Raw genomic sequence first — 72,089 nt, forward strand, 5'->3', positions numbered from 1 at the left:
AAGATACAAAAGAAGTCGATCGGAAAACCATCAAAGCCAGAAGCTTTCCACCCAGACAAATCCCTAACAGCAGAACAAATTTCAACATCAGTGAACGTGGCCTGCATGGAGCTAGAAAGAGCGGTACTCATTGAGCAAACCAAGGACCGATCGATAGAGCTACTGGCGGATGAGTTTGGAGCGTAAAGGTTCTTGAAATAGCGAGTAACAGTAGGAATGACATGGTCAGCCGAGTAGGTGACCCCGTCAATGGAGATGGATGGCATGGCATGCCTCCTATGACAATGCAAGGTGAAAGAATGAAAAAAATGGGTATTTCTGTCACCCTCTTTGAACCAGAGCACCCTCGACCTCTGCTTTTAACGAATCTCATCTTTTAGCTGCCAGGAATGCAAGAGAAGAGACAACTCAATCGATCTGGCCTTTAGGACCTCAAGACAGAAGACAGAGAGATCCTCAAGAAATGACAACAAGTGATGGATTGTAGACAGCTCAGATTCCCAGTCGCCTAGTTGTCGAAATTTGCTGATATTGCTGGAAGAAAGCCAAGAACAAATGTTGCGGGAGAGATAAAAAAGCTTGACCAGGCAACGAGAAGCAGCCCTAACTGCGGAGCACGACCGACTTCAAGAGCGACGGATGACCGAATCGAAATCCGACTCCTTGAGCCACCATTGCTCAAAATAGAAGGTTCGAGAAACGAAAAAACCAGTCCCCCAGCAAATAACGACTTGTCTATGATCAAAGATGAAAGGAGGAAGCATACAACAGTTGATGTCCGGAAGAATACCCAGAAGATCAAGAGAAATGAGCACGCGGTCAAGCAGCCAATAACATGGATGAGATCTGCGATTAGACCAAGAAAAATCCTCACTGACAGGGTGAACGGGATAAAGCTGGTGCAATTGGATAAACTCCTGAAAGTTGTGCATGGAGGCAAAATTGGAGACTGACAGGCTGGAATCACTAAAGGACAGTAAGCAGTTAAAGTCCCCCATGATAAGGTGTTGCTCCTCAAATGATTGAATAACCCTAGTCAAATCAGACCAAAGAGCAGCACAAAGATTGTGCTAGTTGGGGCCGTAAATGATAATTACCATGGCCACGACTGATGTAGGCCTAGCAGGCAATGGAGGAGCGACCGAGAGGGAGTAAATGCCAACGTCTAGTTGAGAAATGCCAATGGAGGGCTTACCAAGAATAAGGATACCCCCCGCGTAAACAATGGCGAGTTTGAATAAGAAATCAGCACCTCTCCAAATTTCAGAAACAACAAAGCGTGACACCTCAGCCATCTCGATTTCGCAAAGAGCGATGAGATATGATTTTTCTCAACGGATCCAGCTCACAAAAAAATGGCGCTTAGAGGGACAATTAGGGCCTCTAATATTCCAACACAACACCTTCATAGTTGAAATCCATGAAAACACCGTGAGGTGCACGATTGTGCTGAACCATTAAGGGTGAGCCCAGACGTGGAGTCCGAGTATTGAGGTAGTCGATGATGACCTCAACGGTTGGAGCCGCAAGGTGCATGGGATGAAACATACCCTACAGAAGGAGGAGACGATTGGTCGGACGACCTACGTTGCTCGGAAGCCACAGACGTAGGCACAAAGTCAGCGATAGTATTGATGGAATTGCACATGACGTGGAAGATGCTGATGAACTATTGTTGCAAAAGGGAGACATTTAGAAGTCGGACGACATCAACCACGCTGATACCCAAGGCGGAGGAGAGAGGACTTAGCTGAAGCAATGGAGCAACATCGACAGAGGAGGGTGAGCTTGGAGAATCATACTCGGGCTCGAAGAATGGTTCCTGGATGACAGGAGAACCGAATGTGGGGGAAGGGATCCTTGAAAGTACAAGACATGGTGGAGGTTGGACGGATAATGGTGAAACCATGCAGATGGAAGAAGAGCCACAAAGAGCATTGATAGCCATCACAATGACCGAATAACCATCATGGCTCATGCAAGAGAAAAGAAGCATGGGTGATTCCCCATGAAGCAAAAACTGAGTACCCCAAGCAAACGAAAGGGCAGTTGGAAAGTTAGACTTAGGAGGAGAATCTGGCGAAAATGAGGACCCACCTTCAAAGAGAGAGGGCAAAAAGTTGATAGGGGTTTTGAAAGGTGCATAGAGAGCCGACTTAGGGATATGAAAAACCACAACATGACATGGAGAGCCAACTGCCTCGGGCAAGCACCCCTCAAAAGAACTCGACGGTAAAAAGTGGCAAGAATCGAGGTGCCACCTAGGCACAAATGATGATCCACCTTCTTAGAAAGAAGGCAAAAAACTAACGGGGGACTTTAAAGGTGAGCGAAGGTCCGATGCAGGGACTTGGGAAACCGCAACAAGGCATGATAAGCCAACTGGCTCGGGCAAGCACTTCTCAAAAGACTTCAACGGCAAAAACTGGCGAGGAACGAGGAGCCACAAACTCTAGCAAAAGGAGAGGGGATGCTGAGGCAAGGAGCACTCGATAGATCTGCCATCCACCCATGGAAAACCAACATGCCTCTGGAAAGGGTGGCGAGGGAAGAAGGCGAATGGAGAGGCGAGCTTCTGGAGGCGCCAAGCAAACCCCATGCATATGTAGCCAAAGGGGATTGAAACGCCCTCAGGACCACAATCATAGATGGATAAGATTCCAAGGGAAGAAATTCCAAGGGATTGGGTAGACACAGATCTGGAATGGGGATCCGGCTTAGAGGCGCAGATGGGGCAGCCAATCACGCGAGAGCCACCGGCCTAAGGGCTGCCTGTTGGAAGTGGCAAGAAAGATTTCCCCGAGAAAGACATGGGTGCAACAAGCGTCGGAGAGGTCGGCACCCAATATGCACCGATCTTGATAGACATGAACGAGGACGACGGATCCTGCAGCTTGCCAACCTGCACCCAAGGCGAGAAAGAAGTCCTGTGCTTAGGAGGCTTTGGACGTCGAGACACCCAGCTGGTGGAGGGCGACGAGCCCTGCACCAAGGAAGTAGAGTGGGAGAGCAGAGGAGTGCAATGGCGCTTACAGACAGGGTGGCGCCTAGAAAAGATAGATGTGACACAACGATGGCATGCCGTGCGCTTCCAAAAATTCAAGGAAAGACACATGAAACACCACCAATTACCAGGCTTAGCACGGAAAAGTTCGACACACGAGAAACTTCTGGAGAAAGAACGTTGCCAGAATGGCCTAACGTTTTGTCACCCTCGAGAGTTCTTCGTGCAAGGGAAAATACGAAAGAAAAAAAAAGCACGCAATAGAGCACCCATAGAGCAAGCCTTTAGGTGTTCCAGCCTGACGACATAGATGAAATGCCAGATGTTTCGGTGGAGGAGCGATTCGTTGGCCAGACACGAGGCAAGAATCTTCAAGAGAGAAGAGAACATCTTGAAGGATAGACTGAAAGGAAGGGCAACGACAATGCCCTGACGCAGAGAGAAAGCCAATATCTAGTCATTCAAGGCATCCTGGATGGAGAGAAGAGCCTGCTTATTAACGCGCAGAGAGTTGATGGATAGAGACCCCAGAAAAAGCAGAGAGAAAGGCCGATTATATATATATATATATATATATATATATATATATAGAGAGAGAGAGAGAGAGAGAGAGAGAGAGAGAGAGAGAGAGAGAGAGAGAGAGTTTATTGACATGGATACGAAGAGGTCACAGGACACTGACATTTTTGGCAGCTTTCTGACTCCCACTAAAAGCAGTATATGAGGGGATACCGGGAGTGTCCCTGTGACACGGGGGGACAACTTGGGGTCATTTCAAGAGCAAGAGAGAGGCAAAGACCGAGCAACCAAAGGTTTCTAATCTTGATACCCATCCATCAGCAAACGGGCAGCTCGCACACGATTGAAAGATTCGGATTGTGTGGCTTTGGAGAAATACTCGTTGCCTTCCGCACCACATAAAACTGCAAAAAACAAACAGTGGTAGACTTGATAGTTGCTGCTTCAGGTAAGAGAACGAGGCTTCTTTCCTGTCACACATATATAATAATTTAGTGGGGAGTATGGATGTTGCTGCTTAAAGCCAAATTCATTCCTGAGCCTTGAATTTGAGTCCATTAGAACGTCCGCATCTCCCTCTTAGCGTGAGTGGGCACAAAGAGAGAGAGAGAGAGAGAGAGAGAGAGAGAGAGAGAGAGAGAGAGAGAGAGAGAGAGAGGTGGATCAGTCGTATCATCTCTCTCAACGGTCTTGGACAAAAGGTTTGCGTTTTCCTTTGTGCATGTTTTTTGCTATCCATTTCCACAACGCAAGAACCCCTCTTGCTTCTTCTGCTGCTTCTTCATATTATTGTGAGAATTCTATGATTTCATTGAGGATGACAGTTCCGACGCACTTTTTTTTTATTTGTTTTTTGATGGTCTTCATTAAGCTTGCTTGTAATTCATACCTCAGAATCGATAATTATGTTCTCTAAATGATTTGTGTTTAGTCCCAATTTGGGTTTTATATCCAACTCTGCTATGCATGGCTTGGAGAGGTTTCTCTATATGTTCTTTGGACATTCTCTGGTTTGACATTTGTCTCGCCTTCTTTCCACTTTTCTTGTAACTTTTGCCGTCTTGTTTCAAGCTTCTCAAGTGATAGTTGGAACCTTAGAGGCTAATCTGTAATTTGTTTGCTTTGTATTAGGAGCTGCAAATATAATTTGGCCTAGATAAATGGAAGGTCTTCTAGCTCGTCACTTGTGTTCATCACCTCCTTACGGATATAGAAATGGGCAGTTTCCTTCTACATGTTCGTCATCCTATGATAAACAATATCAATCAGCTAGCGCAGATCGTAGGCGTCTGTCGTTAAGATTGAAAAGTCGATACTTTCTTAAAGGAAGGGTTCCATTATCTACAAAGAATCATATTATAGCATCTCAATTATCTACTTCAGTATCTCCATCTTTACGTATCTCAAGCCAGCAGAAGGTAGTCCCATTGAGGAGAAGGGGTGAGAAAGAAAATGGTCAACTTGAAATATCAAGTAATGCCCTGGAACAACTTGATTTTGAGCGTGGTGTTTGCATCACTTATCGGAAGTATACACCTGAAACAGTATGTGCATTTTTGTTTACAGCTCTTTCTTTTCCTGTTTATTGATCAGTAGTTCAGTTAGTTTCTTGTTTGTTTCTCAAGCAAAACATTCGTTAATCTGTCTGGATGACTATTCATTCATGGCCGTTCTTTCGTAATATTTTCAGGTGAGGAATAAAGTTTTGGAATCAAGAGGTGCAATATTATCTCTTATCGGTCGTGGGGTGGAGATAGTTTGGAATTTGGGTTTGTACTGGTCTGGTCTCGTATATGACTTCTTACTAGGACAGGATCAGGAGGTTGTTCCATTCCGTGCCAGACAGCTTCGTAAACTTTTGTGTGATCTGGGACCATCTTTTATTAAGGCTGGTCAGGTTAAATTGCTTCTTCCTTTGTCATTAATTCATAGCTAGGTCCTCATTTTTTTTTCTTGAGGAGTTTGATGGCTGGATTAGCGTTGAAGCAATTGTTCACTTGCTTTTTATGATTTTGTAGGTTCTGGCAAACAGACCTGATATAATACGGGAAGATTATATGAGTGAACTCTGCATTCTTCAAGATGATGTTCCACCATTTCCTAATCAGGTACGTTGGTCACTCTTCTGTTTACTGCAGAGGAGGTCAATCTTTTATCAATCAAGAAAAAGGAAAGGGCTTGTGTCACTAACAGAAATCTATCACTTCATAACATCCGCTCATGATTTCCTACTTCTGGTGATAATGACGTCATATTATTGTGAAGTAATGTCCACGATGCAAATGGTGCAGATAGCTTTTTCTATTATTGAAGAGGAACTGGGACAGCCTCTTGAGAAGGTTTTCAGCAAGATTTCAGCAGAGACAATAGCAGCTGCTAGCTTGGGACAAGTTTATCGTGCCACAATTCGCAGTTCTGGAGAAGATGTGGCAATTAAGGTAACAGAGTATGTGCTTATAGTTAGGTCAAAGTATGAACTTATTTATGGTGCAACCTTGTTTAGTTTGTAGATTATGTTTCATTCAAGCTTACTGAGTTTCCTCCCTTTTTTATTGCAGGTGCAAAGGCCTGGAATAGAACCAATAATATATCGTGATCTTTTCTTGTTTAGGACTTTAGCTTCATTTTTGAATGGGATAAGCCTCCAAAAACTTGGGTGTAATGCTGAACTTATAGTTGACGAATTTGGTGAGAAGCTTTTGGAGGAGCTTGACTACAACCTGGTAAAAATTTGAAACTTTTCTAACAGCATAATCTGGAAAATGAGAATATGACTTCATTTTGCTCTAATGCTATTATGTTTGAACTTCCTTTGAAATCAATTTTTGCTGTTTTGTGAAGCATTTTATCTTTTGTGCTCACAATGATAATATATAAACTAATGTAAGTTGCGGTGCCTTTCTCGTCCTGTGATGCAGGAAGCTAGAAATATTGAAGATTTTTTGGAAAACTTTAAAAATGATCCAACAGTTAAGATTCCTAAGGTATATAAGGAGCTTTCTGCTGGACGTGTATTAGTAATGGAGTGGATTGATGGAATGCGATGCACTAATCCACAGGTGATGATGGTCTATTAAACACTTTTTCCAAACTCCTGCAGCAGTGTGTGCACTGTGGTTCTTGCATGCTGTTCAGTAGGGAAATGATAAATTTGCATTATCCTCAATTAATAAGCTTCAGTTTAAGAGCTAACCTAATTAATTACTGATTTACACATTAGGCTATCAAAGAAGCAGGTATAGATTTAAACGGCTTTTTGACTGTTGGTGTAAGTGCTGCTTTGAGGCAATTGCTGGAGTTTGGGCTATTTCATGGTGATCCACATCCTGGAAATATTTTTGCAATGCGTGATGGCCGTATTGCATATGTTGATTTTGGGAATGTTGCCGTGCTTAGCCAGGTGAGTTATTTTGTGGACATAAGACCTACTTAATGTGTATGATGAACAAAATCTTCACTCTCTTCTATCTGCAGCTTCTCTTGATTAGTTGCTTGAATGCCACATTTTTTTAAAGACCACATGTTTAGCAAGTAAGATCACATATTTTGCATGCACCTTCACCAATAAATGGGTTGGTGGCCACCCTTAGTTGGTAGCCATTCTTGTTAGGTAGCCACCTTGCGCCAACTCACTACTTGGTGAGTTGGTAGTGGGATGGTGAAAGGGGGGGGGGGGCTAATGAACCTATAAATATCCCAATACCCCCTTGAAGAGGCATTTAGATCTATCACCTTCAGATGTAAGCATTTGAGCAAAGTGAGCTCATTGGGGAGCTTGGTTGGGAACCTTTGTATATGTAGTGCATAAGATCTCATTAGGTAAGTGGTGAGTGATTAAGAGAGTGGTTTTACAGTGAGTAGAGAAGTTGCTCTTGGAGAGGCTATGCCCTTTTAACTGCTAATCTCGAGGTATTTAAAGAGAGGTGTCACCATTATGTGTCCACTCCTTTCATTGAGAGATCTTGTATGTTGTCAGCTCCTACAACAAAATAATCTCTGGTTCTCTGTGAATGTAGGAAACTTGCTGAACCACAAAAAATCTTGTGTATCATTCTTTGAATGTGTGTGTGTGGTTTCATCCAATACTCTCGATATCCCCTACTTGGTATCTCAACCCGATTCAACCTCTACTAAGTTCCTGGGTTGTGTACCCGTCATTCCACAATAGTGGTGTCGGTGTGCGCTTTATCAAGCAGGTCTCGTTCCACAACTTCCCCCTCAATTAAAATCAAAGAATCCAATTTCTGCTCTCTATAGAAAGATTCATCTTAATCATATGATTAAATGATTATTGGTGTCTGTCATATGAACTATCTTTCCTCTTCTATTTTTTCTAAAAGGATGGAAATATCCTCTCTCCACTTCTATAACTACTAGAGACCAACCAAACATCAACCTAGAAGAATGACCGATCTTTGTATCCGATAGGTTGAGGTTTGGCTTGTTTTCCTATCCTTATTCACGGTAGCCAATGAATATAACCTCCTGTTCTTCTGACCCCCTTTCTATACTATATTTCTATATAACTAACTAAGAAGGAATATGAACCTTCACACTTCTTCCATCTCTTTTTTCTCAAATCCAAAAAAAAAAGGACCAGAATGGAGCTTGCCATATGGCGGAGATGAGGAAGGGGGAACCCTTCTCTTGATAGACGTGGCACGATGGTGTTCGAAGACCATTCACCCGAGTATGAAAAAGACAAGTCCTTTCTTTCCTTATCTGTCTTTCTGTTTTTTGTTATGCGTGTATACATACATTTTTTCTCCTACAGGAGTCCAACTTGTGCAGCTTAGCTTTGTCATGATATTTCATTCATCCTTACAAAAAGCATGATGTCCTGTTTGATATGTCAATATTTTTTACCAAACATTTCAGTTGAAAGATTTACGTTTTGTGAACACATTCTCCTAGTAAATAATTTCACTCAAATTGCTTCTCATGCCTATTTGTACTGTGACTGCCTGAATGATTGAAAATAGAAATTTGGCCATGGTTAGCTAAAATTTTGCTTAAGTAATGTATTCTTTTATTTTTGTATTAAGAATGAATCACCCCCAAAATGTTCAAGTTCATTTGTCTCATATGGAATTTATTGCATCTGTATGTCGATGATTATAAATAAAAAGAAAAATATGAATACCTGGTTGTATTTTATTACCAAGTACTTTTTTTTTCACATAATTATTATTGCCAAGAATGTGTCTCTTTTCTTTTGCTTTTTTCCATTATGTGGGTTTTACTAAATGCTATTTAATGAAGTGCTCATGATGAGAAGTCTTTGTTGTGAAGGGTAATCTTGACTTGGCATGTGTAACCTACTTTGCATGGATGCTAACTTAGCATGTGTGTCCCACGTCAAAGACATGGGGATATTTCATGACACTATGGACACAATAAAACCTGTATTAGACATGTTCAACATCGTCTCCGTAACTCATCTTTGTATAATCTTGGTGCTTTGTAGTTGTTTGCATCTTTTTTCCATTCAGAATTTATCAATGATTACATTATATTTGAATTTCCAGCTTGATGTATTATTTCATGTTTATTTGCCATCAAAGCTTAGAATTGTTGTGTAAAATGTTCACCAAAGTATCTTGCTTTACATATAATATAGGCCAGGTGCCTATGTTTTAGTTTGAAGAAGCTCTTGTGTCATGTCAAGTCAAGTGTGCTCAAATTATCACGAAATGACACAAAACCAAAGTTGCCAGACTAGGAAGCAGAAGCGGGGAACGATATGGGAAGCGGAAGTGAGAAGCGGAAAACGAGACAGGAAGCAGAAGAGAGAAGCAATGCAATTTAAAATGTATAGTAAGTGGGAAGCGAGGAATAAAATATATATATAAGAATTGAATGGGAATCAAAATAAAACACAAATAAAAACTAAAATAAAAGTGACTAATATTAAATTTCATGATTTTTTAGTGTAAAAATTAAATTTTTAACAAAATCTAAAAATGATGACTACCAATTCAGAGAAAGCACATGGAAGTGAGTGAGAAGAAAGAAAACACATTAAAAACATGGAAAGTTGAGTAAGAAAACATATAAGAAGAATAGATGAAGAGTGTGGAAAGCCTAGGAGAAATGTGGGGGAATCGAGGTTCTCATCAAGTTTCAGAAACGAGGAGTATCACGCTTTCGAAGCGAGTTTCCAAGAAGCGGGCTTCCCACCTATCTAAGAAGCTTCCAGTAACTCTGCATGAAACCCAACACACAAGAAACTAAACATAATAACATAGATAAAATCCAAATGCATTATAATTTGGCTAGATACAATAAGCCATGCAAATACAATAGAAAAAATAAGATATAAAAAGTTAAATATTTTATTGATGTGAAATAAACACAAAAAATATACAAGAAAAACCTCACTACAACACTCATGACCATACACTCAATATACATCCATCCTCTCTCACTTAAACACACACATGCATACCCTTTATATAAGGGAGTGAGAGAGAATAGGAGAGGACTAGCCTAACGGCTAGCTTGGTCAAAATTCAAAAATAAAAATTACAAAAATATTAGTCATTAAATAATGACTAAAAAATAAACATACAAATACAAATTAAAAAATACCTATTCTAACCTTATAAGTATACACTTAAGTATACTTAATCTAAATACTAAATACCTAATAGGTTTACCAAAGGTATAACTAGAAAACAAGAAGGATATAAAGAATAACAAATACAAAGGAAGCACCAATAAGTATACCTAAGTATACCTCTGTAACTAAACCACAATATTACATTTATCTTATCACCCTACCTCAAATTTATGGTGGAAAACAAAAGTTTGCAAAAACAAGATAAGAAAAGGTCTTCAAATGCCTCCATAAATAATCTTCAAGATGAGATCTTCAAGTTTCAAAGCTTCTTCAAACTTCAATGATCATTATAATTTCAAGCACTTTAATCTTCAAATCTCCATGGTATTGTGGCTCAATCTACGACTTCCCTTAGTTCCTGCAACGAGGAAGCAATACAAAGCAACAACTACAACAAAGATATTATAACACAATATTTTGTGTATATATATTAAAATAAAATAAATAATTATAATATTATATATATATACATATGGATAGAGGATGGTTAAACATACTAAAACACAAGAAAATACAATAATCATTTAAATTACAATCATGAGAAAAGAAAAGAAAAGAACACCTATTTAGAAATATTTCAATTTTTTTTTTGATAATCATTGAAACAAGAGTTAATAATTTAAAAGAAAGATACACTAGAAAACTTATTTCAAAATAATTAAGAGATATGATAACCCAAAGTTGTCTGTATCGTACCGTATTGTACGATACGTATCATTACTATTTAGAATATCGATACAATATGCACTCGTAACGCGATACAAGTGCGTATTGTAGCTGTATTGTATGTATCATACAATACATGTCTGTATCGTACGATACAGGGTGTATTGTACGATACAAGGTCAATACTCTTAAAAAAAGGCCAAATCATAATTTTCTAGTTTTGGGTTTTAAAGACCTCTTGAGAGTCAATACCCTCATTTGTGTAGAAGCCATTAGAGAGATATCCACGCATCCTAGGACTTGTGAGAGCGATTTGGGGTCCTGATCCGTGCGCAAGAGAGAGGGCTTTTGCGGTTTGCTAAAGTAAAAGTACATTTCCACCATTTTTTCACTCAAGGAAGTGGGTTAAGGTAAACAATATTTATTATGAGTAAAATTACAAAGCTATCCTGCAAAAAAAAATCAGTCTCGGGGGATGCTTCCCCTCTACAACCCCCACCAACTTACCGCAAAGTTTGATTTGCAAAAATTAGATATTTATATCGAGGTAGAAATCAACCTCTATGCTCCAACAAAGATGACATTAGATGATTCGGCATGTCAATGAGTCAAAATTGAGTGCAACTATTGCCATAATATTTGTGTTTATGTAATATGAAAGTATGAGTCTTATGGCATGTTTTTAATTGCAAGATATTTAATATTTTGCATTGTTCTTGTGAGATAGTTGATGTTTTATGCAGCTCATAAAGACATAAATGCTTTATATATGATTTTCTGATTGTATTTTGTGCAATTCATTATTGTTTCATGTGTTGTAATTTTTTACAATTTTTGCTAATTTTTTCTGATTTTTTATAGAATTTTATTTTTTTTTTCAAAATTTACAGTTTTTACGATACGATACGATACATCTTATTTTGGGCCCGACCGATATGGGTTACGATGCAATACATACAACCTTGTGATAACCCATCAAATAAGAATTACGAAATACTAAGATAACTTTAAAACCATTTATCAAAAATCCAATAAATCAAATACCCATATTCACAATATCATATCTGCAAAAGTAAAAACAAAATACTAAATTACTGGGGATTAAAATTATAATCACCTATCAATATAGATTATCAAGAAGCAAACATGCTCAAAGCTATGTCACACGAACTCGACGCACCCGCGTCAACACGCCCCGACACGGGTGCGGACACGAGTGCAGCTTCGGACACGAGCCAGACTCGGTCAACAGGTGTTGGACTCGGTCAATGCACTTGGGCCGAGTCCGTCCACTTTATAGACTCGGTCAACTTTGACCAAGTCTATATTCGTCCAATTTGAAAAGTAATTTGGACTCGGGTCAGGTCCGGATCCGGACCCGACTCAGATCTAAAATAGTCTTAAGGGTCGGGGCCCAACCTTTAAGAGGCGCAGGGGGAGGGGAATACCCCCCGATATCGTTTTAGCCTTTTAGGGTTCTCTCATCCGAGCTCCAGCAGGCCACCGGCGACCATCGCTGCCGGCGACCCTCTGCCACCGCCCATCGAGCCTCCCTTTTCTCTCTCGTTTCCCGGCCACCCGACACCGGCAGGCCCCCTCCCGCTCGTCGTATTCCGGCAGCCGACGCCAACTTCCCCTATGCGCCTCCCAATGCTGGTGACTCCTTTTTCCGGCCACCTCTCAGGTAATATCTCTCTCTCCCTCTCGTTGTCTTCTTCTTCTTCTCCTTGTTTGCGCAGAGGAGGGGCCAAGCCCTTCCTTGCCATCTCATTTTCGTAGGGGAGGGGCCGAGCCCCTCCTCGGTGCCTCATTTTCGCAGGGGAGGGGTTGAGCCCCTCCCTGCTGCCCTGTTTCCACAGGGGAGGGGCCGAGCCCCTCCCTGCCTCCCTGTTCCTTCTGTACGCAGGGGAGGGGCCGAGACCTCCCCTCTACGTCGCTTCCCCCTCCCCTCTTCGTCCTCTCCTTCATTGCCGGCAGGCAGGGCCCCTTATGGGAGATGGCCTCGTTTGAAAGAGAGGGCAGGATTCCGACTTATCTTGAAAATACCCCAATTTTATTAGGGTATTTTCAGTAGTAGGTGCAAAAAAAAGCGCCATGTTTTGAAAATATCATTTGTTCGTTAAATATTGCGGTTTTTTGTGCCAGTGTAATTGGGTCTGGTATACCGGACCCAACTTTCTGATCCTTTGTAAAACACATCTGCAAAATCAGGATGTTAATGAAATAAAAAATAGTTAAAATTGTTGTGCATGCGTAGTTAAAATTTACAATCTTATTATTAATTTATTGTTACATATATAATTATACATATATTTTTAAAAAAAATTATATATATATATATAGCCGAGTCCCCGTGTCCAAAAATTTTGAAATTGCGCCGCACCCGTGTCGCACCCGCACCCATGTGACATAGGCTCAAAGAATATTTCAATGACATAGATAGACATTTCATACGAAGATATAAATCATCAATAATTCTAAACAACTATATTGAATTGCCAATAACTAAACATCATGTGTATAAAAGCAATACTTCAATGGCTCAGAGAAATGCAAAGGCTCAAAAGAATCACAATAATATAAATTTCAACAGCAATAACAATATAAATATGAAATAAACATAAATATATATCAAGGCACATGGTAATGCATAATGCATGCTAATGTGTTTTAAAAAAAATAATAACCATTTCCCATAAAGGGACAAAAGGGCAGCAGAAAGGATTAGAAAAAACATGAAAAGATTTTAGGAATTCCACATACAACAAATTTTAACATCATAATAAGAGACATGATATATGCACAAGCAAACAATAGTTTGGTCACCACAAGCAATCACCTCATTGACCTTCAACTAAACAACTTCAAAATCTGAGTGCATCAGTGCATAGGACAAGTGATAAAAAATAAATGTCAGCAATAACCATAATAGTAACCATGAACCAACAATACTGACTATCTAAACTGATAATAAACACCAACTACAACCACAAGAGGTGTACACACCTCACCTCACAAATGGTTGTAAAACTGTAAACAATACAATCAGGTACAACAGGTACACATAATTCACCACACACATGATTATAAAACTGATAAACAAGATCCCTTGTCCAATGAAAAAATCACTCAAATAAGAGGGAAGAGTGAAAAAAACAAGAGGTAAAAATACTATAATGAAAACAAACTAATGTCAACAAAAATAAGCAACAAGATTTGAAAACAATATTCAATTAAACACAAGAGCAATACAATTTTTAATATTATAATATTTAATCCATAAGGACCACCATGGTTACAACAAATAATAGTTTAGCCATCACATATAACGATTTAGACAAACATCCAACATAATAACAATGGCTAAATAAGCAAACGAGTGATACAACATACTCACAAAACCAAAGATCAAATAACCATCTGTTAGAATCAAACTGTGTGCCAACACTACACTCATAAATAGGCAATCTAAGCTGAAAAAAATAACGAGGTGCACACAACTCACCCCCAAATGGCCAAAAGAAAGATATGATGCATCAAAGAAAATATTGTGATGGACTAAACCAAAGTCGTAAGAAAACTTTAGAAATCACATTCCAAACAAGTGGTTATAAACAATAATTGATTTGAAGAAACAAATTTCAAATCAAATCTAACAAAGGGACTTTAAGACATCGAATGAATTACGGTGCAATCACGTGCACAACAAGATATAAGCATATCCACATGAGAATCCACAAATAAGTCATACATAAGTCCCACAATAATTTGTAACAATTTTTTCACAAGACATATAATCTTACAAGGAAGACAAATAAAAGGTAATTCAAGATGGAAATAGTCAACACTGTAAAAATATTCAAGGCCACTAAGGGCTCAAACCACCCAGGGGCAATGTAAGCACTCAAGGCCACTAAGGACTCAAACAAGGCCATTAAATCAAAAGAGCACATACTTAAAATATTAATTTTAATGAATTAGAAGGTGGGCACATACAAAGCCACTAAGGGCATAAACACAAGCCAATAAGGCAAGAGAGGACACACAATAAAAAATATTAATTTTATTAATCTCACAAAATGTACAAAATATGTATGAAGAAAAACAAATATCCAAAGAACACATGCATCACAATATGATCCTATAGATCTAATGCATGTTAAAATACAAGCAAAGGTGTCTAATACACTCAATACAAGAGTATGTATTACAAATCCCATCATGATAATAGTATGATTTTCATAAGAAAGCATGTCATGCATGAAAAAGCATGATTTAATATAAATGTATAAATACCATTTCACAAAATCAAATAAATATTATAAACCTTATAACAATATTTAATAAAAATTTAAATTAGCACAAATATGAATGCAATTATATCCAAGAAAAGGACAATACCCAAGTTTGAAAAACATTTAAAGGTTTTTTTTTAAAAGAACCCCATATACCAAAAAGAGTTCAAAGAGCTCAATTATTTGCTAATTAACAAGCATGAAACAAGGAAATAAAAAAAAACTTAAAAATAACAAATAATTTTTCAAAAGATAGGAAAAATGAGTATTTTCTCATGAACATTGCATGAGGTAGACAACTCAAGCAAAATAACTATAAAAATATAAGATATACATACTAGATCAAGATCTTCCTTGAATCTAAGCCATACATCGATCATGATTCCTTTATGAAGCACGAACTCGAACTAAAGAGTTCCAAGACCAATGAAACAAAATACCAAAAAAGTTTTTATTGGCTCTAATATCATGTCACAAAATGGCACGAAACTCGACATACAAGAAACTAAACATAACAACATAGATAAAATCCAAATGCATTATAAAGATGCATTTGTCTAGATATAATAAGCCATGCAAATACAGGAGAAGAAACAAGATATAAAAAAGTTAATATTTTATTGATGTGAAATAAACACAAAAAATATACAAGAAAAACCTCACTACAACATTCATGCACACACACTCAATATACATCCAACCTCTCTCATTTAAACACACACATACACACCCTTTATATAAGGGAGTGAGAGAGAGAATAGGAGAGGACTAGCTCAAGAAGCAGAAGTGGGAAACGATACGGGAAGCAGAAGCTAAAAGCGATGCATTTTAAAATATATAGGAAGCGAGAAGCGAGGAATATATATATATATATATATATATATAAGAATTGAATGAGAATCAAAATGAAACACAAATAAAAACTAAAATAAAAGGGACTAATATTAAATTTCATGATTTTTCAGTGTAAGAATTAAATTTTTAACAAAATCTATAAATGATGACTACCAATTTAGAGAAAGCATATGGAAGTGAGTGATAAGAGAGCGAAAACACATAAAAAACATGAAAAGTTGAGTAAGAGAACATATTAGAAGAATAGATGAAGCGTGTGGAAAGTATAGAGGAAGCGTGGGAGAATTGAGGTTCTCATCAAGTTTCGAAAGCGAGGAGTATCATGCTTCCAAAGTGAGTTTCTGGGAAGTGGGCTTCTGATGCAGGGCAGGACCCGATTGGGTGTAATAAAGTGCCTAATGAAAATGGCAAAGTCTTCAAGCGAAAGCACAGAAGCACGCACATACACAAGAGGCCACAAAGGGGCAAAATAAACCACAAAAGTGGTCAAGCACAAAAAGAGGTAAAAAAATATTCTTCACTTCATAGAATGCTTCAAAAGAAGCTTAGGAAATACATGGGGCTGTGCCCCTTATTTATACACAGCAAGGGACCCAAGGAGGGGCTCCCATAGAGTCGTTGGAGCCCCTCCAACGGTCATATTTATGACCGTTGGAGGGGTCCAACGACTCTATGTGGACCCCTCTCAAATGATTAAAAGAAAAACTAAAAAAGGAAAAAAAAAGAAAAAAAGAATAAAGGAAAAAGAAAGAAAAGAAAAAGCATATCAATGATATGCGTGTATAGGTGAAATGACAGAAATACCCCTGTCGGGTTTTACAAAATAAATATATATATATTTATATATATAGATAGACACGTAGACATATATATCATATATATGTATATGTGTCGTAATCTATATATATATATATATAAATATACATCATATTTTAACACCCCCCCTCAAACACATGGTGAAATCACCGAGAGTTTGCTAAGGAGGAAGTAGAAGCGAGGCGAAGGCAGGGCTTTGGTGAAGAAGTCCGCCAACTGATATTCGGTAGGAACATATGGGAGTTGAATGGTGCCGCGTAGGAACTCATCTCGAACATAATGACAGTCCATCTCAATATGCTTCGTTCGTTCATGAAAAGTGTGATTGCTAGCAATATAGATGGAGCTCTTGTTGTCACAACACAACTTTGAAGGAGTTGAGAATGAGACACCCATATCTTTAAGTAAGCTTCTTAACCATATAATCTCAGTTGTGGTAGTGGCCATCGCACGATATTCTGCTTTGGTAGACGAGAGAGAAACTTTACGCTGCTTCTTACACCTCCAAGAGATAAGTGACTCCCCAAGAAACACACAATAACCTGTGATAGAAATACGATCATCGGGGTTACCCCCCCAATCAGAGTCAGTATACGCAAGTAAAGTGAGAGGTGAAGAAGAGGAGAAGAATACTCCCTTAGTTATGGAATTGTTTAAGTATCTGATAATCCTCATTACTGCTGCCATGTGAGTAGTAGTAAGAGCAGTCTGAAATTGACTTGCACTATGAACTGCATGTGAAATGTCAGGCCTGGTGATAGATAAATATGTTAAGGATCCAATTAATTGACGATAAGGCGTGGGATCTGCTAAAGGAGTGCCATCATTGGCTCTCATCTTGGCATTGATCACTTCAGGAGTCTCCACCCTTTTGTCATCTGTCAACCCAGACTTAGCAATAATGTCAGAGGCAAGCTTCATTTGAGATAGGACATACTCCTTGGGGGAGTATGCAACTTCAATTCCTAAGAAATACCTTAGAAAACCCAGATCAGACATATCAAAATTTTTCTTAAGAATGTTTTTAATAAGATCAATACCTTTCTTATCATTACCTGTGATAATCATGTCATCAACATATAATAACAAAATTGTTATGTATTCATTAGAAGATTTAACAAACAAAGCAGTATCTATGTAACATGAGGAGAAACCATTATCAAGAACTACTTTGCTAAAAAGATCATACCAAGCTTTTGGTGCTTGTTTTAAACCATAGAGAGCTTTGTTTAATTTTAGAATATTACCTTTCCCAATTTCAAGACCCGGCGGAGGGTCCATAAGAACTTCACACAGAGTTCCATTTAAAAACGCATTTTTAACATCAAGTTGATATATCGGCCATTGTTTAATGGATGCTAAAGCAATTAGGGTTCGTACACTAGTCATTCTGGCTACAAGAGCAAAGGTTTCTTCATAATCAATCCCATATTCTTGGGCGTAGCCTTTTGCAACCAAACGAGCTTTGTATCTTTCAAGAGACCCATCACATTTGGTTTTGACCTTATATACCCATCTACACCCAATTGCTTTTTTTCCTAAAGGTTGAGGAATAATGCTCCAGGTTTGGGCCTTGTTAAGAGCCTCTAATTTGATTTTCATAGCTTCAATCCAATGTGAGTGATCTTTAGCTTCCTTGAGGAATAATGCTCCAGGTTTGGGCCTTGTTAAGAGCCTCTAATTCGATTTTCATAGCTTCAATCTAATGTGGGTGATCTTTAGCTTCCTTGAATGAGGTAGGTTCATAATACAAATGTATTAACATGAGACAGGCCCTATAATTCGGCGAAAAAGATTCATAAGACACAAATTTTTGTGGTGGCCTACTAGTACGAGAAGATCTCCTAGGTGGATTGTTATCAATAGATTCTTCTAAAGAGAAGTCTTGAGAGTATCTGTCAATAGCAGGTTGATGTTCATTTTCGATCCGCCGGGTATATACATTTATATCATTTTGAAAAGTATTCTCATGTTGTGGTATATCATTATAATGTAAAATTCCATCACAACTAGTATCACAAGTAATTGCCTCAGGAGACTCAATCCTAGGAGCTAAGTCGAATAGAAAAGAATAATCGATGTCTTCCTTAGATGTGTGGATATCGAAACCATTTTGATCTTCAATAAAGTTTACATTTCTTGACACATATAATTTATTGTTTCGAATGTCATAGCATTTATAGCCTTTTTGATTCTCACCATAGCCAATGAACACACATTCAATAGCTTTAGGTGACAACTTATCTTGTCCTCGATTAAGTACAAAACATTTGCATCCAAAGATTCTTAGTCTATTAAAATCAGGAGTAATTTTAAAAAGTTTTTCAAATGGTGAAACATTTTTTAAAGAAGAAGAGGGCATACGATTCACAAGATATGTTGTGGTAAGAAGAGCTTCGGCCCAAAAGTTTTTAGGAACATTTTTAGACACAAGAAGAGTTCTTGTGGTTTCGATTAAATGTCAAATAATTTTGAAAATCTTTAGACATGTACTCTCCTCCTGAGTCGGACCTAAAAGTGGCTATATTGTGTTGGAATTGATTTTGAACAAGAGCGTGAAACTCTTTGAAATTAATGAAGACATCGGATTTATTCTTGATAATGTAAACCCATGTATATCTAGTAAAATCATCAATAAAAGAAACATAGTAAGAGAAGCCCCCTTTGGACATAACGGGTGCCGGTCCCCATACATCAGAATGCACAAGTTCAAAAGGCCTTTTTGACACAAAATTGCTATGAGAATATGAAAGAGAGTGAATTTTCCCAACACAAAATTGCTATGAGAATATGAAAGAGAATGAATTTTCCCAAGAATACAATCATTGCATGTAAATGTATTTGTATTACAAAATTTTTCCAAAAACGGAAAAAGGTACAACTTGGAAATACTAGGGTGTCCAAGTCTCTTATGCCAAGTCTCAATATCTTTGGATTGAACGTGATTACAAAATGATTTGGATGGCAAAGACAAAAAATCCATATAGTAAAGGTCCCCTCTTCTATGGCCTTGCCCAATCCGCTTCCCGGACCGGAGATCCTGCACATAGCAATGGGTTGGTGAAAATGAGACATTACATTCAAAATCGGTAATTTGAGAGACGGAAAAAAGATTTAGATTAAGTTTTGGAATAATTCGGATTTTGGGAACAAAAAATTCTTTGTTTTGGTCATAAGTTTTCTCAAGGTTTCCAATACCTTCAACATTTAAAAATGTTCCATCGGCGGTGGATACATATGATTTAAATTTATTGAGACTTGGTTTTGATAAAAGTGATGCATTTAGAGTCATATGGAAAGAGGCACCCGAGTCAAGAATCCAAGAGGTCATACCTGGAAAAGAGGAGATGGCGGCACCGGAAGTGGAAGGTGAGGAGGATGATGTAAAGGCGTTCATCTTTATAAATTGTTGAAGAGTTTCGGTTAGATGAGCGATGGACTCCTTTATGTCACCATCCTTCTTTGAATCTTCATTGATGATTGGTGGAGTTTCCCCCACGGAAGCCACCTTCTTCTTGAATCTAGGGCAATCGGGACGAATATGGCCCGGTTCATTACAATTATGACAAATAATTTTTCTTCCTCCACCACCATTATTCTTCCAAAAATGTGGTGGTTTATATGTTCTTACATTGTTGCCGGGTCTAGACACGGCATGCACTTCATCAACATCTCTTTTCATGGCCAAACGGGTTTCTTCTTGACATAAATCGGCCAAAATATCACTTAGAGGGGTAGAGGCCCTATGAAGTAGAGATCCTCTAAGTTGTTCAAATTCGGGACGAAGCCCATGAATAAATTGAAAGAACCTCTCTTTTTCCATTTGCTCTTGTCTCATAGCAATAGCACTTCCTTCCCATTGTGGTTTGAGAAGGACAAGTTCATCCCATAAAGAGGATAGAGCACTATAGTAGTCCCTAATGCTCATATCACCTTGCTTGGTAGCTCTTACCTTTTCTTGTAGAAAAAAATGCCTAGCAAGGTCTCTTTGGGTGTACATGCCTTTCATAAAAAACCACGCTTCATTAGCCTTTTTGAATTTTGCAAGGTTTGCACAAATCTTCAACTCGACATTATTCATGAACCATGCTAAGATTTTAGCATGTTCACTTTCCCAATCTTCCATTTTAGAAGAATAATCAAGAATAGCCTTTTCCTTTTCTTCTTGATTCAAAGCTTTTTCCTCATTTCCTTCAAATTTAGTTAACTTCAATTGTGGTTCCGGAATGGTTCCACATACGTAACCCCAAAGCTTTTTACCTTTGAGATTATTCTTCATAGCGGCGGCCCACATGCGGTAATTGGTCCCATCCAATTTGAATGAGAGATCGATTTTTGCATCTTTGTTGGCCATTTAGAAAAACAAATTAATAAGACAAGAGAGAGGAGAGGTATTACTTGTCAAGGTAGAATCCGATGAAGCCTTCTTAACCAAGCTCTGATACCATGTAATAAAGTGCCTAATGATAAGGGCAAAGTCTTCAAGCGAAAGCACGGAAGCACGCACATACACAAGAGGCCACAAAGGGGCAAAATAAACCACAAAAGTGGTCAAGCACAAAAAGAGGTAAAAAAATATTCTTCACTTCATAGAATGCTTCACAAAAAGCTTAGGAAATACATGGGGCTGTGCCCCTTATTTATACACAGCAAGGGACCCAAGGAGGGGCTCCCATAGAGTCGTTGGAGCCCCTCCAACGGTCATATTTATGACCGTTGGAGGGGTCCAACGACTCTATGTGGACCCCTCTCAAATGATTAAAAGAAAAACTAAAAAAGAGAAAAAAAAGAAAAAAAGAATAAAGGAAAAAGAAAGAAAAGAAAAAGCATATCAATGATATGCGTGTACAAGTGAAATGACAGAAATACCCCTGTCGGGTTTTACAAAATAAATATATATATATATATATATATTTATATATATAGATAGACACGTAGACATATATATATCATATATATGTATATGTGTCGTAATCTATATATATATATATATATATATATATAAATATACATCATATTTTAACATTGGGCCCATCGTGCCACCCGATCCGCCACAAAGGACAGATGAGCGGCTTCGCGTGTATGACCCACTTGCAGGGACGGAGCCACGACGCAGGGAGGTACCCCTGTGCACCTACTCCAGGCGTGGTGGAGTTCGCACGTCCCAGAACCAGCAGCAGATGGAAGTTGAACCGGATCGCGGTTCGGATCCAAGTCTGGACCCGCGACCCGGGTCCAGTAAATAGCCTTTAAAAGGCTCACACCTAGGGTTGCGTGGGTAGACTGTTTGGAAACGCTTCAACCGTCATTTTCTTTTCTGCACTTTTGCTTCTTCCTTTATTACTTGCATTCTTTTTCCTTCATTTCTTTACTGTTGGTTGTTTCCCCATTGATTATTGAAACTTATTGAGATTAATAAAGAGTTGGAGCCACACCGATTCACGGTGGGCTTCTGTTTTCACTCCTCCTCCGACGTGGCCTGCATCAAAGTGGTATCAGAGCAGGCGTTCCACCTTCATCAGCGAGATGGCTCTTGAGGCGGGAACCGATCCGGTACAAGGCGAAGCGCGTGAGGAGGCGAGCAGCGAAGATCCAATGTTGCGCGTAATGGGTGTGTTGATGAAAATACAGGAGAATATGTTGCACATGAGTCGGGATGTCGCCGGCCTGTCGAAATGGATGGATGGGTTGGATGATCGCATGACAGCCTTCGAGTCGCGCAAGGGCCCGTACGCAGTACCAGACGCAGGCCTCACTGATGGTGCGCCTGTAAATTTGAGTCCTCATGCTGCCGAACCCTATCAGCCGACACCCATACAACAGGGACATATCGCTGCCTTCCCACCAGTTCCAGCGTCCATGCCTGACCCGGACACCTTCTAACAGCACCAGGGGATCTCGGCGAACAACGACTCCCTGGTAAGGGTACCTCACCCCCTTCAGCGAGCACTTGCGTCAGTATCGCAGGTGGGTCCGAGCCTGCAGGGCCCCAGCAGTACGCTGGGTTCACCTGCAGGCCAGGGCTCGTGGCCATGTGTAACGGCGACTGCACAGCAGGTCAACCTGGACCTGCAGGGCCCCAGCGTTGCGCTGGGTCCACCTACAGGCCCCGGATCGTGGCAGGGCTTCGCGCGGACTGCGTTGCAGGTTGAGCTTAGTCGGCAGGGGACCAGCGTCACGCTGGACCCTACTGCAGGCCCGGTCTTGTCAGCCCGGCTCGGGAGGGACTTACCTTTCCCTCCCGACCCCACACAGGGAGGCTCTGTAGTCGCATCCCTACGGGCTGGAGTTGGCGAGCCCCTTTTGATTGGGCCAGACCCAAGAGGAATCAATCCAGTTTTTGATACAACAGGACACAGGCCTGTTTCGCTGGGACCAACCGTTGGGTCTCAGGGAGCGGGTTTGGGTCTAGACACCCCTTACCCAACCTACCTAGTTGGTTCCGGTTCGCGGGCAGCCCCGAACCAGAACCAACACATTAATTCTAACCCTCAAAATAGACCCCATGCCGACCCTAACCCATATCGGACCCAGACGGAGCTCCAGTTTGGATTTGAGCCGGGTCAAAACCAGACCCATAATCTTATGGATCGGGGATCGAGTTCAAACCAAGCCTATTACCCCCACAACTCGAACCTCAATCCAGCCCATCCATATCTGGGTCCGACGAGTAGTGTAGGAATGGGCCCGATCCATATCCCATCGGGCGAGTCAACCCATCAATATACCCACCAGGCCCTATACCCAAACCCACCTGTCTACCCAACCCTGACCCAGAACCCAATACATCATCCGACCCAACACCATACTCCTAACCCACAACCACATTATACCAACTCTACCCGCCAGGAACCCGAACCCTCCACCCTACCTTGGACTTCCCGTCATTCCAGTACCACAATACCGGCCGCAGATGGTGCCCGCCCACGGGTAAACCAGACCGAGGCAATGTCAGCAGGAACCGGCGCGCCCTGACCGCCGACCCCCCATCGGTAGAGTTCTACAACACCAGCATCCCGACGAGCAATACCGCACTACGGACAATGAAGCAGTATGGGATGACGATATTTTCTGGAACGAGCATCCTGCAGGAATGGTGGAGCCGCGACAACAGAGAGCACCAAACCACTCCTCCACTTATGGGGTGAAACTGGATCTTCCGGAGTTTGCGGGGCGATTCGACGCGGAGCAGTTCTTCGACTGGTCTTATGTCGTGCAATTCTTCTTCGACTATCACACCGTCGCTGAACATCGTCGTGTCTCTTTAGCGTCTACTCGATTGAGAGGCCTAGCACATACATGGTGGGTGGAGCTACAACGATCGAGAGAGCGGCAGGGATTAGAGCGCATACAGTCATGGGAAGAAATGCAAAGATTGATGCAGTCAAAATTCGTGCCTTTGGATCACGCTGAGCGAGCCTACAAGGAATACCTGACCATGCGTCAAGGCTCCCGAACTGTAGCAGAATACATTGCGGAGTTCCATCATCTTTCCCTGCGTATACAGATCGAGGAAACAGCTCGCCAGCAGGTCACAAGGTACATTTCGGGTCTCCGTCCTGCTATCTCTGATGATTTTAGTTGTGTCACAGTTGAGACATTAGATCAGGCCAGCAGTTACACCATGAACATCGAGGACAAGCTGAAGCGGAGGCAAGAATATAGGACTTCCCGTAGTGAACCCACCAGTCGACCTAAGTCGGGTTTCCCAACCAGGGGAGCAAGCTCCCCTAGTGATTCAAAGCCTAGAGCAGACTTTAGCAAACCCGACCAGTCAGGCCCAACTTTCCACACTCGGTCCAAAGCCAAACCTAGTGACTCGACCCTTCGTTGTTTTAGATGTCAGGAGTTAGGGCATGTCGCGTCCAAGTGTCCCACCGTGAGCAAGAACACCCATCTTGTTGAAGGAATTGTAGAGTCTGCATCCGCAAGTGAGAGTGATAGTGACGACAAGTCATTAGTTGAAGACGACGATGAGAGGGGAGTTATAGAGTTCGACGGTAACGTTGAAAGTTTGTTGTCCATCCGTCATGTGTTGACCACACCCCGAGAATCGGCCCCATCGAAATGGTTAAGGAATAACATTTTTAGGACCCGGTGCAACTGTGAGGGTCACGCTTGTGATGTTATCATTGACACCGGAGCATGCGAGAACATGGTGTCTGAGAGTGTGGTTTCTACCTTGAAACTCAACACCGAGAAGTTGTCCCAACCCTATAAGATGGCCTGGTTCAAGAAAGGAAACGAGGTTCCCATCACTCAGCGATGCCTAGTCCAGTTTTCCATGGGGGAACACTACCACGATGAGGTGTGGTGTGATGTAGCCCCTATGCACGCGTGTCACATTCTTTTGGGACGTCCCTGGCAGTTTGATCGCCAGACAACTCACGATGGCCGCAAGAACACATACTCTTTTATCTTTAATGGCCATAAGATAGTCCTTTTACCTATCAAGGAGACCGGCTTTCCCACCGTGGACAAACCTGAGCGAGTCCCCCGACTAGCAGGCCTCTCGTACCGGCTTTTCTTGAACCATTGTCAGGAAGATGGCTATTGTTATGCTCTGGTGGCAAAGCCCGTGTTGAGTTCATCAGTGTCCATTCCCGCGGACGTTGCCCCTCTTCTAGAGGAGTTCCGCGACATTATGCCGGATGACCTACCTGATGGATTACCTTCGACAAGGGTAGTCCAGCATGCCATTGACTTTGTGCCAGGGTCGAGTCTACCCAACCTTCCCGCATATCGCATGAACCCCTCCGAGCACACCGAGTTATTAAGACTGGTTCAGGAATTACTGCAAAAGGGCTTCATTCGCGAGAGTGTTAGCCCTTGTGCAGTACCCGCCTTACTCACTCCTAAGAAAGATGGGTCCATGCGCATGTGTGTGGATAGCCGCGCGATCAATCGCATCACAGTCAAATACCGTTTTCCCATTCCTCGTTTGGATGATATGTTATTTGGTGCCTCCATTTTCTCAAAAATAGATTTAAAAAGCGGGTATCACCAGATTCGTATACGAGATGGGGATGAGTGGAAAATGACATTCAAGACACGTGATGGATTGTACGAGTGGTTAGTCATGCCGTTTGGGTTATCTAATGCCCCAAGTACCTTCATGAACATGATGACCCAAGTCTTGCGTCCGTGTATTGGGAAGTTTGTTGTTGTCTACTTTGACGATATTTTGATTTATAGTTCGTCATTGTCCGATCATTTGAGTCACCTGCGTCAAGTCTTAGGAATTTTGCGGAAGGAAAAATTGTATGCCAATGCAAAAAAGAGTGAGTTTATGACGTCCAGTGTCGTGTTCTTAGGTTTTATTGTGTCATCTGATGGAGTCAAGGCCGACCCCGCAAAAGTCCGCGCGATTGTCGATTGGCCCACCCCAAAGACTATAAGAGAGATCCGTAGCTTCCATGGGTTAGCCACTTTTTACCGACGTTTCGTGAGAAATTTTAGTACCCTCATGGCCCCCATCACGGAGTGCCTAAAAGGTACTAGTTTTCATTGGACTCCCGCGGCTGGAAAAGCCTTTACGATCATCAAAGAAAAAATGACCAGTGCTCCTGTCTTAGCTCTCCCTGATTTTAGTGCAGTCTTTGAGGTTGAGTGTGATGCCTCCAAAGTGGGGATTGACGCTGTCTTGAGTCAGAATCGTAGACCCGTTGCCTTCTTTAGTGAGAAGTTGACTCAGGCCAGGTGCCAATACTCCACTTACGATGTTGAGTTTTATGCCATGGTACAAGCCCTTCGTTATTGGAGACATTATCTCATTTATAAGGAATTTGTCTTGTACACGGACCATGAGGCTTTGAAGTATCTGAATAGTCAAAAGAAGTTGAGTGCTCGTCATGCCAAGTGGGTCAGCTTCTTGCAAGAGTACACATTTTCGCTTTGCCATCAATCTGGTACCCTGAACAAGGTGGCTGACGCTCTTAGTAGGAAGAACAACCTTCTGATGACTATGTCAGTGCAGGTCATTGGCTTAGAACAATGCAAGGAATTATACCCCACGGACTCTGATTTTCACCAAGTCTGGGAAGGGTGCATCTCTTCAGATCGCACCCTCGACCCCCGTTTTTGTATTCATAATGGTTACCTCTTCCGTGGGAACAAATTATGTGTGCCCGATTTCTCCCTTAGGCTTCAGTTGATTTCTGAATTACATGAAGGAGGGTTAGCAGGGCATTTCAGGCATGATAAGACGTTCGCTCTCTTAGATGAACGATACTTTTGGCCCAAAATGCGCAAAGATGTTGTCAAGTTCATCCAAGGGTGTCATGTGTGTCAAGTGTCCAAGGGTCATCATCAGAATAATGGTCTGTATACTCCGTTACCCATTCCTGAACGGCCGTGGGAGCACGTATCCATGGATTTTATCGTGGGCCTCCCCCGCACACCACATCGTTTTGATTCAATTTTAGTAGTTGTTAACCGGTTCTCCAAAATGGCTATCTTTGTCCCGTGTAAGCGAACCACCAATGCCTCTTTAGTCGCCTCATATTATTTCAAGGACGTTGCCCGTTTCCATGGTCTACCTCATACAATCACTTCTGATCGTGACACGCGTTTTATGAGTCACTTTTGGAAATCGTTATGGGCCCTGTTGAAGACTAAGCTTCAGTTCAGTAGTGCGTATCACCTCCAGACCGATGGCCAAGCCGAAGTTATGAACTGCACCTTAGGAAATTTGTTACGGAGCCTAGTGGGGGAAAATGTCAAAACTTGAGACCTCGTATTGCCCCAAGCCGAGTTCGCATATAACAACTCCATTAACCGTTCTACTGGTAAATCTCCGTTCCAAGTAGTGTATGGTCGGTCACCCACCCATGTCGTTGACCTAGCCCCTGTGTCAGATCTCTCAGCTCCAGCTCCGGATGCCTTTGATGCCGTCGAATATATGCGTGACATTCACAGACAAGTTCGTGCCAAACTTGTTGAAAGCTACGAGGCCTACAAAGCTTTCGTAGATCAGGGTCGTCGTGATGTCCACTTCCAGGTCGGTCAACTCGTCTGGGTGTATCTGCGTCCAGAGCGTTTTCCTGTAGGCACCTATAGCAAACTAAGTCCTAAGAAGTATGACCCTTTTAGGATCCTTCAGCGATTGGGTTCGAATGCCTACCTCCTTGAGCTGCCCGATGATTGGCATATTTTCCCTATTTTCAACGTGGCTGATCTATATGCTTACTGTGGCAACAACAAGTCGTCAGAGCCGACTTCTTCCCCACCAGGGGAGAATGATGCAGGGCAGGACCCGATTGGGCCCATCGTGCCACCCGATCCGCCACAAAGGACAGATGAGCTGCTTCGCGTGTATGACCCACTTGCAGGGATGAAGCCACGATGCAGGGAGGTACCCCTGCGCACCTACTCCAGGCGTGGTGGAGTTCGCACGTCCCAGAACCAGCAGCAGATAGAAGTTAAACTGGATCACGGTTCGGATCCAAGTCTGGACCCACGACCCGGATCCAGTAAATAGCCTTTAAAAGGCTCACGCCTAGGGTTGCGTGGGTAGACTGTTTGGAAACGCTTCAGCCGTCATTTTCTTTTCTGCACTTTTGCTTCTTCCTTTATTACTTGCATTCTGTTTTCCTTCATTTCTTTACTGTTGGTTGTTTCCCCATTGATTATTGAAACTTATTGAGATTAATAAAGAGTTGGAGCCACACCGATTCACGGTGGGCTTCTGTTTTCACTCCTCCTCCGACGTGGCCTGCATCAGCTTCCCACCTATCTAAGAAGCTTCTGATAACATTGGACTAGCCTAATAGCTGGTTGGGGTGAGGTCCAATGGCTAGTTACACCTCCTCCACTAGGTATAGTCCTAATGGCTAGTTTGGGCAAAACAGTTTGACCAAAAATAAAAATTACAAAAATATTAGTCATTAAATAATGGCTAAAAATAAACGTACAAATACAAATTAAAAAAAACCTATTCTAACCTTACAAGTATACATTTAAGTTACTTAATCTAGATACTAAATACCTAATAGACTATGTCACATAGGTGCGGGTGCGGCAATGCGGCACTTTAAAAAAACTTGTGTGTGGGGGTACAGGAGGGTGTGTATATATATATATATAATTTTTAACAGTTAACAATAGTAACACTAATTTTTAACAGTATTTTTTTTTCGAGTCCAGATTTGGATATTTATGATCCTAGGTTTGTTGACCGCACCGAGTGCCGCACCCGAGTCGCGTCACGTCGACGTGGGTGCGGCACCCTGTTGGCCGAATGCCTGTGACATAGCTAATAGGTTTACCAAAGGTATACCTAGAAAACAAAAAAGATACAAAGAATAACAAATACAAAGGAAGCACTGATATGCATACCTAAGTAACTAAACCACAATATTACATTTATCTTAACACAAATCACGTCCTAGACCCATGTCCATGCCTACGTGACATATCTTGCAACAATACGATCACAAGATGATTTTTTCCTTTTTATTCATGTGGGGATTGGTCTTGAAAAATTTTGTGGTATTTTTTCCATCTAACTTCTTTTTGCCTGTTATATCAGCAAAATAAGCAAATCCTGATTGACGCTGTTGTCCATGCTGTAAATGAGGATTATGTTGAGATGGCAAATGATTTCACCCGGCTTGGTTTCCTGGCTAGTGGAACCGATGTGTCTCCCATTGTTCCAGCTTTGGAAGCAATTTGGCAGAACTCTTCTGGAAAAGGCCTTGCTGATTTTAACTTTCGGAGTGTAACTGGTAAATATGTTTTCCTTGTACTTAGATCTGCTTATGTGTCCTTTATCTCAGATTCACTATAGGAGTTTGACCTATGATGTTTCTCTACTTGTAGATGGTCTGTAGTTGTATCATGACTAGATACATGAACTTTGTGATTATGACAGGTTGGGATATTGTGTAAATTTAGTCTACTTAAAGGAAGGTGAAATTCAACCAGTGAAAAACCATATACAATGACTAAAGATGATGTAAATGCAACAATTTCCTCAAACATATACATCCAAAACCCACAATTCTTAACTACTCCTAAACACCGATATTCAGACTCTTAAAGCTTTATAATGCAGCATCTATAGAAGTCACTCAAGGTAAATCTGGAAGTAAAAACTGAATTGGCCAAATAAATGTCAGTGAGCCAAAAACTGTATGGTAACCTTGTCTTTTTACCTCTGCCTAACAAAGTGGCAGTAAATGACTGTGGTTCATCAAAGGATGTGTGCTTTTAATAGCAATTAAGTCACACTCTTGCTATTGCATGAAAGTGGCACTTGTCATGCAATAGTCAAACCTAGATTGAAGAGATCTAATGAAGCGAGATAATATCACTGGTGTTCAATACTGCATCTTGATGCTCTACCCTCCAAAAAAAGGCGTGCTTTTTTTGCCTTTCTGAGCTGGTGATATGTGTGCCCCAGAAAAGTAGAGCAGCCAGCATGTTCCTTGTAGTCAATGACTTGAGTTTGATTAGTCTGGATTCTGGAACTAATTGGATGGACATGATGTATGAAGAGTGATAAGACAAACAATAGGAGAGTGACTAAGCTGAGTGGGATTGGTGAGAAGTTTACAGTCAACATTTTGTAGCTTGGCATTAAGTCATGTAGGATTGCTAGCAACCATCCAAGGATTCCTTTCGAAATTATTTATCTCTAGATCCCTTTGGGAATACCATCATTTTTGTAGCGGTAGGTACTTGAGATTTTACAAATATTTTCTTCTCAAAATGACTTTTGAAAGTCTCTTAATCATGTCAGTGGAATTTTTATTATCCTGGGACTAACATCACAGAATAAACTCATTTCAGATAAACATCTGATTAACAAATCCAATTGTGCTATAGAACTAACATCTTCTATGCCAATTGGAAACTTCTCTCTTACCTTTATTTATTTATCATAATTGAGAATGGCATTGAAGCTCTTGAGGATTAAAATAACCATATTTGGTTATGTAGTGGAGCGGTATAGCCACACAAAACCATTTACAAACCTTTATTTGAATCTCAAATTGAAGAACACTTTGAGACTATGTCACATGGACTCTTCAACTAGGAGCCGCACCTGCGTCGCATCCGCACCCGATGCGGTCAACCTGACCCTGGGTGCAGTCAACACACCCAGGGTCATTTATGTCCAACTTTTGGACTTTATATTATATATATATATATATATATATATATTATTTTTTTATATATTTTTACCGCACCCCCGCACCCAAAGTTTTTTGAAAGTGCCGCACCCTCGCACCCATGTGACATAGCTTTGAGATCATTCTGAGCTAAGGTCTGTTGATTATGAAGAAGAATAATTACACAAAAAAATTCATATTAGGAGACAGTGAAAAAGTACCATTATGGATTGTTAATAAGATCAAATCGGTGAGGGCATTATTAATTTCAACCAGTTGCTTGTCATGATATTTGAACTGCAAATTCTTCTAGCATTTGATGCCTACAAATCTTACTATTTTTTAATCATGTTAAGACAAGTGACTGTTTGGTTGAATAAATGTGTATTGTGCATTTTGCAGGAAAATTTAACCAACTTGTTTATCAGTATCCGATCCGGATTCCAGAAAGATTTTCTCTTGTTATTCGCTCTTTATTAACTCAAGAAGGCATTTGCTTTACCTTGAAGCCAGATTTTAAGTTTCTAGAGGTGGGTAAATTTTTTTTTTGAATATTCATATGAACTGGTGCAAGATATCAGTGCCCTTTCGTGCAAACTCTTCTATTGCACAGAGTAATCTTTCCAAATTTGTTACTGGTTCTTCAAAATTGCGCTCTTGGAAAATTTAATTATTCTTTTCTATGTATTGGATTTCACTGAATTAAGGAAGTTTTCCCAGGTGGCTTATCCTTATGTGGCCAAACGTCTGCTAACAGATCCTAATCCTGCCCTTCGTGAGCGTCTCATTCAGGTATATGTTCATGCTACATTTCATTTTCCGCATGTTTCAACTTTTGTTATGGACATTGTCATTTATTGAAAACCTAGTGAAAGAGGACCTCAAATTGATGAGATTTAGCAGCACTTGTTTGTACAACTATTTTTATGGAGCTTAGACAAGTTCACTACACCTATGCATATGTGATTTTTTATGCATGTAGCTATTTATCTATAAATGTATTTATTTATGCATATTCTTTGGTTTGGATTTGTTGTATAACTTAGCATTTCATGCGAATGAGTAAGGTCTATATGCTCTTGTGTGTTCGAGTAGATCTACTGTATATGTCAGTTTATCATGGTTCATTCGAAAGACACATGCTTCAAATCAGCATTTTAAATTTTTGTAAAGCTTTTTTATGAGAACAAAAATTTATGGCCTAGCTAGTATACAGATGAAAAGATCAGGTGCAATATGATTGCACAAATATTTGTGCATTAAGCACCTGATCACCCTCCATCCTGGGGACAGGGCCTGTCAGGTGTGGGACCCAAGACCTGATGGAGTGCTTAATGCACAAATTTTTGTGCAATCATATTGCACCCGATCCGGACTCAGTATACACTGGTCAAGCAAATGAAGATTTACCATCTCTCTCTCTCTTGCAACAAAAGTGGAAATGTAAAAGAAATAGTGTTTTCTTCTGGATTGCATGTTCAAACTACTGTAGCAAATTTATATCCTACATATATGTGTAATATATGGAGAGAGAGAGAGAGAGAGAGAGAGAGAGAGAGAGAGAGAGAGAGAGAGAGAGAGAGAGGTTCCTCCTATGGAATAGACAGTTTTAATTTCCTAATTTTTTTCATTTTTCATTTTTCATTTTTTCTTTTTCTAATCTGACCTTATGGATGTGATTTACATGGTTTGTTTAGTAGGAATCAACTTTTGGATCATCCGAGTATGACACATGAGCAGTTTTTTATAAGGTTTCAAAAATCAACAATCCATAATTTTCATAAATTTCAAAGCTCATATTTTTTTATCAGAAAAACACAATCCTATAGTCAATTCCTAGCAAATAAAACATGTGGAACACCTGTGAGGTCTGATTTGCAAAACATACAACAACAACAACAACAACAACTACGCCTTCATCCCAAAACAATTGGGGTCAGCGATATGAACCAAAAAAGAAATTCATTTTGGGTCTTCCACATGAATCCTTTTCCTCCAATCATTTCTATCCAACGCCATGTCCTCGGTGAGGTTCAAAGCATTCATATCCTTTCCTATCATCTCCATCCAAGTCTTCCTAGGCCTACCCCGACCTCTTTTAACTAATATATTTTCCCATTTCTCCAACCTTCTAACTGGAGCATCATTAGGCCTTCGCCGAATATGTCCAAACCACCGTAAATGATTCTCTCGCATCTTATTTTCAATGGGTGCAACACCTACCTTCTTACGTATCTCTTCGTTCCGAATCTTATCTTTTATTGTATTTCCACACATCCATCTAAGCATCCGCATCTCAGCTACACTCATTTTTTGAATATGATGTCTCTTGGCAGCCCAACATTCCGTACCATATAGTAAAGCGGGTCTAATAGTCGTCCTATAAAACTTTCCCTTCAACCGCAATGGCATTCTACGATCGCACAGCACTCCAGTAGCACTTTTCCATTTCATCCACCCAACCTTTATCCTATGATTTACATCTCCATCAATTTCTCCATACTTTTGAATGATGGATCCCAAATATTTGAAATAATCATTCACCGGTATATCTTGCTCACCAAGCTTCACTACACTCCCATCACTACTTCGTTGCTTACTAAACCGACATTCCATATATTCAGTCTTACTCTTACTCAACTTAAAACCTCTAGCTTCCAATGTCTGTCTCCATAATTCTAACTTAGCATTAACCCCAGCTCTAGACTCATCAATCAAAACAATATCATCAGCAAACAACATACACCACGGTACATTTTCTTGAATTGATCTCGTAAGCTCATCCATCACTATAGCAAATAGGAAAGGGCTTAAAGCAGATCCTTGATGTAACTCAACCGTTATCGGGAAATTGGTTGTCACCCCTCCACAAGTGCGGACATTGGTTACTACTCCTTCATACATATCTTTAATTATACTAATGTACTTGAGAGAAACACCTTTCTTCATCATTGTCCACCAGAGAACGTCCCTAGGTACTCTATCGTATGCCTTCTCTAAATCAATAAAAACCATATGCAAATCTTTGTTCCTCTCTCTATATCTTTCAATAAGTTGTCTAAGAAGATGTATAACATGAACATTGAAAATCAGCACTGTCCATACCATATGGACGGTAGGAGGAACCAAGTCTCTCTCTCTCTCTCTCTCTCTCTCTCTCTCTCTCTCTCGATCGATCGACATGTGTGTGTGTGTATATATATATAGGGATAGGGTTAACATTTGCTCATGTCTCCATTACCTACAAATGAGTTTTCTTTTTCATTTTTTTTTTCATGAAACTAACCTTCCAGATATGATCTACATGTTTAGGTTAGTAGAAATCGGCTCTTAGATTGTCCGATTATGACATGTAGGCACAATTTTATGAGCCTTGAAAAATCAACGGCCTACAATGTGCAATATTTTTCTCAGCTCATAAAATCATGTTTTTTTGTCAAAAACACATGGACCAAAAGCTGGTTCCTAGCATTTGGACCATGTGAAGTCTGACTGGGTCAACACTACCCGTGCATATGATTTCCAGCTCATTCAGACGGTCAGATGTTACCCCATATATATATATATATATATATATATATATATATATATATATATATATATATATATATATAGAGAGAGAGAGAGAGAGAGAGAGAGAGAGAGTACTTCAGAAAAGACCGCCATATCTTAGTCACAAGAGTTTGTTTTTGGTGTAAAGTTGCATGGCATATACTTATGATTAAATAGTCACCAAAGTAAATTCCAAAAGTATGATAAAAAATTGTTGGAGGTCTGATCCAGGCTGACTCATGTTTCTGTATGTTGGCCAGATTTTGGATCTGGATCTGGCTTAGGAAATGGGATCATGAGAAGGAAACTCATGTTAGGATGTTTTCTAGATGTGCACATGCACGTGCACGCGTGCACACACACACACACAATAATAATAATAATAATAATAATAATAATAATAATAATAATAATAATAATAATAATAATAATAATAATAATAATAATAATAATAATAATGGACGTCTTGGGTGTGTGTTTCATGTCAAATCTCATTGAAATAAGCCGGGAATTTATGAAGTAAAATCTGAAAGATATATGTCCCTATTGTGCAAGGAAAAAAATGGCCTTGCTTAGTTTACATTTCTTTTATTGGTTTGCTTGATGAAGGGTACTTTATGTAAACCATGGACTATGATAACTGACTTTTGACTTGCTGCAGTTTAATGGAAAATTAGGTCTGATTGCTTCCTAGTCAATTCATCAATTGTTTCCTTGCAGGTTCTTTTTAAAGATGGAGCATTCCAATGGAAACGGCTTGAGAATCTCATAATTTTAGCGAAGGAAAATGTCGCTAAGATGAGCAGCAATCCTGCATCACAAGTGAAAAACATGTATATCTCAATCCAATAATCAGATCTCTTCTTAAATTATCTTAAACTGACCCTGAACCTATACTTCAGGCAAAGTTCAAGAGATTTGCAAGTTGAAAGAAAGTTGGATCTTACTGATACAATCAAGGATGGGGCACGAATGTTCATGATTGATTCTGAGATTCGGCGCCGACTTCTTCTGGCTTTGACTGAAGACTCCAAGCTTCACATCCAAGAGGTCTGAACAACTTCTGCAAATCTAGAATTATTATTTGCATGTGGAGTCTAAATTACATCATGTTTTTGCTTCAATTGTTTTAACAAGACTCATGCCTGCAGCTTGTAGATATCTATAGATTGGTTGAGAATGAAATAAATATACCCTCTGTTGCACTTGAAGTATTGCAAGGTAGAGAGATTGTTTGCAAGAGTTTGAATCGAATAAATGCTTTTGCTTTAGGTTACTTTATGATATGGCTTTCATAATTACAGAATTACCAGCTGTAACACGTGACCTCGTGCTTTCCTGGAGTGAGTCTGTTCTTTCAGATCGTTGATTAAACATTGAAGTTGTGTGTTGCAAAGATGATCAGATTCATTACAACTATTTGTCGGGGATAAGTGTGTAGCTTGTTCATATTACATACTTATGAGATGGAGGAAAATTCTAAGCTTACAGAATTACCAGCTGTAACAAGTGACTGCCATTCTTTCCGAAGAGATCTATTCTGTCAGATTGATGATTCAATTATGAAGCTGTAACTGCCAAGATCATATCCATTACAACTATTTGTTGTGGGTTAATGCATGGCTTGTTCATGTTGTATATTTATCAGATGGAGGAAAATTCCAAGTTTACTTACACATTGATAGCCATTACATATTCTTTCAAGATGTTTTATATTTATTTATGTATATATATATATATATATTCATTTCCAGAGGTTATAATTTTGTATAATGTAAATTTGTCTCCCCTTCATGACTATGAATGCAATTTTGTATGTAATCATCTAATACATGCCTTGTCCTTTTTTGCTTGATATGAACTACTTTCAAAATCTGTTTGTGGTTGTCAAGCACCGTTGTATGAAGTAAAAAGTTATGTTAGTCATTTTTTCAGATCCTTTAGCTTTCCTAGATTTTTGTAATTTTGTTTTTAATCTAAAGATACTTTTGACACTTGGTTTAGGAAACTCTAGAAACATTCATTGCCATTTTTGGGGTTAAGTGGTAAAAAAGGAAAAAAAAAAACAAAACGGAAAATGACCCTATTGTACGATTAATTTGACATATTTCAAAAAATGCCCAACAAATTTTGAAATTTGCTCAATGTTCAATTTTGCAGCTTCTTGATTTTTTAGGACCTTTTTACCCTTTGTATGTGTATGTGCAAATCTCACGAATTTCACATCCCAAGTACATGAATTTTTTCATAAATATGTAAAACAACTTCTGTTCTCATATCTATATCTTAGTCATTTGACATCAAAACTCACATGTTCATAGCCGTTGTAAAGGCAAGACATAGATCTCGAACTTTTCTATTTTGACTCAGAACCAAAAACCCTTATAGAGTTCTTGTTTCTGAGATCCAAAACCGGAACAGAAAATTATTCTACAGACTATTATAGTCGAATAGTCTGTGTTTCAGAAAGTATTTCGCCCAGCTGTTAATCAAATCGATGTGATCTTGGTGGAGTTGAAAAGTTAACATCTTGATATTTCTCTGTTATTTTTTCTATTTTCTAGGATTTTTGATCCAGGTGGTCAAAAAACATCAAATCACTGAGATAGGCGCATGTGTGTTTGTTCATCTTCTATTTTACAAACGTTCTCAGGGTTGTATGTCAGTGCTCATACATTATTTTTTAGTAAATAGAATATCATTGAAAAAATATTTTTGTCTAGAATCTCTGTTCTTTTTTGTGTTTTTTCGAATTCCTTCATTTTCTGAGTAAAAAATCAGTGGCAAGATGAAGTGCTATCGATGAATTCATCGATATGTGTTTCGCTAAAACTAATCGACTAAAATTTTGTCGGGGAAGGAAGAAGTTTGGGGACTGCAAGAAACCCTAGGTTATGTGAAAATAGCCTTGGGTTGCGCAGAAAAGGTTTTAAGAATCAAAACATCGCATTTAATGTCACGATTTTCATACTATAGTACCATGATTTTTGCAAGCAGCATAGTAATTTTCAGAAGTTTTACAACCAATAACGTGAAATTCTTGACGAAATTCGTAAGTAGTGTCACGATTTTCATATAACAGTACCACGATTTTTGCATCTGAAAAGGAATTTCAGATTACTGCATGTGTGAATTCTACAAACCTTTCAGGAATTTTGCAAACTTTTTGAAAATTTTGCAACCAACAACGTGAAACTCTTGACGAAATTCGCTCGTTGTGTCACAATTTTCGTACTATAGTATCACAATTTTTGCACCGGACCACCCATCTAATGTAGTGAACATGGACCCGTGAACGAATAATATGAAGAAGAAAAACATGAATGAGTGGGGGAATTGGTACGATTGAGAACAGACATACATTCCTATCCCTTGATAGCTCACCTGGCGGCTCATGGTGGGAGACAAAGAAAACACCCCCGTCTTGTCCTCCATTGCATCTCTAGTAGCAGCATTTTGTTGACCTCCATCGCTATCGCTATCCTATTTCATTATTGCAGCAACGCATGCGAAACTCATGAATTCCGCAAACTTTTCAGGAATTTTGCAATCAACAATGTGAAACTCTTGAGAAAATTCATTAGTGTCATAATTTTCATATAAATGCAAAAATTATGGTATTACAGTGTTTATTGTGACACTATATGCGAATTTCATTAAGAGTTTTGCATTGTTGGTTGCGAAATTCTTGAAAATTACACTACTTACGAAAGTCACGACATTAAATGCAATGTTTTTTTCTTAAAACCTTTTTGCACAACCTAGGGCTATTTTCTCATAACCTAGGGTTTCTTGTGATCACCAACTAGTGGTCCCAAAACCTCTTCCTCCCTAGGCAGATTTTTTGTCGACTATTTTCGATGAAACACATATCATCGATACTTCAATAAAGACACTTCATCTTGCCATTGATTTTTGACTTAGAAAATAAAAGAATCTAAAAAAACATAAAAATGAATAGAGATTCTAGATGAAAATATATTTTCAATAATATTTTATTCACTGAAAAATAACGAACAAGCATTGAGATACAGTCCCAAGAGCGTTCTTAAAACAAAAGATGAGCAGGTGCAGTTGTGCCTATCTTGGTGATTTTATGCTATTTTTTAGCTACCTGTACCAAGAATTCGAAAAAACATAAAAAATAACAAAGGAAGATTATGACGTTAACTTTTTAACAGTACCAAGATCACATTCATCTGACAAACGGTTGGAGAGAAATGCTTTCTAAAACACAAACTATTTGGTTGTAATAGTCTGAGAACAGTTTTTTGTTTAGGTTTTGGATATCAAAAATGAGAACCCTAGAGGGGTTTTCGATACTGACTCAAAACATGAAAGTTTGAAATCTGACGGATATAAAAATATGGGTTTTTGATGTCAGATGACTGAGATATAAATCTGAGAACATAGGCTATTTTACAGATTTATGAGAAAATTTACGTACTTGGGATGCAAAATTGGTGAGGTTCACATACACAAAGGGTTAAAAAGTCAAAAACTTGCAAAATTGATCATCGGGTGCATTTTGGCAAAATTATAAGATTCTTTGGAAAATACATCATTTTTTATTGTACAATACAGTTATTTTTCAAAAAAATGATTCATCAACATTAAGCATCAATTTAACTTTGTATGGACTATCTAGAGACTTTTTCCGTTTTTTTTTTTAAATCAGATGCTAAAAATGTGATCTACATGGTATGTTATCAGGAAATAGGGTTCGATTCATGTGACCGTGTATATATAAGTAGGCTTTTGGGGGGCTTCAACAGCTTACAATGTACTGAATTATGTGACTCGAAAAGATCATATCCTTACATTAGGAAAACGCAACTTGAGGCCCGATACTTGGCAAATAGTTCATATTGAGCACGTCTATCAATCAGATTGAGTCGATATAGCTTGCACCTATAATTTCTAGCTTAATGGTTCTGTAACTTCATTAATATCAAATATTTTCTTATTACATATATATTCTAACTTTAAACACGTAAATTTAGTATGATTCAGTAAATTGAAATGACAAAAAATACCCTTAAAAGTGATGGTACTTTTAAAAATCTATAATCGTTTTTAGGGATAGTTTAACTCTTATTTTGAAGGAAAAAAAGTCAAATAAGTTTTCAAAGGGTATTTTATAATTTCCATTTATAAAGTGAAAGTAATTTTTCTTGAACTCAAAAAGTCGCTACATATTTGCAAATATGCCATAACTTTTGAAGATGTTTGTCATTTCAATTTGGTGAATGCTGCTAAACTAGAAAGGTGTAAAGTTAGATTTTGTGTGTACGTGTGTGTGCATGAGAGAGAGAGAGAGAGAGCTCAAAGCAAATCCAGTGATCAACCCTGTGTACTTAACAAGGTACTCAGGTTCCCAAAACCAACACGTATCTCTCATGTCACGTCCCGCACACAATAGATCATTAACAATGTTTTTTATGAATCTATAAGCATACCGGTGATTTGCAGAATTGCTAATATGTTTAGTGATTTTTAGGAGAAAATCATTGTTATGTTAAGAGATACCAGCATTTTTCGAAAATCACATTTCTATTTGATAATTTTCAAGAGAAAACCACTGTTATCTTTAGTGATTTTCCAATTTGCAGCTATGTTTAGCCACTCTCTTACAGTGTTTGCTATGTCTGCGACACGCAGATGGCTTGTAAGGCAGCACAAGGGACATGTGTTGTGTTTTGGGGGCTCAGGTGCTTTGCAAACTACTCGGCCAATTGTGGGGGTGCAAGAGATGAAGAATCTTATATTTCATACTTCACTACCCACCCAACAAGCATACCTTAAATTTATCAAAATGCATGAACCATATCTCCATCTTGATGATTTTCTTCTTTTTTCTTTTTTGACATGGAGAAACCTCTATTGTGGTTTGAACATCCCGTTATGGGCTGAAAAGTGTGACACTGACTATTGGACCTGAGTTGGTATCCGCACCATAAAACTTCAGCAAAGGATGCACATCACGGATATGGAACTCTCAACATCCTTCAACTTGAAAGCCTTAAGCCAACCCACGTAGAGCATCAAGCATCAGGTGCAATGTGATTGCACGCTTTTAGTGTGCTGCTGCACCTGATCAGGTAGTCCGAACAGCAGATTATGAGTGATCAGTGCAACGGCACACCAAAAGTGCGTGTGCAACCACATTGCACCTGATCCGCCGCCCTCATGAACGGACAGGAGGCATTGAAGACTACCGTATAAATAATGAAAATTCAATGAAAGAGGGTTTCAAGAAATAGTCCAAAATGTTGGCGGGTGAGTGAAAATCTCCCCAACCAACCAATCAAGTGTCAATGTAACCGTTTCTCTCTGGCCATCAAAACTCCACCCCAGTTTAAATTCAAAACCAACGCACCTGCTGCTGTTAGTTATCCTGCCTAGTCGGGCTTTCAGAGGAGGAGGTTTGAGGGACTCAGTCTATGCCAGCAGACCCCTCTACCTCCCTCCCTTGACCATTCTCTTGCAGACCTTCTCCTCTCTGCTGTGACCCCACACGGCCATGAATCCCTTTCTTCCTGTCTGAAGGCGCTTTGAATAAGCAAAGAACAATCAGAAACTTCCCATCGAAACAGAAACAAAAAAGTTCATTGAAAACAAAGCGCATACCAGATGTGAAGAAGCTTTTCTAGTCAGAAATCAAAGGTACTCACAAAATTCCCTGCAGGAAAGAGCCACCAATACCTGGTGAATTGATGGAAAGAATGGGAATTTGTGGGCTTTTGATTCACTTTCTGTTGGTTTGTGCTACCACCTTGGTGAATTCACAAGATTTCGGCGATGATACTGAGCTATCTCCGGCCGAAAGCAACTGCAATGGCATATACCTTTCATATGCTTTTCTCTCTAGATGGAAGGAGTTCCCCCATGTTAAGAATGCCTCGGCGCAGGCTTATGCATTCCAGGCCACTGCAACCATACTCAATGCTGGGATCGAGGAGCTCAAGTCATGGAAGATGTTTATCGGTTTCCAACATGACGAGATCCTTGTCTCCGCAGATCAGGCCGTGCTCATGGATGGATCGGATTTCCCGGCTCATGTGGCGAACGGGACGTACTTGTCTGGTTTCCCGCAAACGGATCTAAAGACTGCGATTGAAACTGCAGGTGATTTGTCGCAAATTCGGGTTCAGATCGATATGAAGGGCACCATGTTTGGAGTTAGGCCTCCTGCAACTCCAATGCCAAAAACAATTCACTTGGCTAACGATGGTTACAAGTGCCCTGCTCCGACCCATCACAGTAAGTAGTATTCTGTATTCACATAAATTCGATGAGTATGCACATTTCCAGTATTAGATTCCATATTGGCTGACTCACAGTTTCATGTAAATAGCTCAAATCAGCTTTCATTGATAAAAATATGCTCTCTTAGATCGACCAAGAAAGTCATCACATGATCACGAAGATTAAAAACCTCTGTACAATAATAAAAATCTCACTTGCATGTTTTCATTACAATTTCCATTATTTTGTTCTGCAATTCATTGAAGGACAACAAATGGTGTATTTTTCAGAAATTATATACCATGTGATCGTTTCATTGATTTTTTTCGTTGATGAAACAAGCATAAGCTTCTGTGTGCAATCTACTGAAGTTTTCTGAAGATAAATAAAAAGATGATTTCCTTAGGTTCTGAAACAAGCATTGAGCTTTTTAGTCTTCTGTATCATGATCATGGAATGAACAGTTGTAGCACTTATGCATTTGTACATGTATCAATAGCTTTCAAAAAACACAGAACCATTCTTGTTTCTCTAGTCACAAGGTCTTTCATTTCATTCATTTCTCTCTTTTCATTTGATCGTTTTCATAGAGTAATCTGGGCTGGCTGCAACAAGGAAATCTAAATTTTTCTTTGACAAAACCATATACAGGAAGCGAGATGCATGTGTGCTGCATTAGAGACCCCAAATTCAAGGTTAAGAAGCACGTAGAAGGCAAGTTTCTACCTCGGCAGAATGGTGATCTCACTATATACTATGATATCATCCAGGCATATGCAGGAAACTATCTAGCCCAGGTGTCCATGTCAAACAATAACCCGTTGGGTCGACTTGACAATTGGAATCTGACATGGGAATGGATGAGAGGTGAATTCATTTACAGCATGAAGGGAGCTTACACTCTCTCAAAGGATATCTCAGATTGCCTTTATGGAGCTCAATCAAATTATTACCAGAGTTTTGATTTCACCCCTGTAATGAACTGTCAAAAGAGACCCATAATAGCAGACCTTCCACCTGAAAGATACAATGACACAAATATTGGTCGAATTCCAAATTGCTGTCGAAATGGGACTCTGCTGCCATCTACCATGGATCCAAGCAAGTCACAAGCTGCATTCCAGCTGCAAGTTTTCAAAATGCCCCCTGATTTGAATCGAACAGCTTTATACCCTCCTCAACACTGGAAGATTAATGGAGTCCTCAATCCGGATTATCAGTGTGGAGCACCAATCAGGGTAAACCCAACACAGTTTCCTGATCCAAGTGGCTTGATGTCCAAGACCCCTGCAATTGCAACTTGGCAGATTGCCTGCAATATAACAAGGCCAAAGAAGTCGCACTCACGCTGCTGTGTTTCTTTCTCAGCTTATTACAATGACTCTGTGATCCCATGCAACACATGTGCCTGCGGCTGCCCTGCAGATTCCAACCCTGTATGCAATCCAAATGCATCTCCACTGCTTCTTCCATATGAAGCACTCCTTGTTCCATTTGATAACAGAACAGTGAAGGCAAAAGCTTGGGCTAAAATAAAGCACTACCATGTACCAAACCCCATGCCCTGTGGTGATAACTGTGGTGTGAGCATCAATTGGCACATCTTCTCGGACTACAGAACCGGATGGACAGCAAGAATCACCCTATTCAACTGGGAACAGTATAATTTTGCCGATTGGTTCGTTGCCATCCAAATGAAAAAGGCATTTCCTGGTTTTGAGAAAGTGTACTCCTTCAATGGGACAAGAATGGAGGGGGGTAACGACACTGTATTCATTCAAGGATTTCCTGGATTGAACTATCTGATTGGAGAAACAAATGGTACCAACCCGGAAATCAATCCCCCTGTACCTGGTAAGCAGCAATCAGTAATCTCCTTCAATAAGAAATTAACACCAGGCATTAATGTTGTGGCTGGAGATGGATTTCCCTATAGAGTATACTTTAATGGAGAGGAGTGTTCACTTCCAACAGAATTTCCAATCGGTGCTGGCCATCGATCTGCTGCTAGCATACTTGCCTTAATTTTGCTCACAATTATGGCATTCGTGCTGTCGATGGATCAGCTCTGCTGATGATGTAAGGGAACACACTTTGCTTTGTGTCCTTGCTACTGGTTCTGTGCTATTCTCATGGCAAGCTTGAGCCATTATTAGATAATTTTTCCTGTGCAACATGGTCACACAGCTATAAACTTTAACACCACGAATTACTTTATCGAATGCTGCCACTAGAAAATCTATACTATCTGGGATAGTGGAGTTGGTTCTTAATTCCAGAGCTCTTTGAAGATGCGTGGAGGTGGTCAGGAAAAAATGAGCATTTTTGAAACCCTGTACAAAGATGATTTCATCTCTAAGAGGAACTTCTCACTACAAAGGCTTGGGCTCTCAAAGTTTTTAAAGTAAAAGAAAATATATTATCCATGTGGTTTCATGATTCATTAATTTTGTCTTAGATTATCTTTATTAGGAAAAGTGCTTGTTATTTATTGTTTAGAGAAAAGTAGATGTCATTTGATGCTTAAAGCATTCACATGCATGAACACACATACATGAAAAAGAATAAACCAGCATGATTAGAAAAAGCCCAACAGTGCGAGCACGCACACACCTGTCAACACATGCACACACAGCAAGAATGCAGTTTCCGATCTCGAGAACGTACCATGGCATTGGAATTGATGGCTGTACAAACCTCAGTTATTCATTAATAAAACCGTTTGATAATTTGGTCAATTATGGGAAATTAGTTTGGCAATATGGATCATGCTTGCTGAATCTGATCCATTTTTATCTCTAGTTTGGCAAATTTGTAATTATCATCATTGTTATCAAATTAACTGTGTCCCACCCACACAGGTTGTGAGTCATGTTTCTTTGTTAAGGGATAACATTTCTTTTACTTTGCCACTATTAATGGTCTCAACGTTATCTCTCTACCTTCAGGTTTAAGATTTCTGTTGTTTCTCTAGCGCGATGACACTATCCAACGATACTACCCACTTGACCTATGTCACACGGTTTTTGGTCCCCATATTGTGTTCCCTTGTGTACTAGTCCTATTGAAAACTTCATAAAAATGGCCGTATACCCGTATCTACAGCCGTATGCATGTGACAGCACTTGACCACAGTAGAAATATTTCGGACAAATTGTAAGGCAAACACAATACCAGGACCAGGCAAGATAGAATTGAAAGAATTGGCACATAGTCCACACAAAATTGACTACTCCACAACTCATATTTCTAACAAATGATAGACTAAGGAAACCAGCTATAGTTACACTTCTATCTATTCACATGTAATCACCAAGTCCGACAGGAGAATTTGTTTTACTATGTTTCAAAGTATATTACACAAATCCATGCAATTGAATGCATACATTATTCATAAAATCAACGAACCAGTCACCTGTTACCACCAAGGCCTGGACTGGCATGACATCCTTTCTCCCTATAAAAAACAACACCTATAACAAAAGAAAAGAGGGAAAAACAAATACACTTCTCAGTTAGCGAAAGGCAAGTCACCGGTGGAGCCAACCAAAGCCCTCAACTGCAGATGCTTCAGGCTCTGCTCCATGCTCACCTGTACCATCTCAGTCAACATCTTTCTTGCTTTATCACCTTCCTCCACCTTGCTCAAGTGAACCCCCACATAGCCTTCTTCCTCCCTCTCACTGCCAGAAGAAGAGTTCCTCAGCAACCCCAGTAGCAACCTTGCTTTCCTCTGTGATGGTGGTGTTCCCTGAACTGTCATCTGAAGGAGACCAGGAATGACCCCTTCATTCAGTATGGCCTCCCTGAATCTACACCCATCACTCTCACACATCTTCAAGAGAGCCCCAACAGAGTTCTCCCTGCTTCGAAGCGACCCGTCTTCTATGAGTTCCACCATTGTCAGCAATCCACCTTCCTCTTCCATTATTGCCATCCTCCCCTCTTCAAAATCTGATAAAGATTCTAATAGGCCGCTGCATTTTTCAGCTGTTTTGGAGGATTTCTTGATGGTTTTAAGCATGCCGAGAAGAGGGGGGACAGGCTTGGACGAGATGATCTTGTAGAGGTTATCAGGATGTGTTGAGAGATTGCATAGTGCCATAAGAGCATCAGTCTTTGCCTGTTGGCTACAATTTTTTAGCATGGCAACCAAGAGAGGTATAGCTCCATAAGCAGAGATTATAGGTTTGGTTGTAGTGGAGGCTGAGAGAGTGAGAAGTGCGGCGGTTGCGTGCTCTCTCAAATTTGAACTCTCTGATTGCAAGAAAGCAATGATTGGTTCAAGTGCACCTGCATCTACAATTGCAATCTTGTTTCTGCAGAACACAATGTAAGAAAATAAATCAGATGTGAAAGGAGAACTCTCTCTCTCTCTCTCTCCTCTTGTTCTCTTTGGGTTCAACTCTGTTGACCCTTTCTGTGGCTATGTTGAAATCCTGTTTCGGCTCTCTCTCTCTCTCGCAAATGCATCCATTAAACTACCATAAAATACCAAAAATAAAAATTAATTAATTCATACAAACTGAGGACACTTGGTTACAGTAATAAAAGGCAATTGAAATATGCCCATAGATGGTTCTTTTTCTCTTACTATTTTCTCTTTTTATCCGGAGAGAAAGTGTGTGCTGCTTTCTTAGCGAAGGAGTTGGGGCCAAATGTGGCTACTACCATAATGCCTTTAATTACTTTAATCAAAGGTTGCCAGGAAGGAAAACGAAACGGGAAACAGAAACAGAAAATAAAGTTATTTAGGCGCATGTGAAACAAGAGAGTTGGAAAACTAATCGAAAAATGAATTGGAAAATGACTGAAGAATGCATGCAAAATGTTTAAGAAGAAGAAAATCCTTAATAACCTAATAAACGAATAAAACCAAAATATTGGAAACTTGTATCCCATGAAAGGAAAATGAGTTCCCCAAAAAAGGAAACTCATTTTCTTTAAAATTTAAAATGCATTTCCCGTAACTTTTTTTGGCATTTCTGAAATGTTTTGAAAACATAGAGCTTTCTGTTTCAAAAATTGTTGTGGGTGTCTTGAATTTTGGACCTGCTCCAATCCATGGCCCAATCGGAAAAGATTGTTGTGACCATACAACGGGAAATTTTTAATCAGGGTTTGTGGTGATAGTGTGGAGGGTGGAGCCCCGGTGGTATGGACTTATCTAGTTTTGTAATTTTTTTCTTTGTACCTACCTAGGTTTATGTCCTTTCTCATATATATATATATATATATATATATATATATATATATATATATAGCTGCCTCCTTTTGAGAGTTGTGTACGTGGGTTTCTGGTGTAATGGAGATTTAAGGTTGTGAGATTTTACTCCCTAAGTGCCGTAAATCTCGTGTCTTTTCTCTCTTTTATTCTCTTTATCTTATGGTTTGTATTGTATTTGGTTGTAGTTTGCATAACAAAAATTGTTTATCAAGACACGTTAATGTCCGATGACACTCTTTTAACTGCCAACATGAAACCCATAAACTTCCAAATCTTGGCAAAGATTTTAAACAAAAGCATTTCAATAAGCATAAGGTTAAATTGATGGTTGGAGTTTTTCAAAAGCATTAAAAAGGAAGGGAACCTTTTCCTTACTAAATTCTCATCCATTTTATCTCAACCACTTGGTTCAAAAACTGCCATTCAAATTTTCAAGCCAGGATCTGTGCCATCACATGGCAGACTTTGAAGTGTGCCACTGCACCAGTGAGGCCCAAAAGCAGATGGATGACAGCCACCATGTGATGGCTCCAAATTTTCTAACACAATAAACTAAACAGCAATGGCATATGGAGCTATAAGAGGTCCTTGCCTATAAAAGGAACTATCTGTACCACCTTTAGGCCATGTACAGCATAACCACCTTGAGAGAGGTAAGTTAAAGACTTGTGATCAATGGAACTACCCCAAGAGATGGAACCATACAGCAATTACTTGCTCTATTATGGCAAGCCCAATACCGAAGGATCAACTGAAAATGATAGAATAGACAGCATCCGGCAGAGGTGGTCCAGACCCGATTAAAACTGAGACTAGGCCCGATCCAATCAAGACACAGCCAGCCAACATTTGTCCAGGCTAAATGGACCTGAACCAAAGTAGGTATACCAGTCTTGCAAAGAAAAAGAAAAACAGGAACACGCCGTATCATGGATGACACGGGTCAGACACACTATGACGTGATGACATGACTCTGAGCCAGATATTATTTTAATACTTTTTAATAATGGTTCAATAAAATGCAGTTTTATATATATTAAAATATTAAGGATATATTTTATTAATTAAAAATGAAAGATCCGTGTCTCCCATATCCTGTTGTTCAAAAGAATTTCGAATTGACATGTCGGACTCGAGCTGTAGGGTTGTACGGGTATCTTTGTGACATAGCAACTCAGCCTGTTCAACCAATCCATTACATGGACATATATCTCACAGTAGGTTAACCAAACTTCAACAACCCTCCACAGCAATCCTGCAGTGGATTCTCTGTAAGTAACACAGCTCCGACCCAGAGATTCGAGGAACCGAATCTCCTCTCCCAGATTTTGATGTGGGTTTCTGACTCTCTGGGCCTCTGGCTTTCATTTCTTTCCTGGTTTATCTTTCCCCGCATTGAGATATTGTAGAAAAACACTCGGTTGATTCGGTTCCGAGCAAATCAGGTTTGACCCGGCACATTTCAGCATGAGATCCGTTACCCAATCCCACATAAGTTGGATCACAAATGACGGACCGATTCAGGGGAAAAAGAAAAAGAGATGAGGTGAAAAGTGCAAAACGATAAAGGAAATGTAGGAGGGTGTTTGGATAGACAGAACACTTGTAATTCAGCGGAAGTTGGATTTCCCAAGACATTGAATACCCCAAATACGCGATTGGAACCAAGATTTAAGTCCGAGGTACTTGGAATCCAAGAACATGGATCGATGATTTCACAGTTCAAAACTTGATAACCCTTAGTCATACTTTCTACGGATCCAAACACAAGATCGTTAGCAGTGGCGTAGCTAGGATTCATGTGAGTGGGGGGGGGGGGGGGGGGGCAAACAGGGGTGTAGGAAAAAAAAAACTGGTTTGATAGTCGGGGGTTCGGGGGCAGCGCCCCCATTTTTTTTTTTGAGATAAAATAAAAAATGACTACAATTATTAATAAAAATCTATTTCATATGGACAAATCAAACTATTTGCTGCAGTCAGGGCTGGGCTGGGCTAAAAAAATGGATAAAAATCTATTTCATATGGAATCAGGCCCCCCAGCTTCGCCTATGATCGTTAGTGTGTAGAATCCCAGTTCCGGAATCTGAAATCCCATTTCCCTAACGCGATATTGAAAAAAATGGATATATTTAACGCGGTAATACGGTCATCCTGACAAGGGGTTACTCCTCAAAATAACAGGCAAAAAAAAGAAACAAAAAAATTTAAAAATAAAGGGAAAAGATAATCGTGGCCATGCATCTAAGCTCGTTATTAGCGGGTGTTCTACTGCACCATATTTCAACCGAGAAAAACATATTTAAAGCATTAGTACTTCCCGCAATCTAATGACTCGCTGAAGATAACGGATAATTAATAAAACCCATTTGAACAAAACAGAGTTTGCGTCTCTCTCCTTACAAATTAAAAAATTATTTTCCCCAATCCGAAGAGGAGGGGGGGGGGGGGGGGGATGAGGGGAAGGAAATAAATAACCTCAAACCAACCTCGGGGGAATAATAGAAAAACAACAAAAAAAAAGAAAAAAGAAAAGAAAAGGGGCAATACCAAAAGAGAAAAAAAGGTAAATCCCATCTCAAACGTATTTAAACAGATAATTAACGGCATCTCCACATTAAAACAAACAAAAAAAGTTAACACGCTAATTCCTAGTCTACCATGCATAATCATACTAAGAGAAACAGAAAACCCGAAACACCAAAAGAAAATAAAAACAGAAAATGTTTAATCCCTAGACGGAAAATTAACGGTTTCTATAACATACGATATTTAAAAAAGCGAAAATTAACTACTTAATTGCAGTTCGCTAATCAAGCTACCTGAAAAAACGCATATATAAATTCTGTTATTAACATAATTAACGAACTTCGTGTTACTCCTAAAAAGCAACCACCCCTCTAATTATCCCAACAGAAAAAAAAAACGAAAAAAGAGGGAAAAGGGAAGAGAAGGGACTCGCACCTCTCGTCCTTGACGGCGAGATTGAGGAGGGCGACGAGCGCGGGCTCCTTGGAGCCGTCCATCGGGGAGGCGAGCATCCTAACGAGCGGCTCGATCGCGCCCGCCTCTGCGAAGAGGCGACGGTACCTCGCCGACGTCTTGGTGAGTCGCCGGATTTCCATCGCCGCCCGCACCTCCGACTCCGGGTCGCCGGATACCGCCAGGTCCACGGCCTCCCGGACCACGGTCCGCCGGTGGTCGTCGCCCGCCAATTCCTCGTCGGACGCCATCGGACCTATGAGAGAGAGAAACCAGACCACCACGATCCAATCCAAGCCCAGAGAAACTTTCTCTCTCTCTGCTACGATGAAGCCTGCACAGTAACGGCCGTCTTATGTATCTGAAAGTCGAAGTTGACGTCAAGTAACGGCAACGTCTTATTCTCGCGCCTTCTTCTCAAACAGCTCGGCTTGGCTTGGGCTTTAGCTTTAGGCTGGCTTCGCTGATATAAACAGATCGGATTCGCGTTGGAACTAAGCATTACTAAAGCCGACGTAATAAGATATTTGTTAATTGGACTCGTAATCGGATCCGGATTTGGATGGCAAAAGCTTGTACTGATTCCGGATCTGAATAGCTAATGGGATATGTAATTTGATTTGTAAATTTATCTAATTTGGATTTAGTTAGTAAAATTCTATACTGAATCCTAATCCGGTTTGTGCAAAAATAGTGCCATTTGCTTTATCAAATCGGACTAAATGAATTCTTACCTGGTCAGATATCTAAGCCAAAAAATTAAACGGTGCGTTAACATCCCTAGCTTTACATGAAGACTCTCACTAAGGATATAAACAGGCCGGACTTGGTTCGGATCTAGGTATTACAGAATCCAGCATAATCAGATTCAGATTTGGATCTGAAAAGAAATAATGAACCGGATCCAAGCAAAACAGATAAACCCTCTAACAGATCGTCGGTTTCAGATTCAGATGAAAATTTACATATTGAATCTGAACATGATGAAAGTATAATCAGATTATATTTGGTTTGCCGTTGTGCCATGCAAGACCATGGAGGTTGACGTTGGCGTGGATCACCTGCACTAGGGGTGTCAACGGATCAGGTTTGGTTTGGACCCAGGTGGAACCTGACTTGGACCAGATTTTTGGGTATGGTATTGGGTCCGGACATGGGTCTAATTGGGTCTACTATAAGAGAAACCATACCCAGATCTGATAAGAACTACATGAACTAGACCCGGACCATACTCAGCAAAGTAATATTTTTATCATTTTTACATAGAAAATTTGTGGGTCTTAATCGGAACTCAGGTCGGGTCCAGGTCTGGTATAAAATTTCACAAACTATACCTAGGTCCATATATTAATCGGACCTTTGGGTCCAGACCCAAGTCTTAAACGGGTCTTCTTATTTGTCACTATATCCGGACCCTATAGGGATTGGTCTGAGTCGGGTTCGGATAAATCAGACCCGTTGACACCCTTAACCTGAACACTGGCCAAGTCCGACAGAAATTGGGATAGAAGTGAATCATCATATTTTGCATGGATCTAGTTGTTGCATGGATTGATTCAAGTTGACTAAGATATGCTGGAGCAACAACAAAGAATTAAAAGTAAAATAGATATGCTCAAGGCCATCGGGTCAAGTCTAACCTGATAAATTGGACACGAGCACCGGTCCTGTGAATATTAATTTACATGGAAAGTTAGGTAGGATGGAAAGCAGTCTTGGAAATAAAACTGCTATAAGGGCATGAATTGGTCATGATTTGGATATGGTCCGGGTCTAAACCACTTCAGTTGTAACCGATTATCAAGAAACAGAATATAAGAATGTCTATTTAGAGATTGAACACTGGAAATGTCTACATGATCCAGATTCCATCTGATTACTTGTACGTGTTAAAATGCATTTGAAGGTTGGACCCACCAAGCCTCCCTAACTACTTTCTCTCACTTTTTTTGTTTTTATGCTCTCTCTCTCTCTCTCTATATATATATATATATATATATATATATATAGAGAGAGAGAGAGAGAGAGTAACACCTCAAAAATTCAAAGACTTAAAATTTTTGCTTTTTGAAATGCAGTAGAAGTTGTTTTTAAACCATAATTCTTCTCTGATCTTCGAGCCCGTTACAGAAAAAAGAAAAACCATAACAATTATTTTAAAAATATTTCATTCTATTGTATACTACAGTCAAAAAACACTAAAACTCAGATACATTTCAAATTAACCTAGTCTACGTTAAAGCACAATTGAGTAATTGTGTACTATGGCATCTACCCATTCATCTATGAGAACTTGAAATTTTTTAATAAAAATAAATGAAAGACCTTAATGTCATTTTATGCACTAGTAGACCTCTCCAGGGTCTCTAGTGTGTGCAAAATTATATATACAAAAATATGTTATAACTCTCATATGTGATATTTTAAAATACATCCATAAGACAAATCTGCAGTTTTTCACAATCATAATCTAATCATATATATTCACATGACAATCTCTTTAACTGAATTGAATCAAACTATTTGTATTTAATTGAACAATCATAAAGAATTACTTGCATCTCACAATCCCTTATGAATTACATATGTAAATAAAATAATTTAATCTAAATAATCATAAAGAACTGCTTGCATTTCATATTTTTTTTTATAATTATAAAAAATAATTTACATAATTAATAAAATAGATAATTATGTATCGACATGCCTATCCTATATGTATGAACCATATTATTATCTTTCAAATTAAATTGCTTTCACATTAAATGTCATGCTAATAAACATTTCACAAAATTAAGTGACTATCCCGATTTAACCTCATTCTGACGCACTAGTAGCTTGATCCATTGTGAGCATTCGTACTTTCAGGGGATATTCATTAACAAATTTTATTTTATATTTTACCACTCGCAATAAAGAGCTCGACACTAGAGTAAAGGAACCTTCATCAAGGCTTCTCGTGACTCGCTATAATTGTAGTCAACTATTAAGCACATGTTAATTGTTGGATTGCGGCTTTGTCATTCGAATCCGTCCCTCTTTACATCAGCCATGGATCAAGGACAAGATCAATTGTTATTTATATTTCTTGATCTTGGGTTTTCACCCTCACAACCTTTTACATGGATAGATTTTTTGTTCTTAGGTTTTCACCCTCATAGCCCTTCAGAGGGATTCCACATGGATGAGTATAAAGTGTCGGTACTACTTGATTGACTCATTGGTTGACAAGTTCTTAGTGTCAATTAGCTCTACTAATATTAGTACAACTTTCTTTATCTTTTTGAGATCATCTTTCACTGCATGCCATTAAAAATAAATGCAACAGGCTCAAAATTCACAATAATTGCACTTTTGGTTCAATACCCATAAAATATTTATGTAATTAAAATGCATCAACATGTTGTTACATAATTTGCCACAATTGCAATTAAACACAGATAGCATGAATAATCAACATGAGGCATGTACCCAATATAAATAGATCTCCAGATAATTTCAAAATCCTTGGTTAACATCTATAGCTCAACTACAATCTTGTATGCAATTCTTAGCATATGTATCACATACAAGTCTTATAAAATAATTTAATTAAATTTAGGGTTTTAAATCCATAATCTCTGCAAATAAAAGTGTTGAATAATTTTGATTAATTTAGAAAAATAATGTCACCTCAGGGCCTATGATTTCATTTCACATCCTCCATAATATATCAAATTAAATGCTAAAATTAAATTTTTAACAAATAATATATAATTTAAATTTCTTAAAAATAATAATAATTCTCTTTTAATTGAATTGAGTATTTAAAATTCAAATCAGAAAAAATTACTCATTCAATAATATATAATTTTGGCATTATTTACTATATATCAGATCATGGTATTTGAAACTTTTATGAAATTTTGGACAATATCTGCCTAATTTTAATATAAAAAAATCAAATTTTTTTATAGAACTTCCTCTATATAAGTGTGTAAATGGATTAAAATTTTAATATAATGATTGGATTTAACTCATAAAAGAAATAATAAGGTTTTAAAAGAGAGCTTAGGAAGTCCTATAGATCCATATAGGAGACCAGATGAGTCCTACAAAGACAACTCATTGTTTTGGTAGTTAAAAAAATGGCCAGTGCTATCAGAAAATCTCTAACAGTGACCAAATATTTTGACAGCACTTCCACGACTTGCTTCTAAATTGGGTAGAACTTATGTTGGTCAAGCTTCAAAAGCCAATTTTGAATTATCAATATTCCTTTAGAGAAATCAAAGATTGTCGATAGGTAGCAACAGGAGACACGAAGATTTCTAACATAATGAATTAGGAAAATTTTGGCGTATGGTATCCAAAAACTAGATAGAGGAAGCTAGGTTTAGAAAGAAAAAGAGGGAAGAGGAGAGAAGGGAGAGAGGGGTGTGTGAGGAGAGAAAGAGGGGAAATGGGTTAGAGAGAGAAAGGGGGAGAGGCTCACCCCCCCCCCCTCCCACTTTCTTTCTGTGTGTCGACACCAGAGAAAAGGAGAGGCATGGTTTTTCGAAAACCATGTCTCCCACTATTTTTGAGAAATGTTTTTTCAAAAAACCATGGTCTAGATTTTTGAAAAACCCTTAAATTTTTAAAAATTCAAAAGACCTACTATAAAATATATTGAAATAACCTTGATCTGATTCCAAGTAACCTAACTGTCACTTGGGTATGAAAATTACCTTTTTATTCTTTAATATTTTAAATATTTACCTGAATATACTCCTGGGTGATAATATATCATTTTGCCCTTGGATAATTTAACTATTTTCTTGAAAATATCTTAGGTTATAAATTTACCATTTTATCCATAGACAATTTAATTATTTCTCAAAATATACCCCTAAGTTGTGAAATTACTATTTTGTCTCTAAACAATTTAAATATTTCTCCTGCATATATCCTTGAAATATGGATTCAGATTAATATCCGAATATGTTAAAAATATCTATTTGGTTAATTTCTAGATCCGTTAAAAAGATCCATTTTATTTTTAGATATGGGTTCGGATCAATATCCAGATTTCGTAAAAAGTTCAGATTCGAAATTTATTTAGATCGAGCTTATGAACTATGGATCATGTCAAAATCTGGTTCAAGATTCATAAATAATGAATTTATCTAACATCTAAAAATTGCATTATTACAGAAAGAGAAGGTGGGTGTTGCTAACTACTTTTCTAGTTAACTGCTCAGCTAACTAGGCTTCTGAAAGGTTTTTCTTTGTTTTACTTAAATTTGACCATACAGATGCGTTCTACATGCTTGATTTTATAGGAATTGACTCTTTGATCATTCGATTCAGGTAGTTTTTTATAAGGTTTAATCACCTGTGTAAGATTTTTTTTAAGTATTCAAGGTTTAAAAAATCATATTTTTTATAGAAAAAACACAATGCAAGTGTCATTTCCTAGTAAATAGACTATTTTGAACACATCCGTATGGTTAGGTTTAAGTAAAACATGAGAGAAACCCTTTGAAAGCCCGATTAACTGGGCGGTTAGCTAGAGAAGTGGTTAACAACTACCACCTTCTCTCTCTAGATATATATAAAAAAGTGGTAGCGGCTTACTCTCACCTTGCTTAATGAAAATGCACGCGTAATGAGCATCTATCGTGCGTGCGTGATGGGCATTCAATGTTTTTTTTTTGCATAACATTTTTTAACAATGTTTTTTTTTCATAAAACACCTTTTAGCAGCACTTCTTTTGGCATAAAACACCTTTTAGTTTTACTGGGACCTTTAGCGATGCTTCAAAATGTTGTTAAATACCTCAGTGGGGGTGCACCTAGCATTAATCCTATTGTTTTTAGTGATGTTTTAAAGCGTCACTAAAAGTTTTTCATGAAAAAAAGCGCTGAGCCTTTCATTAAGCACGGATGGGATTAAGCAGCTACCACTCTTAAATTTTATATATATATATATATATATATATGGAAATGAAATATACTATTAGATTTTCAACATTTTTCAAAATTCTGACCCCATAAATGTGTTCAGCATAATTGATTTTCTAGAAATTAATAATTGGATCATGCATTTTGGATGAAAAAAAATGTTAGGTGGAGTCTCAAAAATTTATGAAAATTGTAGGCGGTTGATTTTTGAAACCTTATAAAACCCTATCCATGCATTAAAATAAAATGCTCCAAAAAGTGACTCATATAAAAACAAGCATATAAATCACATATATGTACGGTCAAAATTTTGAAAAACCCCCACAAATCTAATAGCATGTTTCATTTAACACTGTGCTCATTTTGTAGATTTTCATTTTCCTATATACAGAAGGGTGTAATGTCGAACTGCAAAAACTTTGAGCGCAAACCCATCGGTGCTTCATGCATGCCAGTGGTGCCCTGAATGTTACTGGTACTTTTGTATGCCACTATACCATTCCCTGTTCCATGCATTAAAAATGTGGTCATAACAAGGGTATTGTCGAATAACTGGTAGGGGTCTGCCTAACCCCAGCTTGCCTTTTAAAAAAAAACAGTACTAATGTTCAGCTATTAAAAATGACCAGAACACATTAAAAAGTAATTTTTTTTCTAAAATATGTAGTTGCTTTTTTTAGAGTAAAGAATACATTTTACTTTCTAAATTTGAATAACTAAGGTGTACATTATTATTAATTTGTTGAAAAATGTGCTTAACTCTTTTTTCCTTTAAAACAAATGCTCATTCCATCAAAAAATATGATTTTTACTTTAAAAATATTATTACAGTTAAAAATATTTTGATCATTTTAACTAGTCGAACATTGCTAATAATAATATAACTAGAGCACAATTATATTAAATCTATATATATACATATATATATATAAAATCAATCAATGCATGCTAATGTATCACGGACTTGTGCCAAATTTCAATGTCCACCATTCTTCCAATCGGAACCTGTCGTCCCTTTTTTTAGACTTGAACTCTGCATGAAACAGTTCATGCCTATTTGTTATCCGACTTTTCTTTTCAGAGTTTCATGTTCTGAATCATTCATTGGTTTGAGTATATATATATATATATATATATATATATATATATATATATATATATATATATATAGAGAGAGAGAGAGAGAGAGAGAGAGAGAGAGAGAGAGCGAGAGCGAGAGAGAGAGAGAGAGAGAGAGAGAGAGAGAGAGAGAGAGCTAAAGTGCGTGAAGGCCAAACACAAAGGTCATGTGCGCACAAAAAGATAAAGCGCCCACATTTCCACATTTAATAAACAAAAGGGAAGGTTTTGTTATCCTAATTACACGATGTTGGCTTCCTTGTACTGCAGAACTTCAAAAAAAGACAGACGCTTTATCTAAAGCAGGCCCATCATTAACTTAGTGGCCTTCATTATTTCACTTATCTCCTAGTCATGAAAAATAAAATAAAATAAAATTGGCAGGAACGCACATGTAGGTACGCAGCTGACCTCGAAAAGCAAACTTAAGATAATAATGAGGAACCACTGACTGTTGGGGTGAGAAATTGGAAGCCAAAGTCATTGTGTCTCCAGCGGACAATAACGTTTTGCTTCCCTTTTTCAATATTACAATGATAAGATATACCGTGACTCAAAAAGAAGACTGCTTTTTCTCTCACTATTTCCTTCAATCGTTTCTTCGATATCAAGTCCAGACCCATGCCCGCATGCCCATCGGCGATCCGTAAAGAAGTATCGATTCGGCTCTAAGCTGAGCCGAGAGCCGTATTCGTCGTTGCCTAACGTCCTGACGGCCCCTTTAAACCGCGGGGCCCACTACGCCGACACCCCTCTCTTCATGCTGCCCTGTGCTTTCGTTCGGGAGAAGGGAAAACAACAGCTCTCCCTGCGGTCACCGTCAGAATAAGCGCCACTAGTAGGATGCCACGTATTTAGTCGACGGTCCGTTGCTTCCGCCACAGGCTCCCTGGCAGGAATGTCCGCCTCACTTGTTGACACGCGTCCAGAAGATCCCTTTCAAGCTTTGGCTTCGAGGAATGTCTCAACTGTGGGTGGGTGGGGATAAAGAGATATGGATAATTTGGTAAAACCAAGGGAGTATATGCGAATATTGTGTTCCTGGAGTTTTCCTCTTCCATCCTTTGACATTTTGCTGGGGCAATTCATATATCAAATATCGAGATAAGCGGTAAATTTTTTTAAGAAATTACTCAATGACCGCTGAGTTACTACCTCTCGTTTAACTATTAAGAATGATAGCTTTAGTTTTTGTTGGTTTTATCGTGTTCAAAGAGAGAGAGAGAGAGGGAGGTTATAGTTTTTTTTTATAGATAAAAAGCGTGCTAAGACGATGTCTGTAATACTCTCGCTCAAGCACGTTTAACTTCACAGTTTTGATGCGATCAAGTGTACGAGCCGGACTAACCAAACAAAGCATTTTCAGGCTCAGCTCGTTTGCCAGTAGATTTAGCTCGTGGCTCCACCCGTTTTTATCTTTAGCTGAGCTGTGGTCAAGCTCGATTCATCCATGAATGACAAGAGTCAAACATGAGTTGGCTCATGAAAAAACATTTCAAGTTATTTATACATGGAATATATATTTTTACATATTACACTTTATATATATTATTACACTTAGTAGTTCATACTTTATATATATATTTTGTATTCATCCTTCTTATATATATTTTATGCATTATTCTCTTTATATATTACACTTAAAATATATAATATATATGAGAACTGAACATATTAGGCCCTCTTTTCTCATTATGCCACATTAGGCCCCATAGTTTGAAGTATTTTATGATAAATCCGAACCCATAGATGTATTTAACATGCTCATTTTAGTGGAAATGGAATCTTGGATCATGTTTTTTTGACAAAAACATATATTTTTATGAACGAGAAAAAAATGCTGCTTTCATAGCCATTGATTGTGGATCACCGAAAAAACTATACTCAGGTCAGATTCTAGTGATCCAAAAGCCAGTTATCACTAAACAAAACCTATAGATCACACCTATGGCGTTAGATGTGAGAAAAAATACAAAAAAACTACAATTTTTGAAGGGTACTAATGGGACCGAACGAGCGCATTAACGAGCTCTTTCAAGCTGACCCGAGCCAAGCCAAACACCCTCTGTTTGGACTTGACTCATTTAAGCTAAAGAAGTTGTTCCGGCTTGCCAGCTATACAAACCGATCACAAATGAGTTCATGGCAAGCCAAACCAAGCTGTCACGAGTTGCTTGGTTCATTTACCAGCCCCAGCTATAGTTAAGGGTAAATAAGTTAGAGAGTAAAAGTATCATAACTATCAAATTAAGAGCAATTTTTGACAAAGCAAAGTGCTTTCTTCAAATATTTGAAACTTAAATATTAGCCCACAAAGGCCCTACACATCTGGTTATTAAAAGAGAATGGGTTAAATACACTAAAACTAAAACCAACATCACGTCACCCTTTGGTTAAGGGTGTCAACCAGTTGGGTTTATCCACCCATACCAAACCCTATAGGGTCCGGGTATGGCTATAAATAAGAAGACCCGATTAAGACCCAAGTTCGGAGCTGAAGGTTCAATTAATACATGAGGCCGGGTATAGTTTGTGAAATTTTATACCAGACTCAGGCCCATAATTTTTCAATGTTAAAAATGATAAAAAATATTATTTTACCCTATATGGTTTCTCTTATGGTGAATCCTATTAGACCCAGCTCTGGACCCGATACCGATTCCAAAAATCGAGGCTAGGCTTGGTTCCACCTGATACCGAACCAAACCCAACCCAACCCGTTGACACCCCTACCTTTGGGCCTTCTTTTTTCTGTTTGAGAGATACTTGGTTTCAGCATAAGTGCACATAAGTTACAAAAAAACGAACAGTGATGCTAGCAAAGCAAACAATGATAATGATAATGACTACAAAATAACCGGAATAAATCACAATCGTATGGGTTGCGCGGAAAAGAATAAACAAATTAGGCCTCGTTCAGAGCAAAACTAGTTATGGCCGGCCAGCCCGACCAGGTCTTCGACCCTAGATATGGTTTATTCGAATAATAAATAAAAAAACAGGTTTTATTGATGTTTGGATGACTCGAATCCTAAAAAAAATAGGTTTTGGGTTTTCAAAACTCAAAAAGAGATTAAAAATAAAAAATAATCTGTAACCATTTTTCAACCAATCAAAAGAACATTTAAAAACATTAAGAAATGTAGAAAACAGGAAAAAAAAAAGAAAACAATGGTTGGGTCATTTTCTGAAAAAATAAAAATAAAAACATTAAAAAAAATAATCGGACCACTTTTTCAGCCAGTCATTAGCTGAAAAAGGGCTGGGTTGATGCCACTTTGCTAACGAGGCATCAGTCCAACCATTTACCAGCCAGTGGTTGGCTGGCTGGAAAATAGCTAGACAACCTAATAACAATGAAAATGTAAAACATTGTAAAAAAGAAAAAGAAAAAATGGTCAAGGCCATTTTTTGGGCCAACCACTGGTCCAAACTGGTTGGGCTGATGCCACCTGTTTAAGGTACCACCATCCCGATCATTTTTCAGTCAGGGGTTGTCCAGAAAACCAAAAAACTAAACATTAAAAACCTTAAAAAAAAAATCATTTTCAGCCACCCATTGATAAAAAAAAATAGCTGGGCTGGTGCCATCCGGCAAATGAAGAACTAGTTTGGCTATTTCCGAATTGGTGGTTGATAGGATAGCTTAAAAATAAAAATTTAAAAAAAACATTAAAAATAAAAAATACCCACAACATTTTACGGTCAGCCACCAGTCAAAAAATTGCTGGGTTGGTGCCACTAACCAGGTTGGCATTAACCTAGTCATTTCTTGACTAGTGGCTGGCTACAAAGTGGCCGGATAGCCTAAAAAAAATAAAGAAAAATTGGCCGAGAGATCTTGTCACTAGCTACCGACCGAAAAATGGAGAGGCATCAATCCAACCAGTGGCCTGTTGAAAGCAGGCATTCCACGTAGTGTTGTGGAAGATTTGGTATGCTCGCACCAACGGGGGCTCCACTTGTCTGGTAGGAGCAGCTAATGCACGTCACCTTGTGTTGGGACGTTGAACTTTGAAAACCCAATTGGTATAGTTGTAGAACTGGTAGGGGTCTGCCTAACCCCAGCTTGCCTTTCAAAAAAAAAAAAAAAGGTTTGGTATGCTCGTAATTGTATCCTATATACATGATGATACATCTTTCTCTGTTCATAAACTCAAGAGGGAGGTGTGGTTAGTAATATCTTTTTCAGAGGCTTTTATCTAAGACTCCAAATACAGGAGATATGTTTCAATACCTGCAGCCTGTCCCTACTGCTACCGACTCTGAGAATGCCTTCCTGCTCCAACCCATCTCGGATGAGGAGGTTCAGTTGGCAGTGTTTCAGGCTAACCCAGATAAGGCCCTGGGACATGATGGTTTTCCTGCTAGCTTTTACCAATATTTCTGGGTTTTTGTTGGGCCTGACATTACACACGTAATTCAAAACCTTTTTGTAAAAGGAAAATTGATTCATAGACTGAATTACACAAGTTTGATGCTTATTCCTAAAGTTTAGGCTCCTCCCACTTTTCAAGATTACCGTCCCATTTTTCTCTATAATTTTCTTTACAGGATTATTACTAAAGTTATTGTTAATTATACGTGGGGTATTATATCTTGCATTATCTCATCCAATCAAGGTGCATTTTTGAAGGGTCGTAATATTCAAGATACCTTTATCTTTGCTCATGATATTATTCACTCAATTGTCACCCACCGTGCCCTTGCTCTTTGCCTCAAGCTCGACTTGTCAAAGGCTTAAGATCGGATCAACTAGGACTTTCTAAGAAATGCGTTTTCACTTTTCTGTTTTCATGAATAATGGATTTACAGAATTATGCTCTGTGTTGCATCACCCACCTTCTCTATAATAATCAATGGATCTCCTGTGGCCTTTAGTAGCTCATGTGGCCTTTGCCAAGGTGACCCTATCTCTCCTTATTTCTTATTGTTATGGAAGGACTTTCAAGGAGGATTAGCTATGCAATATCAGAGACATATTTCAGCTCCCAACCTTCAGTGCAAAGACCCGGTCACCTCTATTTTCTTTGCTGATGATGCATTTTTCTTTTGTAAGGCTGACTCATGATCATCAAATATTTTGTTGCCACATGTTAATATTTTTTTCCTATGGTCAAATTTCTACACATTTTCACTTTTCGGTGAAGGATGCTCTCTGTCTATAATCATTCTGACCAGTTTCGCTCATTGATTCTTGCATATGCTTCTTTCGACCAATTGGTCCTTTCTTATAGTAAGGATGCACGTCCGGAAAGGAAACAACGGCGTAGGGATGAAGTCCGTTTGCATCATCCTAATCTTTCATGGCCACGTCTTGTTTGGTGTAAGAACTATTATCCGTATGCTGATTGAGCTCGTTTGCTTGCTTCAATAGCCTTCTCATTCAAGACTACTTGAAGGGTCTGAGATTTCATTTACCAAAGTATTGCTATTTGTGTAAAAATCAAGAGGAATCAGTGTAGCACCTATTCATTAACTGTCCTACAATTGTGGCAGTTTGGAAGATCATCATTTCCAAGTTTGGGAGGAGATGATATCGCTCAGGTCCATTTCTTCATGAACTTCAGTACTGGTTTTCTGTTAATTTTTTTTTCTCTTGGCTTCGACGTAGTTGGTGTTGAGGATAAAGCAGAAACAAATAGACTGATCTAGTCTTCCCCACAAGTGTGAATCAATAGAAACAATGCGACGATGACAGTGGAAGAAATAAAAAACCAAACCAACAGCAGAAACAAAACAACACACAACGATTTACGTGGTTCCCTTTAAACTGAGGTACGCCCACGGTAACCAATAGGTCAGCACCTTCTATTATCTTTTTGCAAAGAAGGATTACAAAGTGGCCATAAGCCATAAGCCTTACAAACATACGAGGTGTAACAAATGAACAAGAGGATGTACCTCACTGAAGAACAATGAACAAATGATCTGAAGAACCAGCTTGAAGAAGTTGTCCTGAAAGAAGTGTAGCAGCATTTCTTACCCTTGCTCTCTCTGCACTCTTTCGGTGCCATAAAAGTGTTTCTCCCACTTTCTGCCTTTTCACGCTCTGCAAAGCTTTCACTGGAAAGTCTTGTCTCCTTTCCCATCCATCCTATATTTATAGGGGATAAGACTAATATTAAATGCGAAAAAACTAAACGTCTTGCACAACTTACGAAGCGCCTGAAGCACCAATATCACAAATCACTATTTCAGCGATACTTACAAGTCACTATATTGCGATGCCACAAATCGCTATCCAGCGATGACCATAAATCGTCATGTAGTCATGTCACGAACCGACTTTCAGTTGAAGCCACAAATCAATATCCAGCGATACTCCAAATCGTTGTCCTGCTGACAACACAAATCGCTATTCCGCGATAACCACAAATCGCTATGCAACGATATCACGAACTAACTTCCAACTGAAGCCACAAATCACTATCCAGCGATACTTCAAATCGTTGTCCTGCTGACAGCACAAATTATTATCTCGCGATAACCACAAATCGCTATTCAGCGATACTCCAAATCGTTGTTCTGTTGGCAACACAAATCACTATGCAGCGAATACGAATTCGACTTACGCAGCTCCAAGCCCAAACCACAAATTGCTGATCCACAAACTCTGAACAGCTGAATCGTCATTCAACTGAGAGGACTTCTACAAATCATTGTCCAGCGAATACGAAAACGTCTTCAACAAGATCAGGCGACGTGCTTGAAAGAGACTGCAGTGAATAGGGCTCGGAGTGCGGTGAATTGAAATGAGGAAAAACCCAACAGTTGGCACCAAATTTTTCATATTGGAAGATCTGGTTTGTTCACAACAATATTTATCATGATCAAGCATGCTACACCATCCAATCAATTGCAAAGGGGGTGTGAAGTGCTTTCTCGGCTAACATGAGCTTTCATGGGAACAACAATCCATGCCTTTGTTAAGAACTGGATTAAGTACGCTTTAGCACCACCCCCTTGGCCACCTCCTAATCTGTTTGAGATTAATGTTGAGGTGGCGTCAGTCAATTAGTGAGATCCAATACTCGAAATTCCTTTGCACTCAGATCTGCTTTCGGTCATTGTTTGCTCACTGGTGCTCAACAAGTCTCGTCCGAACTTTTGTTCCTAGACCTGCCAGTTCTGCTGCCAGTCTTTCACATGCTGAGACTAAATCATCCTAAGCCTCTCTCTATTTCCTCCAATAATTTCTTTTGGATACATTGGTTGAGAGCTGTTCAGAACAAGGCTCGACACCTTTCACCATCCTTTTGGCTAGAGGACATCCTTTTTACTAGTTTCATTTATGTGCACAATCCTTCCTCTTTTATTTATTTATTTTTTGTTGGATAGTGTTCATTACAATATGAAGAGGCCTTCTTGTGGATTATAAAGCCTCCTGATTGGGATGTACTCTCTGAATTGTAGTTCCTTTCAATTATAATGGAGGAGCCCTATAGGTGTGGCTCACTTTTTTTTTTTCCTTTTTTTTGGATTTATCACTCAAAGAAACCGACGTTTAGGATCGAAGACTTGGTCACGCTGACTTAGCCTGCCATATCTCGGGTTATCAGCAAAGGGTGTTAAAACTCCTAAGCTAGGACCCTTATCTCCAGGGTCTAATTAGCTAGCTAGGGCTTCGAAGTGATGCTCACAGGAATTGAACCTCAACCGCCTGTCTAACGTCCTAGGCCTCACCCCACTATGCCAAATCCCCTCGTGGGAGGTGTGGTCACTTGTGTGGAAATTTTTCAAAAGTTAGATGGGTCCCCATGAATTGCCCCTACTGTTAGAGTATGGAGACTCTTTGGAATTATTCCTTGTAGGTGGCCTATGGACGGTATGCAAGAGATAGACATTCAAATTGGATGAGTCATGTTGGGCACTTGTAAAAGCCTGTCCTTTGTTAATCGAAACCAACAGGGGAGTTTTTTGCTGGCTGAGTTATCCCAACAGAATTCGTCTATGTGGTTGCATCAGATCCATTTGCTTGATCGCGGTTTCCTTTTGGAGATATTTGCTTAATCCAGGTAGAAGGATTTGGGTGTGTGAAATTTGAGATGATTTTTATGGATTCATAAATTAAGACTAAAGTTTGATATTCAAGTGAAAAGTATGATCCTTTTTCTTCTCAAAAAGAACCATTAGCTTATTATTAGCCTTGCTTTCTAAACCATACAGCATCAAGTGGACCATCCTAAGAAGCAAAGTGCAGTTGAATCTTTACGATAAATTATAAGCAGCAGCCCTACATCCACAGCATATATATTTTCCCTTTAGGAACCAATTCCTTACTGAACTTTGTTTGATGCTCATCTCAACCAGTGTTGTTAGTATCGGCTTGAATCCGTATCGCCAGAAAATCGATACGATACTAACCTGAATAGGCTGTTTTTTAATAAATATAAAAATAGCTTAAAATTAATTTTTTAATATTATTTTAATGGTTTTAACACATGTAGAATGACACAATATTTTTTAATTATTTTTTTAGCGGATTCAGAACAATTCACTTGAGAATCAGTATAGGCCGATTCCGATACTGACAACATTGGTCTCAACATTCAGGATAGACTGGCTTGGTACTTTGGTGCTTTTCTAATCTCCTTTACGAGATCATTAATCGCCTTGTCCAGAAACAGTAACAGTTTCAGTTTTCACTTTAACATTACCCTTAAATTCTCAACAACTCATTCGGTGCTTTGTTAGCTCTTTTATTTTCTCTTGGCAACATCATGTATTATTTTCTCCATGGAACATTAGCACCTGTTGATATTGTTAAGGCTACAGTCACCTGAGATGGTTGGGCCCATTCAATGCTGAAGAAGTGTGCCAGATATAGGTTCGGGTCCAGGACCACATCTTGTGGGGGCATGACCATGCTTGAGTAGAGACACCCTGATTCCCTTGTTCACTTTTGTTCTTTTGCTTGCCCCGCACACTTACTCCTCCAAAAGGGTCTTGGATCAAAGATCCAGATACAGAGGCTAGGAATAACAAGACCATGTTTCCCCATGAGTTGAGGCTTTGGAGTTTTGGACCTTACTGAGGTAACCCAGAAACCGTATTAATTGGACCGAGTTGGTTGGTTAAGGCTCGTTTGTCAGGTCACAGTCACGTTGAGCGTTGAGTCTAGGATCAATCCTTTGGCAGCCTCAGATTTTATATGAACTATGTAACAAACATAAGTGATGATTTGAAAATATTGTGATATTATGGTCCAAACTTAGCCAACCGCCTCCATGTACGAACCCTAACCGCAGAGGAAAATTTCTCCATCATTCATGCACGATGATCTATGTTCAGAGTCTCACATTACTCGTTTGAACTAGCTACTTGTTCCTGTTCAATTGGCCTTGAACCAACTACCCAAGACATTCACCTTCACTAGGACGATCCACTACATTAAATATCATGGATTCAGATCAGATCCAGGTGGGTCTAGAACCAATCAATTTGCAGCATGGTTGATCAATTACGGGGGGGGGGGGGGGGGGAGGGGTCAATGGGTCGGATCTGGGTCCGAACCCCGATCTGACTTTGAGGTGCAGGTATTGGGTCCAGGCACAGGGTCTAATCGGGTCCATCATAAGAAAATCCATACGAATCCTATAAGGATTATATGAACCAAGCACAGTCCATATCTGATAAAATAATATTTTTTATTCATTTTATATTGAAAAATTACAGGTCTTAATGGGAACTTGGGTCGGACCCAAGTCTGGTATGAAATTTTACAAATCATAGCCAGCTGCATATACTAATTGTACCCTTTGCATCTGACCTGGTTTCTAATAAGCAGGCTAGGGATGTAAAACGGTTTGGATTTAGATAGGATGTAGCCTATACAATGTCGATGTTAGCTAAGCGGATCCAAATTTGAATTCGGATTTGGACGGTGAAAAGCTCATACAGATCTGCCTTTTTACATGTAAACCGATTTGGATATCCATCAAATTCGAATATTTGTGGGATTCGGTAGCAAATTTTCAAAAGCATGTCGCATCCAATTATAATCGGATATGATTTTGGCTTACCAAATGCAATTAAAAGGAATCAAATAAGGTCCGACGTCGGATAAAATCCGACCGATTGACATCCCCAGGGACACAGTGAAAGCCCTCGGCAAGATTTTCTCTTTTCTTTGTGTGCGCGCTCGCGTGAATTTCCTAAATTTTCCCAATTTCTTTTCACTTGGGAACTCAAAAGAAACATTTCTCAAAGTTGATAGCATTCTTATCGGATCGAGCTTGAAAAACACAAAACTATTTTCAACACCAGCAATTTCCCCTTGGATTCCTTGCAAACACTCGTGGAGAACCACGATCCTCATAAATTTTCAAACGTAATCAAAATCCCAAAAATGATCAAATGGCCACAAAGTGGTGACTCACATTGTCTTACAGCAAAATGAAACAACCAAAGGAGCAAGAGATCTACTGTTTGCGAAAGAAAAATCAAGCCAAACAACCGAAGGAGCAAGAGATCTACTGTTTACAAAATTGCAACTCAAATCTCAATCACCAAAAACTTAGGTGGGGGATCCCTCTTAGAGGGAGGTCTGTCCCATGCCACCCCAAAACCTTGACCATACCCATACCCTATCCCAATCCCACATCCCACACCCACACCCACGACCAGCCTCAGGTGATTCCACAACCAACCCCCATACCCAATCCCACCCACCAAACCAGCCCCAATGCCGATGCCACACCCAATACCAACACCCCCACCCGGCCCAAAGTTCAGCTCCTTTCTCCGGCGAGCCTCCTCAGATGACTTGACCGTGGGGAACCACTTCCTCTTGGTGCTGCTGCCGTCTTCTTTCTTCCACAGCCTCCTCGCCTCCTTGATGTGATCCATGTTTGTTGAGAAGATAAGACATGCGAAGACTGGGTTGGGAGGATGGTTAGATGGGAAAGGTTGCTGGGTCCCACACAAAATTCTTTGCCATTTTCCAAGGAGATCAGATCTGGCGATAACCCCGTTGATTTGGTTTGGACCGCACATCTCTACGGTTTTTTCATTTGCGGATCTAGGCGCGGTTCTGGTGGGAAAGCATCCGCTCACGGTAATATCTTATATCACCTGATGCGCTCTTTGGATGGGAGACAAGTCCATCTAAATCATGGGGTCGGTCAAGAAACAGGAGCAACTGGGCCTGGCTGAATGCAAACGGGTCTGGTTTCCTTGGGCCTCGTGTCATATCACAAAGTTACGTGGACACGAGTATACGTGGCAGGGGTTGGACTGGTAAGTCAGAAAGTTTTTTGAAAAGTAAGACATGAGGACATGGAATTTTTAATTGTTTTAATTAATAAAATTTGTTTTTTATTAAAAAGTATTAAGACTTTATTAAAATATATTACTATAATACTTGTTCATGTCGATGCCTGAATCATCGGTGCAGCCAAAATGATCCCTATGACAAAAGGTCCCCCTTCCGCTTTGTTCTCTATAATAGAAATAAGATTGAAATGTGATTTATACCCTAATCAACCGAATGCACACATGGTTTATATTCAAAAGTGCACCAAAGCCCGACTTATGAAAGGGCCACAATTATTAGATAAAAGGCCAATCCAAGCTATGCCCGATGTTTTGGTGATTTATGATAACTCGACAAATCGCACGGCCTCAGTGTCGGTGAATGCATCATTCAAACTTTTGCCTTATCAACTTTTGATGAGAGGATAGTAGCCTACCATAGGGTGACAATGAATTAGGGTTAGATTCCGGAGAAGAAGCCTGAGAAAGGGCTACCACATCTAAGGAAGTTGTGGGATTCATATTTGAAAGCAATTGACCTTAAGTTAGGTCCTCAAAAATCAAATGGGGGGGAGGATTGGTGTTCTTAAGCTATTTGCCTAAGCTTCTCATGTTTTCTAGCTCGGGTTTGTGGCACCACACTTGTGATGAGTCTTTCACTAGATTCACTACACTATTACAAGGTTTCGTCTAGTCTGGGGCTAGCGTTACACGCTCAAAGCAAATACAAACAAGCTTTATACAATCAAGCACAAGGTAAGATAATTTGCCTAGTAGCGTGTGTTGTCATACACAGCTACACCTATATACAAAGCTTTACCGCACGACAGGGACATGGAAATGCGTCGATTGTGCTATCAAGGGAGGTTGGAAGACCCTGCGCACAAGCAGTGTGTCACTGCTCTGGCAAAAGGCTGGTGCATAGGGCTGCACGACACTGCAAGTGAGAAGCACTATCGTGTGGAGGTGTGATGGCCTGCACACGGGGAAGGTTGCACGGTGTTGAAGCGCACATTGCACGAAAGCGGCAAATGTTGAGGTGTGCAGTAGCGCATGGCGTGGTGGACGTGGTGCAGCAGATGCTAAGACGTGCGATAGCGTGTGTGTTATCGTCGTAAAATTTTTACTTTTGCAAGTCAAACTGACCTTTAAAAAAGTTTTTGAAAATAACTCACCTCCGTTTTAAAATGCGAGAAAATTTCATAGAATGAGACTCGTCAGTCGGTACAAGGTTCAACTGTTCCTGACACCTTTACCAGGGGTAATTGAACCAAGTATCAATCCAATGCTTTGATTTGCTCAACTTATCCAAATCGTGTTTTATTTCCTAAATGCACAAAGAATCAGGCATGTGCTATGAATTTCTATAAATGCAGGTTTGAAAACATGATGTTTGCCTTAAAGATTTGAAATACTTAGAAAGAATCTTGGAAAAGATGATACTTTGAAAATTGTGAGCTTTGTGAGAGAATATTTCTGAGGAAAATGAAAATCGATTTCTGAAAAAATACAAGTGTTTTGTGACAATCGATTTCTGAAGAATCTCAAATAACTTTGGAAAAATTGGGTTTTCTCTGAATTCAAACTTTGAAATTAAAGATATTATGACTTGGAAAATCGTGATTTGAACTTGATAAATACTTGAAATACCACTTGAAAGCTCAGAGTTTTGAGAAAATCAATTTCTGAGTAAGACTTAGAAATTTTTTGAGAAAATCGATTTCTCTGAATTAGAATTTGCAAATTGAATGAAATGAATGAATATAGATTTGAAAGACATGGTTTTGAGGAGTTGAGAAAATCTTTTTGTATTTTTGAGAAATGCAGTGCATTTTGAAGTTAGCCTAAGAGTGTAGGTTGATTGTGGCTAATATAAACATCACAAATCTGGGACTCCTTCGTATTCTGACTATGACCATGAATACAAATTTCACTGAGTTTGTCAACTTTTTAAGAGCTTGTGCACGTGCTATTTGTGTCAACCATGGTGAAATTGAAATATGTGCATGAATGACAAATATAACCGTTATATATCAAAGTTTAAACTATATGCAATGTAAACCCTAATTCTAAGCAAGAATTAAAATTTTTATTCCAAATATATTTACAATTTACATCACTAATTAAATTTAAATAAATAAAAATAAAGAAAAATACAGCCTTGAATATCTCTACAAAACTAAAAAATTTGTTAGTGAAGATATGTTGACTTTTCTAGATTTATCCAATAATATATAGAAATTACTGAATTTTGCTAGATATAAGCCTTTTTTCATGATTCCCTAAAATAAACATAATGAAATATGAAATAAAATTGAATAAATAATAAAGATAAATAACTTTAAAATTTAGAAAAAAAGAACAAAAATACCCCTAAAAATAAGACTATGGCCTTGAAATGAGGGTTTTCAGAAAATATTTTGGTAAAATTTGGGACTTAGGGTTTAAAAAAACTCAAAATAAAGCCAAATATAACATGAGGTATCTTAGCATGATTATAAATATGAACAAACCCTAAAACATAAACTTTTATATAAAAAACTAAAAATATCACAAAAACTGTGATTTTGCCAGTGTTTCGGGATCCTACGGGCACCCTATTTTACAATTTAACTCATCCAAGCATCAAATGAGATCCAAAATCAATAAAAAATGACATCTGCACTTCTTATAACCCTAAAATTAATTTGGAAATGTAAATATCAAATTTTGACATAATTTTAATACAAAAACTGCATAAAACCCTAAAATTATGCTATTTTTACCCGTGAGTATGTACATGTTCCAGTGTCAGACCTGAATCAGGGATCAATCCACCATATAAATTCATAAAATTTTATAGACGCATAGTAGACAGAAAAATAAAGATTCTCCATTTTACAGATCATTGATCAGATCTTCGGTTAGGAAGATATCATTCTAGCAATATTTGATCAATTATAACAAATATAAAAACTATCAAAACAGATGCTTCCGATTTTAAATACAGGGAAAATAGCAAAATACATCAAAAAATTCTAAGATTTCAGCAGTGAATATCAGACAGAAAGATAAAAAATTTCTTTTTTTACAGATCATTGATTAAATCTTCGGTTAGGGAGATACGATTAATACAAATTAGATTAGGGTTTTGATAAAACATAACGAGTTCTAAAAAGTTGATATGACTCTCTGACAAAGTAAAAATAGCAAACAACGATAGAAAATTATAATAACATTACAGTAAATAATAGACTCTAATACAAAGATACTGCAATTTACGGATGTTGAATCAGATCTCGAATGACAGAAATAACGCAACTGCAAGTTATACTCAAATATGAATAGCGATTTTAAACCACAGGAATCACGATTCGACTTTATATTTTTCTAACAAGATTCTTGAATCCCAAAACCTCTTATTTTTTATAGAAACTTACTGACAAATCTGTAGACTAAATATAAAAAAAATAGAATTTTCTAACATAGATTTAAATACAAAATAACATGATTTTTACAGATCTAAAATCAAAATATATGAAAATCTAATAAAACATTAAAAACTATGATCTAAACATGGAAAATAATAAAAAAATACCTAAACATCAAAAAAAATTAATTTAATGATGAAATATATGAAATAAATATTAATACAATAAAAAAATAAAATAAATACAGGGAATCCATGGCTGAAATTGATTTTACCTTTGAAAATATGGATTTAGCCCATTTAACGGCTAAATCTCATATTTCATTGGTTAAGAACGTAGAAAACTTACCTCTCATTGATTCTAAAGGATTAGAATCCTGAAAAATACCCTAAAACTAAGTTAGATCATCTTCTTGGGTCAACTTTGAGGTTTTTGGATGAAATCCATGGTTAAATCCATGAACACAAGGGTTTCCATGGTGA

The 72,089-nt window shown here is 38.8% G+C and overlaps 2 protein-coding genes and 1 pseudogene across 4 annotated transcripts; 2 read left to right on the top strand and 1 right to left on the bottom strand.

The window, feature by feature from the left end:
- The first annotated feature begins 3,961 nt into the window (after positions 1–3,961).
- On the top strand, positions 3,962–36,272 carry ACDO1 (Protein kinase superfamily protein). Of its 3 annotated transcripts, none has more exons than XM_090013889.1 (15): positions 3,962–4,224; positions 4,655–5,067; positions 5,214–5,420; positions 5,542–5,631; positions 5,815–5,961; positions 6,082–6,246; positions 6,442–6,582; positions 6,744–6,923; positions 29,307–29,502; positions 31,294–31,421; positions 31,612–31,683; positions 35,164–35,276; positions 35,346–35,493; positions 35,595–35,664; positions 35,748–36,272. In XM_090013889.1, the coding sequence occupies exons 2-15, from the start codon at positions 4,684–4,686 to the stop codon at positions 35,810–35,812; spliced, it is 2,106 nt and encodes a 701-aa protein (XP_089870015.1). In that variant the 5' UTR covers positions 3,962–4,224; positions 4,655–4,683; the 3' UTR covers positions 35,813–36,272. The 3 variants fall into 3 exon arrangements, with proteins under 3 accessions (XP_089870015.1, XP_089870017.1, XP_089870016.1); XM_090013891.1 differs by lacking the exon at positions 3,962–4,224 and adding an exon at positions 4,294–4,314; XM_090013890.1 differs by lacking the exon at positions 3,962–4,224 and adding an exon at positions 4,444–4,533.
- A 4,896-nt stretch (positions 36,273–41,168) lies between these two features.
- LOC149831423 (COBRA-like protein 10 pseudogene) lies at positions 41,169–43,766 on the top strand (annotated as a pseudogene).
- Positions 43,767–44,997: 1,231 nt separating this feature from the next.
- On the bottom strand, positions 44,998–50,220 carry LOC149831424 (uncharacterized). The gene is made up of 2 exons (XM_090012059.1): positions 49,880–50,220; positions 44,998–46,010 (listed from the first exon to the last, which is right to left on the bottom strand). Exons 1-2 carry the CDS (start codon positions 50,146–50,148, stop codon positions 45,203–45,205), a joined length of 1,077 nt encoding a protein of 358 aa, XP_089868185.1. The 5' UTR covers positions 50,149–50,220; the 3' UTR covers positions 44,998–45,202.
- Between the last annotated feature and the right edge of the window lie 21,869 nt (positions 50,221–72,089).

This window comes from Nuphar pumila, chromosome 7, assembly GCF_984573655.1.
Source record: "Nuphar pumila chromosome 7, dmNupPumi1.hap1.1, whole genome shotgun sequence".
NCBI classification, from domain to species: domain Eukaryota; kingdom Viridiplantae; phylum Streptophyta; class Magnoliopsida; order Nymphaeales; family Nymphaeaceae; genus Nuphar; species Nuphar pumila.

What these genes read in the sequence shown, in the direction of transcription:
- ACDO1 (XM_090013889.1), top strand. Translation starts at nt 4,684, where the DNA reads ATGGAAGGTCTTCTAGCTCGTCACTTGTGTTCATCACCTCCTTACGGA. An exon ending in GGAAGTATACACCTGAAACA is followed by an intron (nt 5,068 to 5,213) that starts GTATGTGCATTT and finishes TAATATTTTCAG; the next exon opens with GTGAGGAATAAAGTTTTGGA. An exon ending in AGGAGCTTGACTACAACCTG is followed by an intron (nt 6,247 to 6,441) that starts GTAAAAATTTGA and finishes CCTGTGATGCAG; the next exon opens with GAAGCTAGAAATATTGAAGA.
- LOC149831424 (XM_090012059.1), bottom strand. Translation starts at nt 50,148, where the DNA reads ATGGCGTCCGACGAGGAATTGGCGGGCGACGACCACCGGCGGACCGTG. An exon ending in CTCGCCGTCAAGGACGAGAG is followed by an intron (nt 46,011 to 49,879) that starts GTGCGAGTCCCT and finishes TGTGTTCTGCAG; the next exon opens with AAACAAGATTGCAATTGTAG.